The 61,826-nt window shown below is 45.8% G+C and overlaps 1 protein-coding gene across 5 annotated transcripts; it reads right to left on the reverse strand.

Annotated features, from left to right (window-relative positions):
• Positions 1 to 946: 946 nt before the first annotated feature.
• Positions 947 to 35,814, reverse strand: nucb2a (nucleobindin 2a). Of its 5 annotated transcripts, none has more exons than XM_078414952.1 (13): positions 35,626 to 35,814; positions 31,938 to 32,075; positions 23,249 to 23,356; positions 22,089 to 22,221; positions 19,559 to 19,662; positions 17,774 to 17,959; positions 16,877 to 16,967; positions 15,795 to 15,853; positions 14,171 to 14,263; positions 12,166 to 12,255; positions 10,721 to 10,891; positions 8,841 to 8,925; positions 947 to 7,186 (listed from the first exon to the last, which is right to left on the reverse strand). In XM_078414952.1, the coding sequence occupies exons 1-13, from the start codon at positions 35,641 to 35,643 to the stop codon at positions 7,104 to 7,106; spliced, it is 1,359 nt and encodes a 452-aa protein (XP_078271078.1). In that variant the 5' UTR covers positions 35,644 to 35,814; the 3' UTR covers positions 947 to 7,103. The 5 variants fall into 5 exon arrangements, with proteins under 5 accessions (XP_078271078.1, XP_078271077.1, XP_078271076.1 ...); XM_078414951.1 differs by having other exon boundaries at positions 22,083 to 22,221; XM_078414950.1 differs by lacking the exon at positions 35,626 to 35,814 and adding an exon at positions 35,366 to 35,467 and having other exon boundaries at positions 22,095 to 22,221.
• Between the last annotated feature and the right edge of the window lie 26,012 nt (positions 35,815 to 61,826).

Raw genomic sequence — 61,826 nt, forward strand, 5'->3', positions numbered from 1 at the left:
GGAGTAACTCAGCGGGCTAGGTGACATTTTGGGTCATGAGCCTTCTTCAGTCTGAAGGTCCCCAACCCCCGAAACATCACCTATCCTTGTTCTCCAGAGATGCACCCTGACCCAGTTACTCCAGCACTTGGTGGTTTTTTTTGTAAACAAACATCTGTAATTCCTTGCATCTAACTCAAATCATTTTTGGTAAATCTTCAGTCTCACTGCCAGAGCTTGTGTATTGGAGTCTACTGTGGTTGAAAATGGTCTTTAGGAAACAGTTTCCTCCTACAGATTCCCATTTATTCAATGTCAGTTGGATGTGGTTATGCTCTAGCACTTTGATCCATAGCTCCTAGTGTTTGATTGCTCTGCGCCTCTACTCACTGGAGTTTAGGAGGATGAGGGGTGACCTTCTTGAAACTGATCCAATAGTGAAAGGCCTGGATAGAGTGGATGTAGAGGATGTTTCCACTGGTGGGAGAGTGTAGAATCAGAGCATAGCCTCAGAATAAAAGGAAGCAACTTTAGAAAGGAGATGAGGAGGAATTTCTTCAGTCAGAGGGTGGTGAATCTGTGGAATTCATTGCCACAGACAGCTGTGGAGGCCAAGTCGGTGGGTATTTTTAAGGCGGAGACTGACATATTCTTGATTAATACAAGTGTCAGGGGTTATAGGGTGAAGACAGGAGAATGGGGTTAGAGGGAAAGATAGATCAGCCATGATTGAATGGCACAGTGGACTCGATGGGCCAAATGGCCTAATTCTGCTCCTATAATTTATGATCTGCTTTGCCTGATGATTCTAGTTTTTGCACTTCCAAAAGCTTGGCCGATCTAACAGCCAGAAGAAAGTGATGCTGGGATCATACACTGAAGGCATTATCTCATAGGTAGGTTCAGAAACAAAATGGAAGCACAACGATAATTTAAAGATTTTAATTTATGTTGAAACATATCTCTTTTATAAACCGATTTTCAGAAATTCAGAGGACCTAAATCTTTTCATCAAAAAAATACATTGCAAAAAACAGTAGAATAATCAACTAAAAACACAAAACCGTGGCATGTTTTAAGTCCATTCACAGAACTGTTCTCATCAGGGCGAAGGTAATGAAGTTGGTTTGAATTCAGTGGAATACCTGTACCTGTGGCAGTGGTGGAGTTAGTGTTGGGAAAGGCAACACTAACAATTGTACAAACAAAACATTGCACTTGTACAGTCAACAGATACACAGCCCTCCTTGCCAACCTGGGTCACGCAGTTGACCTACATTAAAAGGAAACCATTGATGTATATGAAGGCAAAAGGCATGGATGGCAGGATAGTTAATGCACTTCTAGGTTCAATGTTCTACTTTAAGCTTTCCTGATTTGGTGCGGAGGGCCGCTGAGAACGAGGTGGGGGGAGGGGTCGGTGGGAGGCTGCCTGATGCCAAGTGCGGCCGCAGGCAGAAGATTGGACTGTCGGTAACTTGGTCGGCACCAGAAACATGGCAACACTTGTGTACTGCCGGGGTGAGGTCAGCTGTGTGATTTTACCGGGTTGTTTGCAAAACAAAACATTTCACGTGACGATCGAGTATTATTGAATCATCATTGAATCAGCAATGCAAACCAGAAAAGCCCACCTTAACCCACCCCCTTCCATCCCCTAAACCCAATGTTAGCCAAGACAACTCCTGGATCTAGCCCAACGGCATTTTGTATTTCTCATGGCAATTAGTTTGGCAAGAAATAATGCCAAGCTGCTGGATCAACACGCCTCCACTCCACACACATGCACACACAGGGACATGGATCAACACGTCTCCACTCCACACACGTGCACACGCAGGGACGTGGATCAACACGTCTCCACTCCACACACTTGCACACGCAGGGATGTGGATCAACACGTCTCCACTCCACACACATGCACACGCAGGGACATGGATCAACACGTCTCCACTCCACACACATGCACACGCAGGGACATGGATCAACACGCCTCCACTCCACACACTTGCACACGCAGGGATGTGGATCAACACGCCTCCACTCCACACGTGCACACGCAGGGACATGGATCAACACGCCTCCACTCCACACACTTGCACACGCAGGGATGTGGATCAACACGCCTCCACTCCACACGTGCACACGCAGGGACATGGATCAACACGCCTCCACTCCACACACTTGCACACGCAGGGATGTGGATCAACACGCCTCCACTCCACACGTGCACACGCAGGGACATGGATCAACACGTCTCCACTCCACACACGTGCACACGCAGGGATGTGGATCAACATGTCTCCACTCCACACACGTGCACACGCAGGGATGTGGATCAACACGTCTCCACTCCACACACTTGTACACGCAGGGATGTGGATCAACACGCCTCCACTCCACACACGTGCACACGCAGGGATGTGGATCACGGCCAAGCAGAGATGAGTCCATCTTGACATGGGCTGAAAGGCCTGTTCATGTGCTGTTCTACGTTCTAAGCCAAGGACACTGGGAAGTGGAGCGCTCTGGTACCAGAGACAACACTGACACAAATTACTCAATGGAAGTAAAGATAGACACAAAGTACTAGAGTAACTCAGTGGGTCAGGCAGCATCTACGCAGCAACATAGACAGGTGATGTTTCAGGTCAGGTCCTATAACATAACCTTTCCATCTTACACTAGGGATGCTGCCAGACGCGCAGTTACTCCAGCACTTTGTGACTTTCTTTGATAAATCAGCATCTGCAGTTCCTTGTTATTGCATCCAATTGAAGCAACTCAAGAATTAATTCTTCCTGCAGGTAACATTGACGGATGCCTCTGGTCACAATAAGACGGAGAAATTCCCACCCCACATTGTTCTCAGCACTTTAGGCATTTCACTAATTAGTTCTAACCATGCAAGATGGTTTCATAACAAATAGCATGTAATTTTGAAATATAAAAATAGTTTTCTTGGCTACTGTGTAGTAATGCTGCTGAGGCATTTTGGAGTCCTGGCTTCCACTAATATGTGACCAATTTCATAAGGGAGGATCAGTGGCACAGCAGTAGAGTTGCTGCCTCACAGCGCAAGAGACCAGGGTTTGATCCTGACTGTGTGTGCTGTCTGTGCGGAGTTTGCACATTCTCCCCATGACTTGTGTGTGTTTTCTCCGAGATCTTCGGTTTCCTCCCACTCTCCAAAGACGTACATGCTTGTAGGTTAATTGGATTGATATAAATGTAAAATTGTCCCTAGTGTGTGTGGGTAGTGATGATGTGCGGGGATCGCTGGTCGGTGCAGACTCAGTGGGCCAAAGGGCCAGTTTCCATGCTGCATTTCTAAACTAAACTAATTTGCCCAGTGAAAGATAGTGTCACTATAATTCCTTGTCGTACTTTGACTCCATCTGATATCACCTCAAATTAGCTCAACTAAACCAACATATTGACAAGAGGAATGAAGAGCAAATCCAAATGCAAATGCAATGCAACTCCTCACTGTACAACTAGTGCAGGGCCAACCAGCACCTGACCATGTAAACATCACCTTCTTGGTTTGGAGAAGGCTGCAAATATTTAAATAATTTAAAAAAAGAGAGTTTCTAATGCCTTTGTCATCATCCAGTCAAAGGTAAACAAGCAATAAAAGGCAAGAAACAGTGCTTAATGTTCAGAATGGATGCTTCCACTCGTGGGAGAATTTAGGACCAGAGGGCACAGCCTCAGAATAAAAGGACGCACCTTCGAGGGTGGTGAATCTGTGGAATTTATTGTCATAGTGGAGGCCAAGTCATTGGGTATTTTTAGGGCAGAGATGAACAGATTCTTGATTAGTACAGGTATCAGGAGTTACGGGAAGAAGAAGGCAGAAGAATGAGGTTGGGAGGGAAAGATAGATCAGCCATGATTGAATGGCAGAGTGGCCTTGAGTGGCTGAATGGCCTAATTCTGCTACTAGAACTTATGAACAAGCAACAAAAGATGAGAAACGCGGTGCTTAATATTTGTATACGAGTGCGTTCAGCTGCAGTAAAGTACAGATAACCCTGGTTAATTTGAACCATGGGGGGGGGGGGGGGTGAGAAATGGTGTCTGTTATGGCCGCTATAACTGAGGAAGGAATTCACTCCAACCACCTAGTGGTCATTCAATGCAACAATGGGTCCTCACCAAATACAAAGTTCCTTTTAACTGAAAAATGTACTTTTGATTCTGCGAGCTGAAAATACTAAAGTCTGTTTGTTACATTGTTTAGAGTATCATTGCACAAGTGTAGATCCAAGCAATTGGTCGTCAATGTGAGTGGCTTCCAACAGTAACTAGCAGTCCGTGTTCTTAAAGTCTGATTACTGTGGGCACACTAGACAGGGTAGAACCAAAACCTGCAGAAACAGCTCCATTATAATGTCGTTACACTGTATTTACGAAAACACACTCAAGGGTAAGAATAGTCACCAACTCTGACAAAGAGCACAGGCCTTGCCCAGCTTACAGATAAATCATTAATACAATACATGTCGTGATCATTGAAAGTGCTTTTACATTTCTGAAAAAACAAGCAAAAATTTGTAACCGGGAAAGTGGAATCAGAGAGGAAAAAAACAGATGATAGTTAATTATAATTACCATAACAATTTAGTTCAGATAACAATTTACTCATGTTTCACTTACGAATGTAGCTTTTTTAAAAGAAATATATTTTGAGCTTTGTGAAAGCATTCAAAGCAATTTGAATGTTTTAAATCAGTTTTAAAACATTTAAATCAATTATCGACAAAGATAACTCACAATTGGCAAATAAATATTGGTGTCCTTTGACAGATCTGAAATGCTCAGAATTTAAAATGCTCCAAGTTGATATGTCAAGGCATTCCAACATTAAAACATCTACATTCAGCATTTAGTAGAATTAAATGCTTTGTGACAAAATGATAATCATTACTTTAAAAATTAGTTTGTTAGAAAGTTACATTTCCATGGCGGTCATTGAACTAATCTATTCTCTGCCACTTGGGTACGCTCCCATCTCTCCCCTTCCTCTCACATCCCCTCCAACCACCCTTGTTGCCTTTCACAGATACCCTTTCCTTTGGCTTCACACTTCACGCCTCCTCCATCTTTACCTCTTTACCTCACTGACTTTTCATCTCCGGGCTTTGTTGAACCACCCGACAACCAAACCCACCCTCACCTGTATCCATCCATCACTTGCCAGGCTTTGTCCAGCCTCCCCCCACCTTTCTTCCAGCTTTCCTTCCCCTCCCGCTACAATTAATCTGATGAAAGGTAGTTAATCTGTGCAACTCATTGCCACAGAGGGCTGTGGAGGCCGTCGGTGGATGTTTAAGGCAGAGATAGACAAATTCTTGTTTAGAACAGGTGTCAAGGGTTATGGGGAGAAAGCAGGAAAATGGGATTAGGTGGCAGAGATCAGCCATGATTGAATGGCGGAGTAGACCCGATGGGCCAAATGGCCTCATTCTACTCCTAGAACTTGAGCTTGAAGGGTCCTGACCTGAGACGTCACCGCTCCTGAAACACTGAGTTACTCCAGCACTGTGCCCTTCTTTGGCAAACCAGCATCTGCAGTCCCTGGTGCCTCCAGTCTATTGAAATGGTTGGATTGTTGGTGAATTAAGTGATTCTTGGTGACAATGAACTTTCATCCTATCCAGAAAGCACGTCTCATAGACTGGTAGGGTACTGATGGACTTTAATAATAGCGTGGAGGTTAAGAGCAAATGCTGACATATTCATTTACCGGAACACAATTTTATGCATTATTCCCCAGTAATGAATGTAGCACAGTGGCGCAGTGGGAGAGTTGCTGCCTCACAGTGCTAGAGACCCGGGTTCGATCCTGACTAAGGGTGCTGTCTGTACAGAGTTTGTACGTTCTCCCTCCGAGTTTCCTCCGGGTGCTCTGGTCTCCTCCCACATCCCAAAGACGTGCAGGTTTGTAGATAAATTGACCCTCTGTAAATTGTTCCTAGTGTATAAGAATGTGGGATAACAGAACTAGTGTGAACGGGTACTCGATGGTCAGTGTGACTCGGTGGGCCAAAGGGCCTGTTTCCATGCTGTATCTCTGAACTAAATAAAGACTAAAAAACAATCAACTAATGATAAAGTGGAAAATTTCATGCACTTGCATATGCTTGCTGCTACTTTTGCCAATGTAACCCTTTCATAAAATGTTAATGAACCACGAGCTAGGATTCAACAGTTCTCATTGTTGACCCTTGTAGCAGCAAGTGTGATAACTAATGCACGAGCCTTGGGCTGTACAGGTACAGTATTGGAGGCCCTCAGTTGGACGAATTGCACTGGGGAGAGGCAACTTCAGCAGCACAACACAAAGTAGGAAAGGTTCGGCAAAGTGATTGTTCTCCAAAATTTCCAACCCAATTACTTACATAAAAGGACGTACCTTTAGGAAGGGGATAAGAAGAGATTTCTTTAGCTAGAGGGTGTGGAATCTGAAGAACTCATTGGCACAGACAGTCTTGGAGGACATCATTGAGCATTTTTAAAGTGGAGATTGACAGGTTCTTGATTAGTAAGCATGTCAAAGGTTACGAGAAGAAGGCAGGGGAATGGGGTTGAGAGGGAAAAGTAGATCAGCAATGATCGAATGGCAGAGCACACTCGATAGGAGTAGAATTAGGCCCAGTCAGCCTAAGTATTATGGTCATACAAAAGGCTCAAATACTATCCCACATTTCTCATCTTAAATTCCACAGAGAAATGCCATAAACAAACTTTAATTCTCTTCCACTCCCCCAACAAAAGAAATAAATACATGTTAGCACAATAAAAACACTCTTACAGCTGCTCACAGCTAATGGGAGCTAAATTCTGTTACCGTTTTAATATGCAATTAATTGCCGAATCGCTGGTTAGAGGGGTTTGTCTGAAATTCCATTTTATAATTGCCCAAAAACCTGCAGAAGTAAACCATCTTTCTCCAAAAAACATATCTGCACAAATGTTTTCAACAACCATCTTGAACAAAAGGTTTGCAGAACAGTGGTTTTTAACAGTTAACGTGAGTGGATGGGATTAGTGATGGCTTGGACCCACATTTATATCAAGGTACAGCTGTATGAGCACTCAGACTGGTCGCAAGGAGGTTAATGAGGAGGTTGATGCTGTCCATCTGCAGCTGGCTGCTCTTCAGATTGCTGGTGACCTGGTGAAGCAGCTGGATTCATACCTGTTGGAAAAGGTCGCAAATTCAGTCTAGACAGCAAGCTAACTTTTGTGTAACATGTTTATACTTGGTAGACAACAACAAGCAAACAGGCTAGAAGGGTCGGCACAGTGGCGCAGCTGGTAAAACCACTGCCTCTCAGTGCCAGAGACCTGGGTTCCATCCTGACCGCGGGTGCTGCCCGTGTGGAGTTTCACGTTTAGTTTCGTTCTTTGTCACCTATACCGAGGTAGTGAAAAGCTTTTGTTGTGTGCTAACCAGCTGGCAGAAAAACTATGCATGATTACAATTGAGCCATCCACAGGTGTACAGGGACATGATAAAGGGCAAGATAAAGTCCAGTAAAGTCTGATTAAAGATAGTCCAATGGTCTCAATGAGGTGGATGACACTCTAGTTGTGCTAGATGGTTCAGTTGCCTGTTGACAGCTGGGAAGAAACTATTCCTGAATCTGGAGGTGTGCATTTTCACACTTCTGTACCTCTTGCCTAATGGGAGAGGGGAGAAGAGGGAGAGACTGCGGTGAAACTCAGTGACCGTGTGGGTTTCCTCCGGGTGCACTGGTTTCCTCCCACATCCCAAATAGGTTCATTGGTCCTTTGTAAATTGTCGCTGCTGTGTAGGGAGTGGATGAGAAAGTGGGAGACATGGACCTAATGTGAGAGGGGTGATCAAAACTGACTTTCTAAAGGATATTTGATGACCGTCAGGCCTGGTGGGTGCCTGGAACATGCTGCCAGGGTGGTGAAGGCAGATATCGCAGCAGTGCTTATGAGGCTTTTACACAGGCACATGGATATGCAGGAACAGCCATTTATATTTGATATTAACAAAGAAAATAGAAAAATAGAAGACTGAAAACCATGATCCTTTTGCACATTAAGATAATAGGGAGTGTAATAAAACTTTAGCAACCACTTTCTGCCTCAGAGGGCAGTGGAGGCCAATTCTCTGAATACATTCAAGAGAGAGCTAGATAGAGCTCTTAAGGATAGCGGAGTCAGGGGGTATGGGGAGAAGGCAGGAACGGGGTACTGATTGAGAATGATCAGCCATGATCACATTGAATGGCGGTGCTGGCTCGAAGGGCCGAATGGCCTTCTCCTGCACCTATTTTCTATTGTCTATTTCGCAGTTATTAACGTGATCAATTGTTCTGGCTTATCGATGTACAATGGCGACCCAGCAGTGGAGTTGCTGCCTCACAACGCCAGAGACCAAGGTTTGATCCCGACTACAGAGTTAGCACACTCGTGACCACACAGGATTTCTCCAGGTGTTCCGGTTCCCCCCACAATCCAAAGACTTGCAGGTTAATTAGCTTCTGGACATTTTCCCTTGAGTGTAGGATTGAACTAGTGTATGAGAGATCGCTGGTCTGTGCGGACTCGGTGGGCCGAAGGGCCTGTTTCCTCGCTGCATCTCAAAACAAAACTAAAATAAGAGTTCCTTGTTTCTACAGGCAAGGTTTGGTCTTGGCATCATGTTTGGCACAGTCATTGTTCTTATGCCACACTGTTATGTTCTGAGTAAATGATGAAGGGAAATCATGCATCACTTGACAAGCTGCAGTATCTATGTGAGAATAATTATGAAAATGAATTGAGCAGAGTTATCATGGATGGTATTAGTCAACAATGTTAATCATGTCACCAACCAGGCTGAAACCGGAGTTCTCCATTTGGTCCTTCCGCTGGTGGGGCATGTTGTGCCTGCTTCTTCTGCTCCAGTTGCTGCATTGCCTTGGAATTGGAGATTAAAAAGAGAAGCATGAAAATAGAATTCTGAAAGCTATGATCCTTCCATACATTGAGGAAATGGGGTGTGCAATCAACTCTCAGCTAGCATGCCTCAGCAATCTCAATTGATCTGGCTTATTGAAGAGATGACCGTGGAGGCACAAAGAACTGCAGATGCCAGAGTCTTGGGTAGAAGACAATAGATAATAGGTGCAGGAGGAGGCCATTTGGCCCTTAGCGCCAGCACCGCCATTCACCGTGATCATGGCTGATCATGCACAATCAGTACCCCGTTCCTGCCTTCTCCCCATACCTCCTGACTCTGCCATCATTAAGAGCTCTATCTAACTCTCTCTTAAAAACATCCAGAGAATTGGCCTCCACTGCCGTCTGAGGCAGAGAATTCCATAGCTTCATAACTCTGAAAATGTTCTTCCTCATCTCCGTTCTAAATGGCCTACCACTTATTCTTAAACTGTGCCCCTGGTTCGGGACTCCCCCAACATCGGGAACATGTTTCCTGCCTCTAGCATGTCCAATTCCTTAATGATCTTATATGTTTCAATAAGATTCCCTCTCATCCTTCTAAATTCCAGAGTATACAAGCCCAGTCGCTCCAATCTTTCAACGTACCACAGTCCCGCCATTCCGGGAATTAACCTAGTAAACCTACGCTGCACTCCTTCAATTGCAAGAATGTCCTTCCTCAAGTTTGGAGACCAAAACTGCACACATACTCCAGCTGTGGTCTCACTAGGGCCCTGTACAAATGCAGAAGGACCTCTTTGCTCCTATACTCAACTCCCCTTGTTACAAAAACCAACATTCCATTGGCTTTCTTCACTGTCTGCTGTACCTTTCAGTGACTGATGCACTAGGACACCCAGATCTCGTTACATGTCCCCTTTTCCACAAAGTGCTGGAGTAACTCAACAGGTCAGGCAATGGATCAATGCTTGGTTCATGACAACATTTGATTTGTTGGGACCTTTGTAAACAGTAAAGAGATTACTGATAAATAAGAATATTTTTTAAAAAAGAGAAAAAAGATGTGGAACAGTGTTCGAGTTGCTACCTTACAACACCAGTAACCTTGGCCCATTCTGACCTCGAGTGCCGTTTCTGGTGGAACGTGGGCGTTCTCCTTGTGACTGGGTGGTTTTCTCTGGGTGCTCTGGCTGCCTCCCACACCCCAAAGACGTGCGGATTTATAGGTCAATTGGCCTGTATAAATTGTCCCTAGTCTATAGGACAGAACTAGTGTATGGGAATCAATGGTCAGTGCGGTGCTGGTGGGCCGAGCAGCCTGCTTCCACACTGTACTTCTAAAGTGAAGTGGAAAGTCAGGCTGCAAGTGAAACGCCACCGACCAATGTCCTCTGGGGATGCTGCCTGGTTACTCACACCACTTTATGTTCTACAGAGGAATGTGGACATTTTCTTGGGAAATATTTATCCACTTTTTGTCGTGCAGAATCCAACATTCCCACTCCCAATAAAGCACAGATGGGTGACACAAGGAACTGTAGATGTGGGATTGCTGTTGAAGCTTCCACCATCTGCAATTCCTCATTGCTCAAGGTTCAAGCATCTGCAGTTCCTTGAAGTCTGAGGAAGGGTCCTGACCTGAAGCGTCTGCTGCCCATTCCCTCCACAGATGCTGCCTGACCCACTGAGTTCCCCCTACACTTTGTGCTTGGGTCAAGGCACTGACAGGATTGGTCCTGCTGACTTCACTTTGGGAACGGTCACTAAATGGTACAGTGCGATGGAGAGAGGCTGTGCCAGGCGTTCGTACCTGGTGGAATTCCAACTTCTGAGCGTGGAGCTGATCCTGTTGAAGCTCCAGATCTTCCCGCTGCTTCAGCAGATCATGCGATTTTAACTTCAGTTCATTCTCCTGGTTCGCCAGTTGCTTCTCAAACTGCTGCAGCTCGCCTTCCGAATAAAGGTCCTGTTCATCCAGGGTCTGTGGTGCAAGACGCAATGAAAACCTCCAAGAAGTCCAATAAGCAAACATCCTGAACTTACTAGTAGTTCAGAGTTACAGAGCACCAACCAAACATAATCCCCACAAACTGGGAGAGTTCATTTAACACAAGGAAGAATGGATTAATAATTGGCAGTAAATACAATCAATGGCTGGGTGGCACAGCAGTACAGGTAGAGCCACTTCCTCACACCGCCAGAGACCCAGGTCCAATCCCAATCTCAGCTGCTGTCTCTATAGAGTTTGCAAGTTCTTAGTGTGCCCACGTGGGTTTTCTATGGGCGCTCCGGTTTCTTCCCATATCCTAAAGATGTGCAGGTTTGTAGGTTAATTGCACCTCAGTAAAACTGCCCCTCGTGTGTCAGGAGTGGATGAGAAAGTGGGATAACATGGAACTAGTGTGAATGTGAGATCGATGGTTGGTATAGACTTGGTGGGCTGAAGGGCCTGTTTCCACGCTGTATCACTGAACTAAATCAAAAAAGTCCTAATTCTGACTCACTTCATCTCTAAACTTTTAAAGTCAGAAGATTAAGCTCCAACTTATCCATCTTTAGCAAAAAGCATGGAGAAAATTAAAACCAGACTAAAATGTCAAAGACTAGAGGGCATAGATTTAAAGTGAGGGGCAAAGACTAGAGGGCACGGTTTAAAGTGAGGGGCAAAGACTAAAGGGCATGGTTTAAAGTGCGGGGCAAAGTTAAAAGGAGACGTGCGGGGTTCGTTTTAAAAAGAACATTTATAGATGGTGGCGAGTTCCTGGAGCATGCCGGGGTGGTAATAGAGAAAGGTATGGTAGTGGTGTTGAAGAGGCTTTAGACCTGGGGTGGTAATAAAGACATGGTAGTGGTGTTGAAGAGGCTTTAGGCCAGGGGTAGTAATAGAGAAAGGTATGGTAGTGGTGTTGAAGAGGCTTTAGGCCAGGGGTGGTAATAAAGACATGGTAGTGGTGTTGAAGAGGCTTTAGATAGGCACGTGGATGTGCAGGGAATGGAGGGATACGGAACATGTTCAAGCAGAGATGAGTTTAACTTCGCATCATGTCCAGCACAGACATTGTGGGCCGAAGGGCCTGTTCCTGTGCTGTACTATTTTGTGTTCTACGGTAAAATATATTGTAATGACACCATACGGCAGATGTCACCACAGCTGTGGTGTATTTCATGTTGTTGTCACAGTGACGATGCTCGGGCTACCAAGCTGTACATTTTACAACAGGATATCTTTGGCATTTACCTCACACGGCCACTCACCTCCCAAGGATCTGATTCTCCAAATTCCTTCTTTTCCGAAGCCCTTATAAACTCCTCAGCTGAAATCAACCGGTCCTTGTTTACATCAATCTGAAAAAGAAGATTGTTTGATGAGCATAAAGTGGAGCATAACACGTTTAATCCAACACCTGGGACTAGCAAACCACAATGCGTACAGAGAATGTGTTTATCTATAATGAAACAGATAGAGCCATCTTCTGGCAGCGAGGTGCAGCTGGGAGAGCTGCTTCCTCACAACGTCAGAGATCCGGGTTCCATCCTAACCTAGGGCGCTGTCTGTGTGGAGTTTGCACGTTCTTCCCGTGACTACATGGGTGCTCTGGCTTCCTCCCACATCCCAGAGACATGTGGGTTTGGAAGTTAATCGGCCCGCTGTGAATTACCCCCCGAGTGTAGGGAGGGATGAGAACGTGGACAAACAGAACTGGTGTGAACGGGTGATCAATGGTCTGTGTGGACTTGGTGGGTCAACTCCATGCTGTATCTCTAAACTAAACACTAGAAAAAAGTGACAGTGAGAGCAAGTTGGGTAAAGGTAGATGGTACCCAAAATGGGGTCAAACAAGCATCAATAAATCTGATTATAGAATAATTAAATGTCTATACCAAAGACTTTAAACATTTCCCCTCTGAAGATAGACACAAAAATCTGGAGTAGCTCAACGGGCTAGACAGCATCTCTGGAGAAAAGGAATAGGTGACGTTTTGGGTCAGGACCCTTCATCAGACATGTTCTCTCTTCCTCATATCTATTTGAAGCAATGTTTAACTTCACCTTTAGCACATGTCCAGTCTCAAGATCAAGAGGACTGGCAGAACAGGCAGATTAGATCATTATCATTCTCCATAGAACAGAACTGCCCACGAATAGGCCCTTCGGCCCACAATGTCCGTTCTAAGCATAATGCCGTTAAACTACTCATGATCCATGTCCCTCCATTCCCAGCATATCCATGTACCACTCCAAAAGCCTCAAACGTTACTTTTGTATCTGCCTCCACCTCCACCATGTCCAGCATGTTCCAGGCACCCACCACCCTTTGTGTAAAAAAAAAAACACATCCTGCATTTCTCCTTTAGGCTTGCCCCCTCTCACCTTAAAGCTACACCTGCTAATCGTTGACATTTCCACACTGGCAAAAAGATTTTGGTCGTTTTGTAGTGATTGATTGAAAGATACAGCATGGAGACAGGCCCTTCGGCCCACCCAGTCCACGCTGATCATTCATCACCCATTCACACGTTTTAAGTTATCCCAGTTTCTTATGTACTCCCGACACACGAGGGCCCACAACTGCATGCAATACCACGGTTTAAACCATTATCTGCCATTCCTTCCTGCACACGCAATACCACAAATGCAGCCTAACTAAAGTCTCAGAGCTGCATCATGATTTTCTGACTCTGTCGCCCAATGCCAGACCAATGACAGTGAACATAACACAGACCTTCTTTACGAACTCTATTGACTTGTGTTGCCACTTTCAGGGAGCTGTGGACTTGGACCCAAAATCTGTCTGGACTCACAAATGATCACAGGATCAAGGGAAGTGATAGATAGACAGTTAGAGTATTATTATTCTCCCTGTGGGAAGTCTAAACTTGCATCCCTTATGTAGAAAACAAAGATCCAAACTCACACGAGATAAACCATACACCAATAAAAAGAAACAAAACACTACTCAATTAAAAATCACACAGATCAAGCAGTCTTTTTAAGAATGAAAACAACTTGCCTTGAAATGACATTCATCAATAAATCTCAAGACCATTTGGGCAAAGACAAAGATCAACACAATCAACACAAACAACACAATCAAGACAAACACAACTTACCAATTTCATAATCTTGAAAATAAATCACATTTACATTGAGGAAGTTTCACAATTAGGTATGCTGAACAATAAATCGCTGTTTCTTTATTTCAAGTTGTTAAAGGGACCATGCATCATATTTCCATGCACTGATCATTTGATGCAGTACCTCTTTCATCACGTGTTCCCTCATCCTCAGTCGTTCTTCCTCCATCTCTATCATATCATCTTCTGCATTGTTCGGGTCGTAAATCTTCTCCAGCTTTATTTTTTTTGCGGAAAAAAAAGAACAACAACTTAAAATGGAGATACGTGAAACTGTAAAATAGTTACGTTTAGCTAGTTTAGCTTAGAGATACAGCACGGAAACGGGCCCTTCGGCCCACCAAGTCCACACCGGCCAGCGATCCCCACACATTAACACTACCCTACGGGACAATTTTACATTTATACCAAGCCAATTAACCTACAAACCTGCACATCTTTGGAGTGTGGGAGGAAACCGAAGGTCTCACAGAAAGCCCAGACGGTCATGGGGAGAACGTACATACTCCGTAAAGACAGTGCCCGCAAACACTGGGACATAGAGGAATACCAAGCTCCTGACCCAAAACGCCACCTGTCCATTCCCTCCTCAGACGCTGCCCGACCCACTGAATTCCCTCAGCACCTTGTGCCTGGCAGAAATGGACACTTTCATTCTGCCCCTTATTTCTTAGCAGAACTATCACTCCAGAATCTTTGAGAGAGCCAGTGGAGAAAGTATAACCTTTTGGCTGCAGAATGTTCAGTCATTAAATCCGATCAAAACAAAGAGAATTTCCCCAAATGCCAAATGTTTTAAACTTGACAAACTCAATGGAACTATAGAGAATGGAGATGAGGAGGAATTTCTTTAGTCAGAGGGTGGTGAATCTGTGGAATTCATTGCCACAGACAGCAGTGGAGGCCAAGTCAGTGGGTATTTGTACAGAGGAGATCGTTAGGCTCTTGACAGGAAGAAGGCAGGAGAATGGGGAAAATATATCTGTCATGATTGAATAGCGAGATGTAATGGTGTATAGCTCGTGTATGGGGCGATAACTGGTTGGAGCGGACTCAGTGGGCCAGTTTCCTTGCTGTATCTGTAAACTAAACTTAAATAGGCTCGATGGGCCGAATGGCATAAATCTGCACCCGTGTCTTATGGACTAATCATTGCGATAAATGGGATAACAAGTGGGAAAAGTTCACTACTGACAGCAGGGAGTACATTGCCTCAGATATTTAGACATCAGAACCTTTAGCTCAGGGTGGACCTAGAGCAGACACAAAGTGCTAGAGTAACTCAGCGGGTCAGGCGGCATCTTTAGAGCAGACACAAAATGCTGGAGTAACTCAGCGAGTCAGGCGGCATCTCTAGAGCAGACACAGAGTGCTGGAGTAACTCAGCGGGTCAGGCGGCATCTATAGAGAACATGGATTAGTTTGATTCCAGTTGAGACCCTTCTTCAGACCGATTGTGAGGTGGGGGGGAGAACTAGACAAAGATGAGGACAGATGGCAGATACTTGGTCAACACAGGAGAGCAGAGTTTTGCTAGGCAGATGGTTGGAACAAAGGCCAGAGATACAGAGAAGGTTTAAGCTTTATCACGAGATGGAAAAGTTCAGTACTGACATTGCCACAGATATTTCAACATCAGGATCTTTTGCCCAGGGTGATGCAAGAGAGCATCACTTAAAGGTGATGTTTAACGTTTAAAGTACAAAAGACTAGTAATGTTTTCCAAAAATATATATATTGGCTAATACCTCTTTGGTAAACAATGCTTCCATCTCTTGCTCATCCAAGAACCCATCACCATTGGTATCTGAGAGGGGGAGAAATCTTATCAATTCCTTCACAAGTACATCCTATTAAAACATCTGTATTGCATTGTATCCACTCTTCCCTTAGCGCTAATGGAATGTAGCTGATGAGATCAAACATTAATTACAACATTACAATAACATATTCCTATGTTAAAGTTCAAAGCTTGAGCCCAGTGCAGGTGATATTTTACAATACAAATCCAGTCAATTGGCCCGTCAGTTACAATATCTCTGGTTGTAGCATTATAGTGCGGAATTCTTAAATATCATCTCTACAGTTAAGTGACAACATCCTGGGAGTAAGTTTGCAACTGAAAGGGTGATCGATACAAAATGCTGGAGTAACTCAGCGGGTCAGGCAGCATCTCTGGAGAGAAGGAATAGGTGACTTTTTGGTCGAGACGCTTCTTCAGACTGACCCGAAACATCACCCATTCCTATTTCCAGAGATGCTACCTGTCCCACTGAGTTACTCCAGTTTTTGTGAGTCTATCTTCGGTTTAAACCAGCATCTGCAGTTCCTTCTCACACACTGAAAGGGTGATGATGGGGAATAGCACAATTACTTAGTCATTCAGCAGAGACACAAGGAACTGCAGATGCTACAATCTCGAGCAAAACGCAAAGTGCTGGAGGAACTCAGCGGGTCAGGCAACATCTGTAGAGATAATGGACAGACAACATTTTGGGTCGGGTCCATCCTTCAGACTGATGAGCCGGAGCTATGTGGGGCAAATGAGATGAGTTTATGCAGGCATCATGTTCAGCACAAACATTGTTGTACGTGGGAATAAGGAACTGTAGATGCTGGACACAAAGTTCAGGAGAATCTCAGCGGGTCAGGCAGCATCTCAGGAGAGAAGGAATGGGAGATGTTTCGGGTTAAGGCCCTTCTTCAGACTGATGCCAGGGGAGGGTGTGGGCTGTACTGTTGTACGTGGGAATAAGGAACTGCATATGCTGGACACAAAGTGCAGGAGTACCTCAGCTCCATGTCATTAGCCAGATTACATTGGTCTTACCGTGCAGCTTAAAGAACGTCCTTGGATCAAAGTCCTCAGGATCCAGCCCATCAGTTTCCTCCCAAACTTCTTTTAATTGATCTTTGCTTCCCTGTGAGAAATTAGGAACAAAACGTTTAAAACCGGGTGCTGACATTCGTTTGGTTTAACTTTAGAGATCCAGCATGGAACAGGCCCTGTGGCTCACCGACACTATGCTGACCATCGATCACCCATTCTAGGCACATTAGTTCTATGTTATCCCACTTTCTCACCCACACACTAACACCACCATACACACTAGGGATAATTTACTAATTAACCTACAAACCCACATATCTTTGGAGTGTGGGAGGAAACCGGAGAAAACCCACGCAGATCATGGGGAAAAAGTACAAACTCCGCACAGACAGCACCCGCAGTCAGTATTGGACCCGGGTCTCTGGCGCTGTGAGGCAGCAACTCTACCACTGCGCCACCGTGCCACCCACTGCGTCAAGCCAAATCACGTTCATTGTCTCAAACCACCAGCAAATGCTGTTCAAAGCTACCAATTGTGAAGCTAGAGGAAGGGGAAATAGGTGCCAGTCCAGTTAGGGCCTTGTGGAGAAAGGGGATGAAGTCTGGTTAATAACCTAATGTCAGAGAATTCAATGTTCATACCGTTAGGTTGCGAGCTACCCAAGCAGAATATGGGGTGCTGTTCCTCCGGATTATGTGTGGCTTCGCTCTGCCAATGTAGGAGACCCAGGACAGCAAGGTCGGTGTGGGGAAGGGGAGGGGAGTTAAAATGGTTAATAACCAGGAGATCCAGCAGGCCTTGGCAGACCAAGGGCAAGTGTTCAGTGTAAAGCCCATGGGGTAGGAGCTGGATCTCGCCTGCCTGCCACCAGCACAAATTAATGACGTTGCTTTTACCGGATGATGAATTTTGGGGTGATCTTTGTGTTTCTTTTTCAATTCATCGAATTTGGCCTCCTCTTCCTTCCTCTTTGCTTCATCCAGTGACTTCAAGTACTCCCTCCTCTCATGTTCCTTCAGCATCTCGTATTGTTTAAATTCTTCATGACGTTCCTTGTCGTAGTTCTCCAGGTCGCTGGTGGCCTTGTGGGATGGAAACGCATCACCTCAACTTACTCTGTGTTCAATGCAACAACTCCCAACACACCCACCGGGATTTACAGTGGAAGCAATGTATTCCAAAGCTCAAACACTAAAGTTCACAGATTGGTACAGACACTCCTTGTTGTAACGGACCATGGGAGGAGTGGCGGGAGTAATGGTGTCAGCTTGGGCCTAACATCTGCTATAAACCAGCAAGGGCATATGTCTGACCTGATACGTCATCCATTCCTTCTCTCCAGAGAATCTGCCTGACCCGCTGATTTACTCCAGCATTTTGTATCTATCTCAGGGAATGTTAGGTCATATGTTTTAAATATTATATCTTAAGAATAAAAGGACGTACCTTTAGAAAGGAGACGAGGAGGAATTTCTACAGCCAGAGGCCAGTGAATCTGTGGAATTCATTGGCACAGATGGCAGTGGAAGACAAGTCATTAAGTTTTTTTTAAAGGCGGAGATTGACAGATTCTTGATTAGTACGGGTGTCAGGGGTTGCTAGGAGAAGGCAGGAGAATGGGGTTAGGAGTGAGAGATAGATCAGCCATGATTGAATGGCAGAGTAGACTCGATGGACCAAATGGCCTAATTCTGCTCCGATAACTTATGAAAGATAAAATAGATACTGAAAGCAGGATAATAAGGCCAGCTTCCTGCAGTATTTCACCTGGTCCATCATGGACTGCACTGTATTTGGAAAGAGGATCTCAAACAGTGAAAGCAGTGCATGATTCTTGTGCAGGGAGGAATTGCAGATGCTGTTCTGAAGAAAAGTTCCAACCCAAAATGTCATTGACACCTCTTCTCTAGAGATGCTGAGTGACCCGCTGAGTTACTCCAGCACTCTGTGTCTATCTTCGCACATGATTCTTTCTAAATTAGTGGTGTTGGCCCCACCCATTGCTGCCACCTAGTGGTTGCTCCCTCTACTGTAACCGAACTTCATTGTAAAGTGGTGCTGAATGACGAGGGTCGACTGCCTGTATGGTATATTATTGTCACGTGCACTGAGATACACTGAGCTCAGCTTGCTTGCGATCCAAACAAGACAAACACTCCAGTACAATCAAGCCATAATGCAACAGGTAGTACAAAGAGAAAAAATAGAGTGCAGAACAGTGTTACAGAACTGTAGTGTTACAGTTACACAGAAAGTCATAGAACATAGAACAGTACAAACAGCACAGGAACAGGCACTTGGGCCCCCAATGTCCGTACCAGACATGATGCCAAGTGAAACTAATCTCCCCTGCCTGCACATAATCCATGTCCCTCCATATCCATGTGCCTATCTAAATGCCCTCTCAACACCACTATTGTATCTGCCTCCACCACCACCCCTGGCAGCGTGTTCCAGGCACCCACCACCCTCTGTGTAAAAACCTACCCCACACGTCTCCTTTAAACTTCCCCCTCTCACATTAAAGCTGTGCCCTCTCGTCCCCGAGAACGTCACCCTGGACAAAAGGTTCTGAGTGTCTACACTACCTCGACCTCCATTTTATTTGCCTAACTGTCAATAATAAAAGGTGTCATGAGATTTCCAATTGTTCATTACATTCTTTGCAAAGGGTCACTTACAGTTTTAATCAGTAATTCCAGATCCTCGGGTTCAAAGCTGTGAGGGTTTTGGTGATTGAGATGCTCGAATTGCTTTAACAAAGCGTGGTGGTCTATTCCTGCATCTGAGGGGTTATAAAAAATATTAGATTATTTTATCTGCAAAACATGGCAATTTAAATTAAGTGTTATAATTGATGCTAACATTTTCTCCAAAATGCAAAATAAATTACATTTGAACTATGTTTCCATTACATGAAGCTTGAAAGGTTGAAAGGGTTCAGAAAAGATTTACGAGGATGTTGCCAAGACTAGAGGGTGTGAGCTGTAGGGAGAGGTTGAGTAGACTGGGTCTCTATTCCATGGAGCACAGGAGGATGTAGGGTGATCTTATAAAGGTGTACAAAATCATGAGAGGAATAGATCGGGTAGATGCACAGTCTTTTACCCACAGTAGGGGAATCGAGGACCAGATGCCATAGGTTCAAGGTGAAGGCGAAAAGATTCAATCGGAATCTGAGGGGTAACTTATTCACACAGAGGGTGGTGGGTGAGAGGAGGGTGTTGAGGCTGGGACTATCCCATCGTTTAAAAAACAGTTGGACAGGCACATGGATAGGAAAGTTTTGGAGGGATATGGAACAAGTGCAGGCAAGTGGGACGAGTGTAGCTGGGACATTGTTGGCCGGTCGGTGTGGGCGCGTTGGGCCACACTGTATCACTGTGAGACTCTAAGCTGTGTGCAGCTGAGTCATTCCATGTCTCACAGATAACAGAACAGGAACACCTCCAGAGGGCACCATTGTCTAATAAATACTGCAATGTAATGAGCTTACAAATCCCCCTCACTTGTATCCACCTATCATTTGCCAGACTTCGTGCTGCCCCCACCTCTCCTCCAGTTTTCTACACCCCGCTCTCCATTACAACCAGTCTGAACAAGAGTGCCGACCGGAAACGTCACCCATCCATGTTCTCCAGAGATGCTGCCTGACCTGCTGAATTACTTCAGCACTTTGTGTCTTTTTCTGTAAACCAGCGTCTGCAGCTCATCGTGTCTACATTTTTTCCAAACATTATTGTCTGCTGCACCAATACAGCTCAGGACCCGAGGACAGTTGTCGTTATTAGAAAGCACTCAAGCAATTTTCTTTACTAAACAAGTTTCAATAATAAACGGTAGCATTGTCGATACAGAAAAATGACACAGTGGCATGAAACGAGGCATTGGAACGTCACCTGGAGAAGCCCAATCCCAGTGAGACACATGGACGTTCACAGGGATGGGGAGCGGATTCCTATCAAACACTCCCTCAGCTGCATCCACCTATCACTCGCCAGCCTGTCCTCCCCTCACCTGCATCCACCCATCACTTGCCAGCCTCCCCTCCCCTCACCTGCATCCACCCATCACTCGCCAGCCTGTCCTCCCCCCCTCACCTGCATCCACCCATCACTCGCCAGCCTGTCCTCCCCCACCCCCTCACCTGCATCCACCCATCACTTGCCAGCCTGTCCACCCCTCACCTGCATCCACCCATCACTCGCCAGGCTTCGTCCTCCCCTCACCCCCATCCACCCATCACTTGCCAGCCTGTCCTCCCCCACCCCCTCACCTGCATCCACCCATCATTTGCCAGCCTGTCCTCCTCTCACCCCCTCACCTGCATCCACCCATCACTTGCCAGCCTGTCCTCCTCTCACCTGCATCCACCCATCACTTGCCAGCCTGTCTTCCCCTCACCCCCTCACCTGCATCCACCCATCACTTGCCAGCCTGTCTTCCCCTCACCCCCTCACCTGCATCCACCCATCACTAGCCATGCTTCGTCCTCCCCTCACCTCCTCTTTTCCAGCCTTCTCCCTCTGCTACAATCAGACTGAAGAATGGTCCCGACCCAAAACGCCGTCTGTCTATTCCCTCCACAGATTGCCAGCAATAGATGGATCAATGAGACAATTGGCAAATGGAGACAAATCGAGGAGAGAGGGGTGAGAGGAAGCAAATGATGAGATCTTTATGACCATGAAATAAGTTATTCTCTGGACTAATCTAATTCATAACTGGGTTATAAAGCTTTCTTGCGTTACAGTATTTTGCTAATCGAGCAGCATGCAAACAGGTCCTACAGCCCACCAACTCCACGCCAACCATCGATCACCTGTTCACACTAGTTCCATGCTATCCCACTTTCCCATCCACTCCCTACATACTGGGGGTAACTTACAGAGCACCCGGAGGAAAACCACGCAGGTCACAGGGAGAAGGTAAACTCCACACAGACAGCACCCGAGGTTGGGATTGGACCTGGGTCCCTGGCGCTGTGAGGCAGCAGTTTCCGTTTTTGGATTGCACCACGCTATGTTGAACAGACTTGAGTGATGATATTCAAGGACATGAAATTAATGCAAAACCTGGTCAAAGGAAACACCAGGCACTGTGCTCGGATGCAGAGAGGACAAACATTTAGATTGCATCCCAATGTCCTGTGCTCTACAAGGTTCAACAGTGGAGACAAAGCAGCGACCCTCTGCAGTACAGTACCTTTACCTTTACCTTGCTGGGCATCTATTTTGGCTTTAATCAGCATCCGTAGCCGGGCCACTTCCTGTCTTTTCAGTTCATCCAATTTAGTTCTCACAAGATGGCTAACTAAGTTTAGTTCCTTAGCCATTCTACCGCTCTTCATCAAAGGAGAAAAGAAAATTCATCAAATCGCTCAGTTGGTCAGGCATGAAAGAGATCAGATTTAAAAAATATATCTCTAGTTCTTTCACACAGCAGTCTACAAACACCCACACCCTCTGCCACCTCTCACTACAGAACATTACAAGCTGAATTACTTCAGTGGTGCAACAGGTAGAGCTGCTGCCTCACAGCGCCAGAGACCCAGGTTCGATCCTGACCTCGGGTGCTGTCTGTGTGTGGAGTTTGCATGTTCTCCCCGTGACCGACTGCGTGGGTTTTCTCCGGTTGCTCCGGTTTTCTCCCACATCACAAATCTGTAAATTCTCCGTAGCGTGTAGGATAGAACTAGCGTTTGGGTGATCGCTGGTCGGCACGGACTCAGCGAGTCAAAGGGACGATTTCCACTCTGCATCTCTAAACTAAACCTTAAACTAATCTCCTCTACATGCACCTTATCCACATTCCTTCATTCCCTGGATAGCCATGTGCCTCTCTAAAAGGCCACTATCAGATCAGCCTCCACCACCTCTGGCAGCGCATTCCAGGCACCCACCACCCTCTGTAAAAGAAACCCTGCTCATTCCATCTCCTTTGAACTTTACCCCTCTCACCTGAAAGCTATGCTCTCTGGTCTTTGATATTACCATCCTGGCAGAAAATAGTTATTGGAGAATTGCAAATTGACCAGAAGGTCAAAGGGGCAGTGTGGGGCAACTAGAACACAAGGGCTTGCAGCTCAGTTTCTGCAGTGGGGGGCAGAGATAACAAATTTGGGGGGTTTATTCTCAATATTTAGCTGGGGATGAGCCTTGTGGGCAGTGAAACATGGTTGAGAGCTTGAGACAAAGCAACTGGTGATGTTCAGCAGAAAGTCTCTGGTGAAGGTGTGGGATCTATGTGTTTTCAAGGGAAATAGGAAGAGGCTGAGAAACTACCCAAGGGTGGATCCTGAACCAACAAAGTCGAAGGCGGAATGGATAACAATGGCACAACAGAGTAGAACAATTCTTAAGATAACATACCTTAATTTCTTCTATATCGGCTGTCTGCAGCTTCTCACGGAAGTGTTTGTCAGTTTCTAAAACATCAATGACTTCGCGGAGGTATCGATCATAGTACAGCCCCGTGTCCTGCAAGAAATTAAAATGTGTCACAGAAGAGGAGCCCGGTGGCACAGCGGTCGAGCAGCTGCCTCACCACGCCACACCCCAGTCTGATCCTGACCTGGGGTGCTGTCTGTGTGGAGTTTGCCCTCCCTGTAACTGCATGGTGCTCCGGCTTCCTTCCCCCCCCCCCCACATCCCAAAGACGTGCAGGTATGCAGGTTAATTGGCCTCTAAATGGCCCCCAGCATGTGGGGAGTGGATGAGCAAGTAGGATAACATAGAACTGTTTCAAGTTGGGCAGCAGGGCCTGTTTCCAGGTGGTATGACTCTATAACTAGTGTGAATGGGTGAGCAATGGTCAGAGTGGACTTGGCGGATCGAACAGCCCGATTCCATGCTGTATTTTTCAATTCGACTCCAATTACATAGAAAAATAGGTGCAGGAGGCGGCCATTCGGCCCTACAAGCCAGCACCGTCATTCAATATGATCATCGCTGATCATCTAAAATCAGTACCCCATTCCTGCATTTTCCCCATACCCCTTGATTCCTTTAGCCCGAAGAGCTAAATCTAACTCTCTCTTGAAAACATCCAGTGAATTGGCCTCCACTGCCTTCTGTGGCAGAGAATTCCACAGATTCACAACTCTCTGGATGAATACATTTTTCTTCATCTCAGTCCTAAATGGCCTGTCCCTTATTCTTAAACTGTAACCCCTGGTTCTGGACTCCCCCAACATGGGGAATATTTTTCCTGCATCTAGTCTGTCCAATCCTTTAAGAATTTTATATGTTTCTAGAAGATCCCCTCTCATCCTTCTAAATTCCAGTGAATACAGTGCCCAGTCGACCCATTCTTTCATCATACGTTAGTTCCGTCATCCCGGGAATTAAAGCCTTTCTATGATCCATTCCGTCAAAGATTGAACATGGAGGGTTTCCTTTGAAGCCTGATGTCTCATGATCCTCCAAAATAATGGGAAATAGAACATCAGGTGGGTGTATTGGTGACCCAACATATAAATCAGTTGGAGATCTTTTCACAAAGCCTTCCAAAGTAAAGGTGCAGCAGAATACAATAATGGTGATAAAGATGAAAATGCAATGACATTCCAAATAAGTTCACAGTTTACACACATGGTTAAAAATTGGATGGATCATAACGTTTGTTGTCAATAGGATCGCAGGACAGCAAATTAGATAAATATCAGCATACAGCTTCCTTTGCAAACATGTACTGTGCTAAGGGAAAGCCATTAACGATTGTTATACGTGGCATTGACAGATTTACTGCAGGAGTTTGACCCCTGTTCTGCAGAGTTCAAGAAAATAAATTTAATTCTTAATTGAATAGATATTGAACATAACATTTTTTGCCAAGATACAGAATTATAAATAAACTGAATAAAGTTTCCCAATATAAAAGAAACATAGAAAATAGGTGCAGGAGGAGGTCATTTGGCCCTTTGAGCCATTCATTGTGATCACGGCTGATCATCCACAATCAGTAACCCATGCCTGCCTTCTCCCCATATCCATTGATTCTGCTAGCCCCTAGAGCTCTATCTAACTCTCTTTTAAATTTATCCAGTGAATTGGCCTCCACTGCCTTCACTGGCAGAGAATTCCACAAATTCACAACTCTCTGGATGATTTTTTTTTTTCTCATCTCAGTTTTAAATGGCCTCCCCTTCATTCTTAAGACTGTGGCCCCTGATTCTGAACTCTCCCAACATTGGGAACATTTTTCCTGTATCTAGCTTGTCTAGTCCTTTTATAATTTTACACGTTTCTATAAGAACCTTCTATAAGATTCTATAAGAACTCATCCTTCTAAATTTCTGTGAATACAAGCCCAGTCTTTCCAATCTTTCCTCATATGATATTCCCACCATCCCAGGGATTAACCTCATGAACCTACGCTGCACTGCCTCAATAGCAAGGATGTCCTTCCTCATAATCACACATTTACACAATCTGTCCAATGTAAAACTGATACATAGTTCATAGCTTGACTTTACATTACAGTCTAAAAGAGCCAGATTCTTGCAGTGATACCAGAGATGGCAACAACCCATGGAAACAGTTTTAATGTCAGCATTTAAAATGGATCTGCAGGGAATGGAGCAAAAAGGATCATGTGCAGTCAGAGATTAATTTAACTTGGCATCAGGTTTAGCACAGACATTGTGGGCTGAAGGGCCTGTCCTGTGCTGCACTGTTCTATGTAAAATACACCCAAGGCAAACGTGCAAACTCCAGGGAGACAGCACCCATAGTCAGAATCAAACCTGGGTGCCTGGTGCGGGAGGCAGCAGCAGCAGCAGCTTTCACCAGCTGCCCCCATGTGAGCAGTGATGCCCATTCCTGGTGTTTCCATGACTCTCTGGAGATTTGCACTGCACTTACAGATACGTGTCCTGCTGTGATTGTCACACAGAAATGGGGATGATGCCTTTTGATAAATTTTGCATTAAATTATTTTGGGAGCAGGTTGTTCAGCAGTCCCATGTCAACCTGGCACCCAAAACACTGGAGTGGAATCTCACATCAGGAAATCAATCAAGGGCTAAACATCCAAGGACGGACACGCCACTGGAGATAAATGGGTCTATTGTGGATAGGGTGAGCAGTTTCAAATACTTGGGAGTCCGCATCGCAGAGGATCTGACATGGGCAACGCACATTGCCGCACTGGTGGGTAAGGCTAAGCAGCGCCTTTACCACCTTAGACAACTGAGGAAATTCAGAGTGTCGCTGAGGATCCTTCATTGCTTCTACTCTGGGGCTGTAGAGAGCATCCTGTCCGGCAACATTACAGTCTGGTTTGGGAACAGCTCTGCCCAGGACAGGATGGCCCTGCAGAGAGTAGTGCGTTCGGCAGAACGCACCATGGGAACTACACTCGTCCCCCTGCAGGACCTATACATCAGGAGGTGCAGATCCAGAGCAAGCAAGATCATGAGGGACCCCTGCCACCCCAGTAACGGACTGTTCCAGATGCTACGGTCAGGCAAACGCCTCCGCTGTCACGCTGTGAAAACGGAGAGGATGAGACGGAGCTTCTTCCCACAGGCCATCAGGACTGTCAACTTTGATAACCCCAGAGACTAAATTTTTGTCGACACTTTTTGTGCTATGTTTAGTAACTTATTAACTTTATTTATATGCTGTAACTGTAATTATTTTTGTGCACAACCCGCAGGCATTGCCACTTTCATTTCACTGCACATCGAGTATGTGTATGTGACAAATAAATTTGACTTGACTTGACTTGACTTGTCTATCTCTCACTCTTGTTGGTATCCTATTTATTTCCTTCCCACCCACCCTGACAATAGAAGATAGTTTGAAAATGTCCATGCGGTATCTCTAACCCAAACCAAACTGCGTTTAGCTCCAGGGAATAAAACAATTATTATCTAATGTGTAGAAAAGAACTGCAGATGCTGCTTTACATAGAAGAGAGATAAATAATGCTGGAGTAACTCAACAGGTTAGGCAGCATATCTAGACAAAAGGAATAGGTAACGTTTCGGGTCGAGACCCTTCTTCACACAGAGTCAGGGGAGAGGAAAACTAGAGATATGAAAAGGGACAGAACAAATCAGAGCCGGCACTCAGTGGCCAAAATGCCCACAATGGTCCATTGTGGGCTGTGGAGGAGGTAATAGCGAAGGGATACGAACAGTGAAACTAGCAGGATGAGTAGGGTGGGGAGGGATGGAGAGAGGGAGAATGCAAGGGTCACTTGAAATTCGAGAAATCAATATTCAAACTGTTGGGTTGTAAGCTGCCCAAGTTTATCTAACATCAGAACAAAATTACATGATTGTAATTCAAGATGAAGGTTGTTCGATACATCACAACCACAGAGAATCCGTTGGTCTTGCGTAAATGGAAATACCAGTTGCTTCTTATCTCAAACCCTATCATTCTACTTCAACACTTCCTCATTACAACACTGGCACCAATGTGAAACGTCTACTTCCTCAAAAGGTGGGGTCATTAGCCACGTCCTCAATATCTCCAGCTAACTCTGACGAATGCACCCCATGAGAGAAAGCATCCTATGGGGATTCATCACAGCTTGGTATGGCAACAGCTCTGCCCAAGGCCACAGAAAATTGCACAGTTGTGGATGGAGCCCAGTCGTGGATGGAGCCCAGTCCATCACACAGATCTCACTCCCCACCAATCCCATCTACTATTCCCACATCCTCAGGAAGGCCACTACATGTGGTGCGTGCTCTGGCAGGACGTGTCCCTCTGTCCACTGCATGTGGTGCGTGCTCTGGCAGGATGTGTCCCTCTGTCCACTGCATGTGGTGCGTGCTCTGGCAGGATGTGTCCTTCTGTCCCAAGAGGGTTATTTGTTACTGCACGGTGGTGGTACAGCGGTAGAGTTGCTGCCTCAAGGCACCAGAGGCCCGGGTTCCATCCTCACTACGGGTGCTGGCTGCACGGAGTTTCTACGTTCTCCCCGTGGGTTTTCTGTGGGAGCTTAGTTTTCCTCCCAAACTCCAAAGATGTACAGGTTTGTAGGTTAAGCGGCCGGTAAAATAGTAAACTGTCCCCAGTGTGTGTTGGAGAGCGTTAATGTTCGGTGCAGACTCGGTGGGCCGAAGGGCCAGTTTCCACACTGTATCTCTCATCTAAAATAGCTGCAGTTATTGGTTGAGCTCCCTGGTTTTGTCGCCATTTAACCCCAGCTACGGCGACTAAGCAAAGTCCAAGTGGCAGTGGTGGTGTCACTTTGGTTTACTTTTAATATTTGTTTTTATCTGTTTCTCGTAGCCCATAACGTGGATGTAGCGGGGATGCTTCCACTTATGGGAGAGACTAGGACCAGAGGGCACAGCCTCAGAATTTAAAAAAAGGAGATGAGGAGTTTCTTTAGTCAGAAGGAGGCTCATCTGTGGAATTCATTGTCACAGAGGGCTGTGGAGGACAGGTCATTGAAGGCAGAAATTGACAGATTCTTGATTAGTACAAGTGCCAAGGGTTATGGGGAGAAGGCAGGAGAATGGGCAATGGGCAGGAGAGATAGATCAGCCATGATTGAATGGTGGAGTAGACTTCATAAGCCAAAAGGCTTAATTATGCTCCAAGAACTTATGAGTCCATGGTGCTTTAGAGACAGCGGAGGGGTAAAATGAGTGGGTCAGAGGAGCATCGTATCATTGTTTTGGGACCGCTGTTAGTCTGACACAATGGGTCTGGAACCAAGGGTGCAGGAAAATCAGTGGTGGACCTGCACTAAATTGTGTTCTCTCTCTTTTGTACAACCTTGATGTATGAACGCGTTCATGTATGGTATGATTTGCCTGGATGGACACCAAAACAAAGATTTTCACTGAATGCAAACACACCTGTCAATAATAATAAACATAAATCACCTAGATAAGTAACTGGCTGCAAAATTAGCCCCTTCCAGAAACACTTGATCTGATTTAAGACCATTTTTAATTGAAACAAATGTTTTATTGTGGAAAATTCTCAATGCACCCACCGTTAGTGTTCTTGTTAATCATCACACTTACTGCAACAGGGACAGCATTCTGGCAGGCTGGCAAACGTAGAGGGAATTCACAGTCAAACTCCAGTCAGGTCAGGCAGCATCTCCACAGAAAAGGAATAGGTGACATTTCGGTTCAAGAACCTTCTTCAGACTGAAGTCTGAAGGTCAGTCTGAAGAAGGGTCTCGACCCAAAACCTTCTCCCCCAGAGTTGCTGCCTGACCCGCTGAGTTACTCCAGCTTTTTGTGTCTATCTTCACTTTAAACCAGCATCTGCCATTCTTCCCCACACATACAGTCAGGTTAGTTCAGATGAAATCAACTAACGCAGTGGACGTACACACATCACAGCAGAGGTCAGGAAATGTATAGAAGTGTCGCAAGGAACTGCAGATGTTGGTTTACACCACACATCTCTGCAGATGCTGTCTGACCTGCTGAGTTATTCTAGCATTTTGTGTCTACCTTAGGAAATTTAAAGATTCAGTGCAGGTTTAATTTTGTTTCATTTAGAGATACAGCACAGAAACAGGCACTTCAGCCAACGTGTCCATGACAACCAGTGATCCCTACACACTAACACTATCCGACATACACTCGGGACAAATTACAATTTTACAAAGCCAATTAGCCTACAAACCTGCACGTTTTTGGAGCATGGCAGCAACTTGACTACTGAGCCACCCCTCCAGGTCTCCATGAAGTATCAGCAACAACAACAGCAGCAGCAAACGCACAGTTAACTTAAGAAATCCAACAGTGGTCTCCAAACTGATCACAGCTGGTAGGCATGTGAGCGGAAACTGGAGCACCCAGAGTAAAACTTGATGAAACAGGGAGAGAATGTGTAAACTCCACACAGACAGCACCAGAGGTCAGGATCAAACCTGGTTCTCTAGTGTTGTGAGGCAGCGGCTCTACCCGCTGCACCAATGTGCCGCCCAAACCTAGTACCTCTAGACACAACTGACGTCTTTCAAAGGACAATGAAATTAGAAAAAACAATGCCAGTGAAGGCCTTTGCAATTGTTCCATTACTCATACTATTCACACTGCCAAACAAGGAAATGTATTACTTTTTTTGGTTATTTAATAAACTTATTCACTGGCAGTTCAATGACTTCCAGTATTCACTTGTCATGCCAGTTTCTCTGGTGCAGAAACACACATTTTTATCCTGACTTTGGCAACATTCCCTGGCAGAAGTTGGTTCTCACCTTAGCAAGCTCACGGCCTAGAGAATAGACACAAAAAGCTGGAGTAACTCAGCAGGACAGGCAGCATCTCTGGAGAGAAGGAATGGGTGATGTTTCGGGTCAAGACCCTTCTTCAGACTTGGAGAATGCCCCACAAAAGAGTGGGATTGGGGAGAAGGGGAATATTTACAAACAGGATACATAGAAACATACAAAATAGGTGCAGGAGTAGGAGTCTGCCCTTCGAGCCAGCACCACCACATTCCTGCTTTCCCCCCCATATCCCTTGATTCCATTTGCCCTAAGAGCTATATGTAACTCTCTCTTGAAAGTTAGCAAGCAGGTACAATAGGCAGTGAAGAAAGCTAATGGCATGTTGGCCTTCATAACAAGAGTTGAGTAGAGGAGCAAAGAGGTCCTTCTGCAGTTGTACAGGGCCCTATGAGACCACACCTAGAGTATTGTGTGCAGTTTTGTTCTCCTAATTTGAAGGAGGACATCCTTGCTATTGAGGGAGTGCAGTATAGGTTCACGAGGTTAATCCCCAGGATGGCGGGACTGTCATATGATGAAAGAATGGAGCAACTGGGCTTGTATTCACAGGAATTTAGGGTGAGAGGGGATCTTATAGAAATATATAAAATAATTAAGGGTTTGGACACGCTAGATGCAGGAAACATGTTCGCCAGAACGAACCCGGATCTCTGGCGCTGTGAAGTAGCAACTCTACCGCTGCGCCACCATGCCACCCTTTTGTGGTAGACATCCAATCCTGATATCTCAGACAGCACCTGTAGTCAGGATTGAACCCAGATCTCTGGTGCTGTAAGGCAGCAACTCGACCACTGTGCTGCCCTCAATTTGGAACATTTGCATTATGCCTTTTGGAATGGCATAAAAGCATGCAATAAATGTGAGCTAATCTCTCATAGGCCAAGGCCCTATACTTCACAACTCAGTGTTAAGATAGTGGTGTTTAATATCACAGATCATTCCCAAAATCATCATCCCAAATGGTGTGGAGTCATAGACTCAGACAACATGGAAGCAGGTCCATTGGACCATTGGCCACGCTTATCATGATGCCCCATTTAAGCTAGTCCCACCTGCCTGCGTTGGGCCCATAACTCTCTAAACCTTTCCTATCCATGTGCCAGACTGAATGTCTTTGAAATATTGAGCAAGGAACTGCAAATGCTGGTTTACAAAACAAAAAACAAAGCGCTAGAGTAACTCAGTGGGCCAGGCAGCATCCCTATAGAACATGGCTAGGTGATGTTTCACAGAGTTCTGGAGTAACTCAGTGGGCCAGGCAGCATCTCTATAGAACATGGCTAGGTGACGTTTCACAGAGTGCTGGAGTAACTCAGTGGGCCAGGCAGCATCTCTATAGAACATGGCTAGGTGACGTTTCACAGAGTGCTGGAGTAACTCAGTGGGCCAGGCAGCATCTCTATAGAACATGGCTAGGTGACGTTTCAGGTCGGGACCCTTCTTCAGACTCATCAGTGGGAATCAAAAGGGGTGACTCAACCAGAAATGTCCGAACCCTATCCACCTTCTCCAGAGATGCTGCCACTGAGTTACTCTAGCAAGTCCTTTAAATGTTGTTATAGCACTTGCATCAACAACCTCCTCCGGTCATTTTTAAATGTGATATTTGCCTACCATCACAGATGCCCGGCTGAAATGAAAACTTTAAATGACGAGCAATCCTTTGACAATATAAATCATGATGGCTGTTGCTTGATTTGAAAGAGAATCACATAGAATCAATGAAACAGGCCCTTTGGCCCAACTCATCCATGCTGATCAAGATGCCCCATCTGCACACATCCCACCTGCCCGTGTTTGGCCCACATCCCTCTGCAGGATACATCAAATGCTTACCGGAGTTTCAGGTGATGCCGCAACTTCTGGCTCCACAACTTTGTTCACTTTGATTTTATCAATCGGTACACTTTCAGCAACAACAATGAAGCAGAGTAGTAGAAAACAGTCAGGCACAGACAACCACTTCCAACACATCTACGCCGTAGAAAGGAATATATAAAAAAGAATACTGATAAGCAAGTGCTTGCATATTATATTAATACAATATACATAATGTAATTATGTATTAATGTAATGTATTAATTACTAATATAATGGCAATATTATCTTATATTGATATAATTACAATATTAATCATAAATCATCAGGCTCTCTACAACAGTGCTTATGTTTGTGTAAAAAAGCAAGCATTGTACAGTTCTAATACAGAGATACAACAATGATAATTAACAGGTAATAGCCAAACCACTCATGATCTCACAGTACATTAGTTTGCATCAGATTTAGTGATGAGCTACAAATTAGCCACAGCCATTCAGCAATAGTATTGAGCAGATGACAAACTCCAGGATGATGTGTTGTAGTTGACCGCCAGTAGTAAAATGCCACATCATCTTCCCCAGTGGAGCCTAGAAGGCAGACACACCCAGGCAGAGCAGAGATACAAGGAACAGCAGATGCCAGAAGCTTGAACAGAAGCACACAGGTGCTACAGGACCCCAGCAGGTCAGGCAGCATCTCCGGAGAAAAAGGATGGGTGACATTTCGGGTCAGGTACCTTCTTCAGACTCACTGCAATTCAAGTTCCAACCTGAAACATCACCCATCCTTTTTCTCCAGAGATGGTGCCTGACCTGCCGAGTTACTCGGGCACTTTGTGTTTATCCTCAGTATAAACCAGCATCTCCAGTTCCTTGTTTCTACAAGTGTCTAGAACATACTGTTAAGCATAAAATGACTCCAGCACCTGGTGTGATGCCAGGGCAAAAACTGACAAACATATCCACTCTTCTTTATCCATTTTCCATAGAATAAACAAGTCGATGTATTCATTTTTTTACTTCACAAACGAGCTGAATCAAACCTCGTAACGCAACAAAACCCAGAGTGAAAGAAAATACCGCCTGTCGGTTTATAAAATGTGCTACCAATCCACCACTGATCCATTATTTAACAGCATCATTGATTAAATATTGCTGGCAAACTAATGGCAATTTTGTGCCATCCAACATCTCCAAGACCCTCCGTTGCATCCCAGAATTTACCAATGATGTCTATGAATTCGCATTTCCCAATAACATGCTGCATCATGTAATACTATCTGAACAAAATCAAATTTAAAATTATCCATTTGAAGTGAGCCATTCCGACAAATCTTCAACATGCATTTGCTTGCAATGTGTGTGTATTAAAGAACTCTCTTTTGATTTAACATTGCTTCCATCTACATTGTTACCAGCTTTATGATGAGGAAAATATTTTTAACGCAGAGAGTTGTGAACCTGTGAAATTCTCTGCCACAGAAGGTAGTGGAGGCCAATTCACTGGATGTATTCAAGAGAGAGTTAGATTTCACTCTTCGGGCTAACGGAATCAAGGGATGTGGGGAGAAAGCAGGAATGAGGTGCTAATTTTGGACGATCAGCCATGATCATATTGAAGGCAGTGCAAGCTCTACGGGTCGAATGGCCTACTCCAGTACCTAGTTTCTATGTTTCAGGCAAGGGAACATGTAATGACAAACCATCATTTCGTCTACTTTAATGTGAGCTTTCCTCAGTAGAGACAAGGAACCACAGATGCTGGTTAATACACAAAAGGACAAAGTGCTGGAATAACTCAGCAGACTAGGCAGCATTTCTGGAGAACATGGATAGGTGACATTTCCAGCCAGGACCCTTCTTCAGAAAAGAAGGTTTCCTATGTTTTTACGGTTGCAGCACCTAGACTGTGGAACAGCATCCCTCTCCCCATCAGAACTGCCTCCTCCATTGACTCCTTTAAGTCCGGGCTCAAAGCCTATTTCTACTCCCTAGCGTTTGAGGCTCTCTGAGGGGGCGCTGTATGTGCTGTTAGGTTTGTGTGCCATTGTATGTTCTTTTTTAGTACCTGCACTGATGTACAGCACTTTGGTCAATGTGGGTTGTTTTTAAATGTGCTATACAAATAAAATTGACTTGACTTGTTGTTCTGAACACCACTCCGGGAACACAAACTTTGCTTTTTAGTTGTTCCATCGCTGGCAGGCAGCATCAAAACCAAGTTACTGATATTCTTGTTCAGCAACAACTCTTCCTCTCTGTAATCATACCATCTCGATATTATCTGAACATTAAGACCAGGTTTCTTTAAAATTTGCAAATTCTAAATCTTTGTGGAGCTTTCTGCAGAGTATACAAGTGTTCTACAAAATGAATTAAATGCTTCACGTCAAAAAGGTAAACTGTGAATCACAGGACAACAAGATGTACTAACTCATGATAATTGTATTACAGAATAGATAACAATAAAACTTATCTATTCTGTAGACACAAAATGCTGGAGTAACTCAATGGGTCAGGCAGCATCTCAGGAGAGAAGGAATGGGTGACGTTTCAGACTGTTCAGTCTGAAGAAGGGTCTCAACCCAAAACATCACCCATTCCTTCTCTCCTGAGATGCTGCCTGTCCCGCTGAGTTACACCAGCATTTTGTGTCTACCTTCGATTTAAACCACCATCTGCAGTTCTTTCCTACACTTATCTATTCTGTATATATTTTTCTGTTGCCATTATTGTTACTATATTATAGCATTACAAAACGTGCAAACCAACAATAATATTATTAGAGAATAATTAACAGCTATTTTGAGTGCAACTTTATTTGATTTAGATATACAATATGGAAACAGGCCCTTCTGCCCACAGAATCCATGCTGACCCCCTCATTAGGGTCACCTCTTCATACTAGTTTTATGTTATCCCACTGTCTCATCCACTCCCTACACACTGAGGGAACTACATAGTGCCTTTTTAGAGCTACAAACTAATAATATTAAAATAACGTTAAAGAATAATTAATAACTGTTTTCTATTTTGTACAACTTTATTATTGCCTTTATTGGCACTACAAAATGTACTAACTCACAATAATAGTGTTACAGACTAACAACAAAAAAATCTGTTTTCTATCCTGTACAAGTTCAATGCCTTTATTGCCACTGTATTAAAACACGACAAAATGTACTAACTCACAATAATAGCGTTACAGATTAACAACAAAACTGTTTTCTATTCTGAACGACTTTATTGTTGCCTTTATTGTCACCGCAAAATGTACTGACTCACAACTCAGTACATTACAGACATCATTCTGCTCAACCTCTTCTAGTACATTACAGAATAATTAACAACAGAGTTGTGATTTATTCTGTCTGTGCAATTTTATAGTTACCATTATTAATCAGCTTTTAATACGGTTACATATGTGCAAATCAGCTAACCGACCTTTAGAAAGGAGCTGGGAAACATCATTGTATAAGTATTTTGCAACATCGCCTGAGTGAAACAAACAGAGCTATTGACATGCTTGTATGTTCCAGGATCTGATCAAAAGACTTGGCAGCAGAATGCAACGACAGAGTGTGTCTCCTGATACCTGCAGCAGGTTTCATGGCCAAGTTTAAAACATGGCAGCTAATCCAAAGAATGTTTGCAGCATAAACAAATGTCATACAATGAGTAATGGTGCAAGCTTCACTTCTTACCCTGGTGTCTGGGTGCATTTTGCTTGCAGACGGGGCTTCGGGTTGCAAAGTCGCTGTGGGGAGTGTTGGAGTTAGATCACCCGAGTGTGGACACACACACAGTCAGTCAGTCAGACACAGTGTTTGCACACAGACCCTACACACAGGCACCAAGTCCCAGCACATCCATAAAGCCAGTGCTGCCTGTCGCACCGCGCAACCTAACCCTGCCGCCTCCCCCGCCATTGGCCGGCCGCTGCCCCATGTCCCGCCCCCTGCCCCGGCTCCGAATCCCCATAGGTCCCCCCGCCTGTCGGTCAGAGGACCGGCAGCAGGGTTGGTTGAGCGGACACAGGTACGTGGCGCTCTGAGCAACAAGGGGATGTGACGTCCACTGGCTCAGGGTCTCAGCTGCTGGAGAGCAATGAAGGACCCAGCCAACAATGTCAACAAACCACCAGGGCCATGCACAACATGCACAGCAACATACACAGCAACATACACAGCAACATACACAGCAACATGCACAGCAACAGGCCCTTCGGCCCACAATGCACAACATGCACAGCAACAGGCCCTTCGGCCCACAATGTCTGTGCTGTACATCATGTCAAGTGTGTTTTATGTATGTCCCAAAACGGAGCAATGAAATTCTCACTTGCAGCAGCACAATATATGTAAACTTAGTAGACTGTAGACATCATAGTGCACAACTAAAGGAAGTTAAATATATAAAACAAACTGTCTCAGTGCACTATTGCTATACACTTGTACTGTACCTGAGAGCTTAGATTTCAAGATCAGTTTTTTGTCCCATGTACCAATTAAGGTACAGTGAAATTTGAGTTACCATAGAGCCATACCAAGTAAAAAGCAACAAGACACACAGCCACATAAAGTAAAATTTAACATAAACATCCACCACAGCGGATTCCACATTCCTCACTGTGATGGAAGGTAATAAAGTTCAATCGTCTTCCTCTTTGTTCACCCGCGGTCGGGGCTGTTGAACCGTCCACAGTCACCGCTGCCAACTGTCCTCGCGTCGGGATGATCGAAACTCCCCGCGTCGGGACTGTTGAAACACTCCACGGCATGGAGCTCCCGATACGGCCTCTTCTTACTAGAGACCACGGGCTTCACGATGTTAAAGTCCACAGGCCCCGCGGTTGGAGCTCTCCACAGTCGATCCCCAACAAAGGATCACAAGCTCCACAGTGTTAAAGTCCACGCCGTGCCAGTGGCAAGAAGCGCCGGGCTGGTCTCCAGGAAAGGCCGCACCACTCCACGATGTTAGGCCGCAGTGGGGATGGAGATATGATACAGAGAAAAGTCGCATCTCTGTCGAGGTAGGAGATTGAAAAAACTTTCCCCAAACTCCCTCCCCACCCCTCGCGCCCCACATAAAACAAACCAAGGAACACTAAAACATACTTTTAACACATACTTTAAAAAATTTTAAACGGAAGAAAGGACAGACAGACCGAGGCACCCAGTGCTGGTTGTCCTGAACTGTATACAAAATGAATTTCACTGTACCTCGGTACATGTGATAATAAAGTACCATTGAAACAAACAAAATCGTGCAAAAACAATGCCCCCCCCCCCAAGTCCAGAGTCCAATCAAGGTAATTTGGAGTATATTCAGAGTTCATAGTGTCAATAACTTGAAGATTGTTGGGAAGAAGCTGCTCCTGAATTTGAAGGTCACAGTTTTCAGCGTGACCAACTCTTAGCTGCCTATACATAATCCATATCCTTCCATTCCCTGTGTATCCATGTAACTATTCACTATACTCTTTAGTATCTGCCTTCATCATCAACCTTGGCAGTGCGTTCCAGGCATCACCACCCTTAGGTTTAGGTTTATTATTGTCACGTGTATGGAGGTACAGTGAGAACCTTTGTTTTGCATGTTTTCTAAACAGGTCAAATATACTGTACATAAATAAAATCAAGTCAAACTCAAGTACAATAGGTGGAGCAAAGGTGAAGATACAGAGTGTGGAATATAGTTCTCAGCATTGTAGTACATCAGTTCCAGAGACAAAGTCCAATGTCCGCAATGGGGTAGAGGTGAATCAGACTGTACTCCAGCTTATGGAAGGGCTGTTCAGAAGCCTGATAACAGAGGGGAGGAAGCTGTTCCTGAGTCTGGTGGTGTGTGCTTTCAAGCTTCTGAACCTTCTGCCAGATGGAAGCAGGGTGTAAAAGGAATGACCAGGGTGGGGCATGGCTTTGATTATATTGGTCTCTGTGTGAAAAGTTTACCCAGCACAGATCCTTTAAACGTTGCCCATCTCACCTTATAGCAATGCCTAGTATTTGATATTTCCACGTTGGGGAAAAATGCTCTGATTGTGTACCTTATCGATGCCTCTCATAATTTTATATACATCGATCAGGACCCCTCAACCTCCGATGTTCCAGAGAAAACAATCCAAGTCTGCCAGGCCTCTAACACCACCTAATCCAGGCACAATTCTGGTAAACCCCTTCTAGTTGCAAACAAACGAGAATGCTACTGTACAAGAAAGGTAGGCATTGGAAGGATTCTGCATTAGGAATTGTAACACCAATATTGATTGGCAAACTTAACAACAGAAGGTTTGAAATTAACAAGGAACTGCAGATGCCTGTTTACAAAAATAGACACAAAGTACTGTTGTAACTCAGTAGATCAGGCAGCATCTCTGGATAGCTGACGTTTCAGTGGCGCAGCGGTAGAGTTGCTGCCTTTCAGTGAATACAGCGCCAGAGACCTGGGTTCGATCCCGACTATGGGTGCTGTCTGTACGGAGTTTGTATGTTCTCCCCGTGACCTGCGTGGGTTTTCTCCGAGATCTTCGGTTTCCTCCCACACTCCAAAGACGTACATGTTTGTAGGTTAATTTTCTTGGTAAATGTAAAAATTGTCCCGAGTGGGTGTAGGATAGTGTTAATGTATGGGGATCGCTGGTCGGCGCGGACCCGGTGGGCCGATAGGGCCTGTGTCTGCGCTGTATCTCTAAACTAAACTAAACTAAAGACCTTTCTTCAGACTGATAGTAAAGGTTTAAAATTAATTAATTGAGAAATGAGAGCAAAAAGCAGTTAGCACACTTGGTTTAACCAGTTTAATACTCATTAGAGCAGAACAAGCCTTGCTACACATTTCATCTGCTCCACCATCTCCTCAAGGTATGTCTACTTTGAAGAAGTTCTCCTCCTCTCACTGACGAGAGTTCTGCAGCAACCTCTTTCACTGCTCCCCCTCTGTGATTCCTCCTGCTCCACCACTCTACGACCACGTTTTAATCCAGTCTCACTCATTCATTTGTTCTATGTGTCTCCACATCACTATCTATATCTCTCGTTTCCATCACCCCTGACTAGTCTGAACAAGGGTCTCGGCGAGAAACGTCACCCATTCCTTCTCTCCAGAGATGTTGCCTGACCCGCTAAATTACTCCAGCATTTTGTGCCTATCTTCAAACTAAGATGATGTCTGATGTGGTGGAAAACACAAAGGGTTAAGACAGAGTAAGAGCAAAAAGTTGTTTTCATACCTTGAGGACATGGATTTCAGGTGATTGGTGCAAGAACGTGACACAACATGAGAAGATGCTGTTGATTAAATTGAGGGATTAGCATTTGGAATGTACCGCCTTAACAACAGTGAAGGCAGACTTAGTAGGACGCAGAGTGCTGGAGTAACTCAGCAGGTCAGGCAACAGCACTGGAGAACATGGTGATGCTAGCTGCTCCACTGAGGTCCTCCAGTACCTCATGTCCTTTTGGAGTCTGCAGTTGCAGTTCTCTATTAATTCTAGGCTTAATAGCTTGTTGGATTAAGACGTTGGAAGAAGTATTGCAGGATTGTGGGGAAAGGGCAGGTGGAAAGTACGATCTGCTTTGTTCTTATTAAACATAGGAACATAAAAAATAGGTGCAGGAGGAGGCTGTTCGGCCCTTCAAGCCAGCACCGCCATTCATTGTGATCATGGCTGAGGTGATCATTAAGAGGTGATGGCGACTCAATGCACTCGATGCCACCCCGTGGTGTACTAATGAATGTTCCAATGATCAGCAGGAGTGATCATCATCAAACCAAATCATACAGCTCCCGCTGTGGTACACATACATCCCTCAAAGTTCAACCTTAGCTGAATCAGGATTAACATATTCATCAGGAAGGCTGGCTCCATCTTAAGGGCGGAATTGGATTCATGGGAGGTGGTCTTAGAGGGGAGGATGCTCCTCAAACTGCAGAGCATCCTGGACGATACACCTCACCCCCTCCATGACACGCTGGTCAACCTGAGGAGCACCTTCAACAACAGACTGGTTCCACCAAGATGCAGCACAGAACGCCACAGGAGAACCTTTTTCACTGTCGTGGGGTAGACTGGCTCCCCTCTCCCCAATCTTTGCACATCCCTAACCCTTTCCACTTATCACTTTAATTTCATGGTTCAACTATCTTGTTGTGTTTTTATGATTGTTGGCAGACCAATTTCCTTCCTGGGATAAATAAAGTTCTATCGTATCATATCGTATCAAGATGAGCCATAATCAAGGATGTCTCACTCCCTCTTCTCCCCTCTCCCATCAGGTAAAAGGTACAGAAGTGTGTAAATGCACACCTCCAGATTCAGGGACAGTTTCTGTCCCAGCTGTTATCAGGCAACTGAACCATCCTATCACCAACTGGAGAACAGTCCTGACTTATCATCCACCTCAATGGAGGCCCTCAAACTATCTTTTAATGGACTTTAGTGGACTTTATCTTGCACTAAACATTATTCACTTTATTCCCTTTATCATGTGTTGTACACTGTGGATTGCTCGATTGTAATCATGTTTTGTCTTTCTGCTGACTGGTTAGCACGAAACAAAAGCTTTTCACTGTATCTCGGTACACTTGACAATAAACTATACTCAAACTCAAACTCAAGTGCATTTTGATCTGTGTATCCTGCTGGACCTCACGTGAACTCTCCCAAATCATTTTATGAAAGTAATTTGATTGAAGAATATGGGCAACGCCAACCAGGTCAGATTGATGTAATGTCTGTACGGAGTTTGTCCATTCTCCCTATGTCCACCTGGGATTTCTCGGGGTGTTCTGGTTTACTTCCACAAAACAAGGACGTGCATTTGCAGGTTAATTGGCTTCTGTAAGTTGCAAATTGTCCGTGATGTGTGGAATAAATAGTACTGGTGTACAGGGTGATCGCTGGTCAGTGCAGACTCGATGGTCTGAAGGGCCTGTTTCCACACTGTATCTCTCTAAAGTCCCTGAACAAAGTCTGTAAAGCTGGAGGCATTGGTGAGCTTTGTTTTGTAATGACTGGGCCCAAGACCAATAATCAAAGGCATGTATGCACAGGGACTTGAAGCTGCAGACTCTCCACTGTCGGCTCGCTGACGAAGACAGGTGCATGGAATGAATCCAAGATCCCAAGAAATTGAAGACAGTTGTGGAAGCAGCCCAGGCAAATCAGGCAAACCAACCTTCCATCCTTCGACTCCATTTACATGTCACGCTGCTTCAACAAGGCCAGCAGCATAATCAAGGGCAAGCCCCCCCCCCCCCGAGTCACTCCATATCCTCCCCTCTCCCATTAGGCAAGAGGTACAGTGTGTAAACGCACATCTCCAGATTCAGGGACAGTTTCTTCCCAGCTGTTATCAAGCAATTGAACCATCCAATCATCAACGAGAGTGCGGTCCTGAGCAAATATCCATCTCATTGGAGACCCTCCAACTATCTATAATCGGACTTTATCTAGTACTAAATGTTATTCCCTTGTCATGTATCTATACACTGTGGACAGATTGATTGTAATCATGAAGAGTCTTTCCACTGACTGGTTAGCATGCAACAAAAAGCTTTTCACTGTACCTCAGCGCATGTGACAATAAACTTAACCAAAACTATAATGCAATGATTGAAAGTTATTCATGCAGAAAAGTAGGCATTTTTAGGAAACATTTCTGACCACAGAGAGTTGTCCATACTGTTAATTGTCAACCTTTACAGTGACTATTTTCACTGCAAACATTTAAAAGGGAAATCACTTAATGCATCAGTTTTGGCTCATTCACCTCTGGATCACAAATATAAGTTTGGTCTGAGAACTCGAATGTGCAGGAATGAAGGAGATGACAAAAAATGGCGGACACTGCCCGGTCCATCACTTGTACTGACCCCTCTCCCCACCACACACTGCCCACTCCATCACTTGTACTGACCCCTCTCCCCACCACACACTGCCCACTCCATCACGGGTACTGACCCCTCTCCCCACCACACACTGCCCACTCCATCACGGGTACTGCCCTCCCCACCACACACTGCCCGCTCCATCACTTGTACTGACCCCTCTCCCCACCACACACTGCCCACTCCATCACGGGTACTGCCCTCCCCACCACACACTGCCCGCTCCATCACGGGCACTGACCCCTCTCCCCACCACACACTGCCCGCTCCATCATGGGTACTGACCTCCCCACCATCGAAGGGATCTACAGGAGGCATTGCCTCAAAAAGGCAGCCAACATCATCAGAGACCCTCACCACCCACACTCTCATTTCACTCCTGCCACCGGGAAGAAGGTACAGGAGCCTGAAAACTGTAATGTCCAGGTTCAGGAACAGCTTCTTCCCAACAATCATCAGTCTCTTGAACACTACAAACGCCAACTAAACTATGAACGATGAACTGTCTTGGTTGCACGGGCTTTTTTTGCATATATATTGGGTTTTTTAAAGTTATTGAACTTTTCTTTGGTTTCCTGTGTTATCAATGGGTGCTGTGTCTATCGACCTGTTATCAATGATACCTTATTGTATCGTTCCTCTGTCCAGTGAAATTCTTTGTTATGCTTCTGCATAAGAAGAATTTCATTGTTCTGTTTTTGCTGCATTTGACAATGAAACAGTCTTGCCTTTTGACTCTGAAGATATCATCATTAGAATGAGACCTCAAGCTGAAGAAGGACAAGGAGCCATGGCCAATGCTTCTTGCTCAGTCGGTACCTCTTCAACTGATTATCTGTTCGTCAGCACATTGCTGCTTTTAGGGATCCACTGCATGCAATTTGATTGCCACACTTTTCAAAATGACATACATTAGCTTTGCTTCTAATGTCTTCTGGTTATCTAGAGTAGATGAAAGAGCTATCTATTTATGTTACAGTCTTCAGTCATGGTGCTGCCTTTTATCAGCTTCAGGGATTTGACTGCAAGAGACTATGAGCCAACTTCAAACACCGCACGACTTGCTGGATCTCCCAAAATCACACGAAGTGCTGGATTAACTCAACTCTGGAGAGCATGGATAGGTGATGTTTCCCAGAGTACTGGAGAAACTCAGCGGGTCAGGCAGCATCTCTGGAGAACATGGAAAGGTGACAAACCGAAGAAGGGACTCAACCCCAAATGTTACCTATCCATGTTCTCTAGAGATGCTGCCTGACCCGTTGAGTTACTCCAGTACTGTGTGTCATTTTGCATCTGCTGTTCTGTGTTTCAACTACTGGCGCAGACTTTAAGATAGAAACAAAATGCTAGAGTAACTCTGGAGAGAAGGAATGGGTGATGTTTCGGGTCGAGACCCTTCTTCAGATTGAATCATTCAACTGAATAATTTTCCCGTAACACTCCCAGCATTGAAATTCAAATCACTGAAACATGGAACTTTAACATTTTGTACAGGATTCATGATAGTTCAGAAAGTTAGATTGATGGTTCATCTTCCAATTTAATCCGAGAATTAAATTAATTTCCAGAATGCTGACATGTGCACCAGATTTGTTGAGGCCTTCTCTTGAGGCCAGAATTGAGCAGAGTCTGAAGAAGGTCCTAACCTAAAACGTCACCTATCCATGTTCGCCAGGGATGCTGCCTAACCCGCTGAGTTACTCCAGCACTTTTGTGTCTTTCTTTGGGAAACGAGCATCTGCAGTTCGTAGGTGTTACATTTTGACTGCTCCACTACAATATCTCCTCAAGGTACACCTATGTTGAATAAGTTCTCCTCCTCTCTCTGATATCAGTGTGAAGAAGAGCCCCGACCCGAAAGGTCACCTATCCATGTTCTCCACAGATGCTGCCTGACCCGCTGAGTTACTCCAGCACTCTGTGAAACGTCGCCTATCCATGTTCTCCAGAGATAATAGACAATTGACAATAGACAATAGGTACAGGAGTAGGCCATTCGGCCCTTCGAGCCTGCACCGCCATTCAATGTGATCATGGCTGATCATTCACAATCAGTACCCCGTTCCTGCCTTCTCCCCATACCCCCTGACTCCTCTATCTTTAAGAGCTCTATCTAGGTCTCTCTTGAAAGCATCCAGAGAATTGGCCTCCACTGCCTTCTGAGGCAGAGAATTACACAGATTTACAACTCTCTGACTGAAAAAGTTCTTCCTCATCTCTATTCTAAATGGCCTACCCCTTATTCTTAAACTGTGGCCCCTGGTTCTGGACTCCACCAACATTCGGAACATGTTTCCTGCCTCTAACATGTCCAACCCCTAAATAATCTTATATGTTTCAATAAAATCCCCTCTCATCCTTCTAAATTCCAGCGTATACAAGTTTAGTCGCTCCAGTCTTTCAACATATGATAGTCCCGCCATTCCGGGAATTAACCTAGTGAATCTAGGCTGCACGCCCTCAATAGCAAGAATATCCTTCCACAAATTTGGAGACCAAAACTGCACACAGTACTCCAGGTGCGGACTCACTAGGGCCCTGTACAACTGCAGAAGGACCTTTACTCAAGCTCCTATACTCAACTCCTCTTGTCATTAAGGCCAACATTCCATTAGCTTTCTTCACTGCCTGCTATACCTGGATGCTAACTTTAAGTGACTGATGAACAAGGACCCAAATCTCTTTGTACTTCCCCATTTCCTAACTTGACACCATTCAGATAATAATCTGCCTTCCTGTTCTTTCCACCAAAGTGGATAACCTCACACTTATCCACATTAAACTGCATCAGCCATGTATCCGCCCACTCACACAACCTGTCCAAATCACCCTGCAACCTCATAGCATCTTCCTCACAGTTCACACTGCCACCCAGCTTTGTGTCATCCGCAAATTTGCTAGTGTTACTTTTAATCCCTTCATCCAAGTCATTGATCTATATTGTAAATAGCTGTGGTCCCAGCACCGGGCCTTGCGGTACCCCACTAGTCACTGCCTCCCATTCTAAAAGGGACCCATTTATCCCTTCTCTTTGTTTCCTGTCTGCCAACCAATTTTCTATCCATGTCCGTACCCTACCCACAATACCATGTGCTCTAATCTTGCCCATTAATCTCCTATGTGGGACCTTATCAAAGGCTTTCTGAAAGTCCAGGTACACGACATCCACTTGCTCTTCCTTGTCCATTTTCCTAGTTACATCCTCAAAAAATTCCAGAGGATTAGTCAAGCGTGATTTCCCCATCGTAAATCCATGCTGACTCGGAACGATCCTGTTACCGCAATCTAAATATTCCGCAATTTCGTCTTTTATAGTTGACTCCAGCATCTTCCACACCACTGATGTCAGGCTAACTGGTCTATAATTTCCCGTTTTCTCTCTCCCTCCTTTCTTAAAAAGTGGGATAACATTAGCTACCCTCCAATCCACAGGATCTGATCCTGAATCTATAGAACATTGGAAAATGATCACCAATGGATCCACGATTTCTAGAGCCACCTCTTTAAGTACCCTGGGATGCAGACCATCAGGCCCTGGGGATTTATCAGCCTTCAGTCCCATTTCCTGCATAATGTGAATTCCCTTCAGTTCCTCCGTCACCCTAAGACCTCTGTCCTCTAGTACATCTAGGAGATTGTTGGTGTCTTCCTTAGTGAAGACAGATCCAAAGTACCTGTTCAACTCGTCTGCCATTTCCTTGTTCCCCATAATAAATTCACCTGCTTCTGTCTTCAAGAGACCCACATTTGTCTTAACTATTTTTTTTCTCTTCATGTACCTAAAGAAGCTTTTACTATCCTCCTTTATATTCTTGGCTAGCTTACCTCATCTTTTATCCCCATATTGCCTTTGTAGTGGCAATATGGCGCAGCGGTAGAGTTGCTGCCTTACAGCGAATGCAGAGCCGTCGACTCAGGTTCGATCCTGACTATGGGTGCTGTCTGTACGGAGTTTGTATGTTCTCCCCGTGACCTGCGTGGGTTTTCTCCGAGATCTTCGGTTTCGTCCCACATTCCAAAGACGTACAAGTTTGTAGGTTAAATGGCTGGGCAAATGTAAAAATTGTCCCTAGTGGGTGTAGGATAGTGTTAGTTTGCGGGGATCGCTGGGTGGCGCGGACCCGGTGGGCCGAAGGGCCTGTTTCTGTGCTGTATCTCTAAATCTAGTTATCTTCTGTTGCTCTTTAAAAGAGTCCCAATCCTCTGGCTTCCCGCTCTTCTTTGCTATGTTATACTTCTCCTTTATTTTTATACTGTCCTTGACTTCCCTTGTCAGCCACAGCTGCCTCTTACTCCCCTTAGAATCTTTCCTCCTCTTTGGAATGAACTGATCCTGCACCTTCTGTATTATTCTCAGAAATAACATATATAACATATAACATATAACAACTACAGCATGGAAACAGGCCTGTCCGGCCCTACCAGTCCACGCCGACCACTCTCCCTGACCTAGTCTCATCTACCTGCACTCAGACCATAACCCTCCAATCCCCTCCTATCCATATACCTATCCAATTTACTCTTAAATAATAAAATCGAGCCAGCCTCCACCACTTCCACCGGAAGCCCATTCCATACAGCCACAACCCTCTGAGTAAAGAAGTTCCCCCTCATGTTACCCCTAAACCTTTGTCCCTCAATTCTGAAGCTATGTCCCCTTGTTGGAATCTTCCCCACTCTCAAAGGGAAAAGCCTACCCACGTCAACTCTGTCCGTCCCTCTCAAAATTTTAAAAACCTCTATCAAGTCCCCCCTCAACCTTCTACGCTCCAAAGAATAAAGACCCAACCTGTTCAACCTCTCTCTGTAGCCTAAGTGCTGAAACCCAGGCAACATTCTAGTAAATCTCCTCTGTACCCTCTCCATTTTGTCGACATCCTTCCTATAATTTGGCGACCAGAACTGCACACCATACTCCAGATTCGGCCTCACCAATGCCCTGTACAATTTCAACATTACATCCCAACTTCTATACTCGATGCTCTGATTTATAAAGGCAAGCATACCAAACGCCTTCTTCACCACCCTATCCACATGAGATTCCACCTTCAGGGAACAATGCACAGTTATTCCCAGATCCCTCTGTTCCACTGCTTTCCTCAATTCCCTACCATTTACCCTGTACGTCCTATTTTGATTTGTCCTACCAAAATGCAGCACCTCACACTTATCAGCATTAAACTCCACCTGCCATCTTTCAGCCCACCCTTCCAAAAGGCCCAAGTCTCTCTGTAGACTTTGAAAATCTACCTCACTATCAACTACTCCACCTATCTTAGTATCATCTGCATATTTACTAATCCAATTTGCCACACCATCATCCAGATCATTAATGTAAATGACAAACAACAGTGGACCCAACACAGATCCTTGGGGCACTCCACTAGACACTGGCCTCCAACCTGACATACAATTGTCAACCGTTACCCTCTGGTATCTCCCATTCAGCCATTGATGAATCCATCTTGCAACCTCACTATTAATACCCAACGATTTAACCTTCTTAATCAACCTTCCATGTGGAACCTTGTCAAATGCCTTACTGAAGTCCATATAGACAACATCCACAGCCTTGCCCTTATCAATTTCCCTGGTAACCTCTTCAAAAAATTCAAGAAGATTAGTCAAACATGACCTTCCAGGCACAAATCCATGTTGACTGTTTCTAATCAGGCCTTGATTATCCAAATAATTATATATATTGTCCCTAAGTATCTTTTCCATTAATTTTCCCACCACAGACGTCAAACTAATAGGTCTATAATTGCTAGGTTTACTTTTAGAACCTTTTTTAAACAAAGGCACAACATGCGCAATGCGCCAATCTTCCGGCACCATCCCTGTTTCTAATGACGTTTGAAATATTTCCGTCATAGCCATTGTTGTTCCACCGTCTTCCCTGCTAGGGTCTCTTTCCAGTCAACTCTGGCCAGCTCCTCTCTCATGCCTCTGTATTCCCCTTTGCTCAACTGCAATACTGACACTTCCCTATTTTCCCTTCTCCCTCTCAAATTGTAGATTAAAACTGATCACTACTTCCTAATGGCTCTTTTACCTTGAGTTCCCTTATCAAATCTGGTTCATTACACAACACTAAATCCAGAATTGCCTTCTCCCTTATATGCTCCAGTACAAGCTGCTCTAAGAATCTATCTCGGAGGCACTTCACAAACTCTCTTTCTTGGGGACCATTACTAAGCTGATTTTCCCAGACTACCTGCATGTTGAAATCTCCTATAACCACCGTAACATTACCTTTGCGACATGCCAATTTTAACTTGATTCAACTTGTACCCTATATCCAGGTTACTGTTTGGGGGCCTGTAGATAACTCCCATTAGGGTCTTTTTACCCTTACAATTCTTCATTTCTATCCATACTGATTCTACATCTCCTGATTCTATGTCACCCCTTGCAAGGGAGTGAATATCATTCCTCACCAACAGAGCGACCCCACCCCCTCTGCCCACCTGTCTGTCTTTTCGATAGGTTGTATACTCCTGAATATTCAGTTCCCAGCCCTGGTCCTCTTGTAGCCATGTCTCTGTAAGTCCCACAACATCATACTTGCCAATATCTAACTGAGCCTCAAGCTCATCTACTTTATTTTTTATACTTCGCACATTCAAATACAACACTTTAACTTCGGTATTCACCTCCCGGTAAGAGGGTAAGAGGGTAAGAGGGTAAGAGAGTAAGGTCAGGGCCAATTCGTCGTTCGTGCCCACGTGCACAACTACTTCTGGCTGCTCACCTTCCCTCTCGAGGATGTTCTGAAGCCGGTCCGTGGCATCTTTAACCCTGACACCAGGGAGTCAACAGACCATCCTCAAGTTTCACCTGCCACCACAGAATCTCCTGTCCGCACTTCGGACAACGGAGTCACCCACTACTATGGCTCTGCCCAACGTCGGCCTCACCGGTCGAGTCTCATCGTTGGTATTGGAGCCACCGACTTGTCCGCCATTTGGACTGGAAGCATCTTCTGCCCCGACAGCTCCCAAGAGGGTGTACCTGTTTGCATCCGGCACAGCCACCGGGGTCTCCTGTACTCCACTTGTACTGCAGCAGCACAAGATGCTGCCTGACCCGCTGAGTTACTCCAGCACTCTGTGAAACGTCACCTATCCATGTTCTCCACAGATGCTGCCTGACCCGCTGAGTTACTCCAGCACTCTGTGAAACGTCACCTATCCATGTTCTCCACAGATGCTGCCTGACCCGCTGAGTTACTCCAGCATTTTCTATCATTTTGGTAAACCAGCATCTGCAAGCCTTATTTCTTCATTGAGCATACTCACTTTGCCTTTAACCTCAAATTCTAGGTCATATCATGACAACTTTTTTTTAACACGACAATATTTTTACTATTTAATAATAAACTCTTACAATGGATTTTGCAGCTTTGTGCTAACTCACTCAGTTATCATTAATTCTCTAATGATGGGATGTCTTAGTAGGGATGTAATGCTGAGGCTCTATAAGGCGCTGGTCAGACCACATTTGGAGCACTGTGAGCAATTTTGGGCACCGTATCTGAGGAAGGATGTGCTGGTTCTGGAGAGGGTCCAGAGGAGGTTTACAAGAATGATCCCAGGAATGAGTGGGTTAACCTATGATGAGCGTTTGTCGGCACTGGGCCTGTGCTCACTGGAGTTTAGAAGAATGAGGCGGGACCTCATTGAAATGTGAAAGGCTTGGATAGAGTGGATGTGCAGAGGATGTTTCCACTAGTGTGAGAGTCTAGGACTAGAGGTCATTGCCTCAGAATTAAAGGACGTTCCTTTAAAAAGGGTGGTGGGTGTATGGAACAAGCTGCCAGAGGAGGTAGTTGAGGCTGGGACAATCCATTGTTTAAGAAACAATTAGACAGGCACATGGATAGGATAGGTTTGGAGGGATATGGACCAAGCGCAGGCAAGTGGGACTAGTGTAGCCAGGACATTGTTGGCGAGTTGTGTGGGCAGGTTGGGCCGAGGGGCCTGTTTCTACACTGTATCACTCTCTGACTATCTATGACTAAAGGAGATGAGGAGGAATTTCTTTTGTCAGAGGGTGGTGAATCTGTGGAATTCTTTGCCGCAAAAGGCTGTGGAGGCCAAGTCAACGAATATTTTTAAAGCCGAGATGGATAGATTCTTGATTAGTGCGGGTGTCAGGGGTTATGGGGAGAAGGCAGGTGAATGGGGTTAGGAGAGAGAGATAGATCAGCCATGATTGAGTGGCAGAATGGACCTGATGGGCCGAATTCTGCTCCTATTATTTATGACCTATGTTATTGATGACTATATTATAGACAATAGACAATAGGTGCAGGAGGAAGCCATTCGGCTCTTCGAGCCAGCACCGCCATTCAATGTGATCATGGCTGATACATATTCTCTACACCAAAAAAATCCTAACATAATAAGATTAATTTATCATAAATAGAGTCATTTATACTTCTCAAGAAGGGTTTAAGGTTCAAAGTTCAAGGTTTGTTTATTGTCACATGTACCAATTCAGATTGCCAAACAGTCATACCAATAAAGAGCAACAAGACACCCAAATAGATTTTTATCACGAACATCCACCACAGTGACTTGCCCACATTCCTAACTGTGATGGAAGGCAAAAAACGTTCAATCTTCCTCCCTTCTTTGTTCTCCTGCGGTCAGGGCACTCGAACCTTCTGTTGTTGGGGCGATCTTGGCTTCCGTAGCCGGTGGTTGGCCCCTCCACGTCGGGGCGATCAAGCTCCTGCATCAGGGAGATCTCAGCTCCCCGCGTGGGCGATCAAGCCCCAGGTCGGGGCTGGTCGAACTTCCTGCGGCTTGGAGCTTCCCGACATCAGTCTCTACCCGAGACTGCGAGCTCCTCGATGTTGAAATTCGCAGGCCGCGTTTGGAGCGTCGATCCCAGGCAATGGTAAGTCCACGGCCCTGCGGTGGGTCTCAAAGTCAGTCTTGGGCAAGGCCGCCAGCTCCATGATGTTAGGCCACAGAGCGACCGGAGATACGATCTGGAAAACAATCACATCTCCGGCAAGGTAAGAGATTGAAAAAAGCTTCCCCCGACCCTCTCCCCCACTCCCCACCCCCACATAAAACAAACCAGAGAACATTAAAAAATACTCTTTAACAGGTACTTAAAATAACAAAACAGAAGAAAGGACAGACAGACTGTTGGCGAGGCAGTCATTGCTGATAAAGGTTATCCATCCATTCCCTCCACAGATGCCGCGTAACCTACTGAGTTACTCCAGCACTTTGAGTTTTCCTTAGAAAAATACTTCGTTTAGTTTTCGTTTAGTCCATTGTCATGTGTACCGAGGTACATTGAAAAACTTTTTGGTTGCATGCTAACCAGTTACAGAAAGACTATAAATGATTACAATCAAGCAGTCCACAGTGCACAGATACAGGAAGACACTGTCCCTGAATCTGGAGGTGTGCGTTGTCACACTTCTGTACCTCTTACCTGATGGGAGAGAGGAGAAGAGGGAGTGGCCAGGCTGAGACTGGTCCTTGATTATGCTGCTGGCCTTGCCGAGGCAGCGTGAAGTGTAGATGGAGTCAATGGAAGAGAGGTTGGTTTGTGTGATGGTCTGGGCTGCGTCCACAATTCTTTGCGATCTCTTGTGGTCGTGGATGTAGCTGCTCACAAACCTGTTCATTTATTTGAAATCTTTTGGCGCATTGTAATGAGAAACATGCATCATTTCATGTGCTCCACATACTACAGGGAGCTTTTACAGTATTGCCCCTTGAACTTGTGAACGGTTTGATGTTCTCATCTAACAGTGCTCTGCAAGTGCTGCTCAATTAATGAAGGTGCCATATTAGTTTGTTTTTTATTAATCAAAAATATTTATTCAAATATTAAAATGACATATACATTACAATAAAACCAAAACAGAACCCACCAGCACAATACAAGAAAAACAATAACCTATTATACAACTATCGTACACACCTTGTCAAGGATGCGTTCAACCCCCCGCGGTGCCCAGCAGTACCGGAGATCCCCCAGGGTGCCTGTGTACAGCGCGTAGTCCCTCTCTAACACCACCCGGGCGCGGACGTAACCCTGGAAAAGGGGCAGGCAGCTGGCTCGGGCAGAGCCCTCTTCCGCCTGGCGCCGTGACTCGTGGATGGCCAGCTTGGCCAGGCCTGGGGGAATGAGTTCCTGGAGTGGTGGACACTGCCCAGTCCATCACAGACACTGATCTCCCCACCATAAAAGTGATCTATTGTAGACGCTGCCTCAAACGGTCAGCCAGTATCAGAGACCCACTATGGGTTATCATATGATGAGCGTTTGACAGCACTGGGCCTGTACTCGCTGGAGTTTAGAAGGATGAGGGGGGGGACCTCATTGAAACTTACCGAACAGTGAAAGACTTGGATAGGGTGGATGTGGAGAGGATGTTTCCACTAGTGGGAGAGTCTAGGACTAGAGGTCATAGCCTCAGAATTAAGGATGTTTGTTTAGGAAGGAGATAAGGAGGAATTTCTTTAGTCAGGGGGTGGTGAATCTGTGGAATTCTTTGCCACAGATGGCTGTGGAGGCCAAGTTAGTGGATATTTTTAAGGCAGAGATAGATAGATTCTTGATTAGTACAGGAGTCAGAGGTTATGGGGAGAAGGCAGGAGAATGGGGTTAGGAGGGAGAGATAGATCAGCCATGATTGAATGGCGGAATAGACTTGATGGGCCGAATGGTCTTATTCTGCTCCTATCACCTACGACCTTATGATCCACACCATCCTGGCCACACTCCTATTTCACTCCTGTTATTGAGAAGAAGATGCTGGAGTCTGTAAACTGACCTCCTTGCTCAGAAACAGCCACTTTCCAACAACCTGATGGCTCTTGAACACCACACAACACCAACCCCAACTATGAGCTATGGTCTGTCTTTGGTTTCACTGACAACTTTGAGATTGTTTATCACTGCTATTGTGGTTATAAATGTATTGGATTTGTGTATTGTGTTTGCAGGCCTATAGTTCTGCAGCAAGTTACAGTTTCATCGTCCCATTGTAGTACATATGACAATTAAACTCTTGACTTGATTTATAGGGCTAAATTTATGATAACAAACTAAATTTAATGTTAGGAAAACTGTAAGTGGCAATTGCAATCACAATCACTTGGAGTGTGATCTTTGTAGCCTCAGCCGCTTGCCTGCATCAATGCATATCTCAAACCATCAGATGCACAGTAACTGCCTGAGAGTGTGGCACAGAGTGCTGGGTGAAAAGAGGATGAGAACAAGAAAGGGTTGGAGAGTCAGGGAAGGGTTGTGGGGGAGAGAGACAATAGACAATAGGTGCAGGAGGAGGCCATTCAGCCTTTCGAGGCAGCACCGCAGGGAGAATGGGGATAGCATATGGCAGACGGTGGTTAGGGGAGACATGGGGAGCCATGGGAGAGAGAGATGGCAAGATTCGGGGGGCAGGGAGAGGAGGGCAGAGAGATAGCTGACAAGATTCAGGCTAAAGGCAGAATCATTTGTATGTTGCATTTGACGAGCCTGAATGTCAAAGATAGACACAAAGTGCTGCAGTAACTCAGCCAGTCAGGCAGCATCTGGATGGGTGATGTCTTGGGTCGAAGCTCTTTCTCAGATGTCCACCTGTCACCTATTCCTTTACTCCAGGGATGGTGCCTGACCCTCAGAGTTACACTAGCTTTTTGTGTCTATCTTTGGTGGAAACCTGCATTTGCAGTTCCTTCCTACACAATGGAATAGTACTGTTCCATGAAGAAGAGTTCTGACCCAAAACATCCCCTATTCCTTTTCGCCAGAGATGCTGCCTGACTCTGTTATAGTATGACACAAAAAGCTGGAGCCACTCAGCGGCACAGGCAGCATCTCTGGAGAAAAGGAATAGGTGACATTTCAGGTCAAGACCCTTCTTCAGACTGAGTCAGAGAAAAGGGAAACGAGAGATATAGACGGTGATGTAGAGATATAGAACAAATGAGTGAAAGATATGCAAAAAAGTAACAATGATAAAGGAAACAGGCCATTGTTAGCTGTGGCCTAGGTTAAAGAACTAAAGACAATGAGGCTCAACAAGATGACTTCGAAGCTGGTACGACTTGGGTGGGGGAGGGATGGAGAGGGGGGATGCAAGGAGGATTACTTGAAGTTGGAGAAAGCAATATTCATAACACTGGGTTAGAAGCTGCCCAAGCAAAATATGAGGTGCTGTTCCTCCAATTTGCGTTTGGCTTCACTCTGACAATGGAGGAGGCCGAGGACAGAAAGGTAAGTGACAGAGCCAGCAACATTATGGGGGACTCCTACCACCCCAGCAACGGACTGTTCCAGCTGCTACGGTCAGGCAAACGCCTCCGCTGTCACGCTGTGAAAACAGAGAGGATGAGACGGAGTTTCTTCCCACAGGCCATCAGGACTGTTAAGTCTCATATCACCAGGGACTAATTTAATTCACTGTATTAATTTATTTTTTGTGTTAACATTTTTTTTTTCGATTCTATTTTGTAGTTTAGCACAATCCGCAGGCGTTGCCACTTTCATTTCACTGCACATCTTGTATGTGTATGTGATAAATTTGACTTGACTTGACTTGAATGGAAATGATTGGCAACCGGGAGATAGGGTAAGTCCAGGTGGACTGAGCGAAGGTGTTCAGCGAAATGGATTGCTCAGTCTACGTTTGGTCTCGCCGATGTATAAGAGTCCACATCTTGAACAATGGATACAGTAGATGAGGTTGGATGAGGTGCAAGTGAACCTAACCTGAAAGGACTGCCGAGGGCCCTGGACAGAGTCGAGGGAGGAGGTATAGGGACCGGTGTTGCATCTCCTGCGGTTGCAGGGGAAGGTACCTGGGGAGGGGGTGGTTTGGGTGGGAAGGGATGAGTTAACCAGGGAGTTGCGGAGGGAACGGTCTCTGCGGAATGTGGAAAGGGGTGGAGATGGGAAGATGTGGTTTGTGGTGGGATCCCGTTGGAGGTGGCGGAAATGTCTGAGGATTATGCGTTGTATGCGACGGCTGATGGGGTGGAAGGTGAGGACTAGGAGGACTCTGTCTCTGTTGTGACAGGGGAGGGGGAGCAAGGGTGGAGCTGCGGGGTACCGAGGAGACAGGTAGGAGGGCCTCATCTATGATGGGAGAGGGGAACCTCGTTTGTCTGTTATCATTGTATTATTTGAAGATTTAATTGTTACTTTAAATAAATATTATTTCAGTAGTCAATAGACAATAGGTGCAGGAGTAGGCCATTCGGCCCTTCGAGCCAGCACCACCATTCATCGTGATCATGGCTGATCATGCACAATCTGTACCCCGTTCCTGCCTTCTCCCCATACCCCCTGACTCCGCTATCCAGAGAATCGGCCTCCACTGCCTTCTGAGGCAGAGAATTCCATAGCTTCACAACTCTCTCAGTGAAAAAGTTCTTCCTCATCTCCGTTCTAAATTGGCTACCCCTTATTCTTACACTGTTGCCCCTGCACTCAATGTTATTTCCTTTATCCTGTATCTGTACACAGTGGATGGCTCGATGGTAATCATGTATCGTCTTTCCGCTGACTGGGTAGCATGCAACAAAAGCTTTTCACTGTACCTCAGTACTTGTGCAAATAACTAATCTCATTGTTCCAGTTCTTTTTCTTTGTGATCCTTTATTTGTGCTGCATAGTTATTTTGGGAGACATTAGCTGTCATTTGTACTTTCACTGTTTTGCTCCTGAAAGCACGGCTAATTTATGCGGAATGTTCACTGATACCCAACTATGTTCTGAACTATTGGGGGTTTTTTGTTGAATGTAGATACAGTGAAATTCTTTGTTTTGCCTGCCATCCATGACCAAAATTAAAGCATGTTCTACTGATTGTGCTCTCAGAAGAACCTGAATGTTACAGTTTTGCAAATTCCTGTAATTTTTACCCAATGGCAGGAATAAAATAGGTGTATGGCCAGGGTGGTGTGGGTCTCTGATGATGCTGGCTGTCTTTTTGAGGCAGCAACTCCTGAAGATCCCTCTGATGGTGGGGAGGTCAGTACCCGTGATGGAGCGGGCAGTGTGTGGTGGGGAGAGGGGGCAGTACCCATTATGGAGTGGGCAGTGTGTGGTGGGGAGAGGGGGCAGTACCCGTGATGGAATGGGCAGTGTGTGGTGGGGAGGTCAGTGCCCATGATGGAGCGGGCAGTGTGTGGTGGGGAGGTCAGTGCCCGTGATGGAGCGGGCAGTGTGTGATGGGGAGGTCAGTACCCGTGATGCACTGGGCAGTGTGTGGTGGGGAGAGGGGGCAGTACCCGTGATGGAGTGGGCAGTGTGTGGTGGGGAGGGCAGTGCCCGTGATGGAGCGGGCAGTGTGTGGTGGGGAGGTCAGTACCCGTGATGGAGCGGGCAGTGTGTGGTGGGGAGAGGGGGCAGTACCCGTGATGGAGCGGGCAGTGTGTGATGGGGAGGTCAGTACCCGTGATGCACTGGGCAGTGTTCACCACTTTTTGCAATCTCCTTAGTTCCTGGACATTTGAGTTCCCCAGCCAACAATGGGCCATGATGGCCTCCACCCTTCCTGACTTCATCTGTTGTTGGCCCTTATTTGTTCTGGCCTTTTCCCACCTCCAGCCCCCTCCTCCCACAGTACGTTCAGGCTGAGGAAGGTCTTGCCTATGTATGTTCTCCAGAGATGCTGCCTGACCTGAGTAACTGCAGCACTTTGTGTCTCAGGCAGATGCACTGTTGGACGCTGGTGTGAATGACGCCCTGACGGTAGAGGGCGCTGTACTACAGATGAAGCAGGAACCTATTGCCAGATCTGCATTGTTGGTCAATACAGGGAGAGTTACTGCCTGGTGAAGACAGGGAACTTCATCGCCATGACCCACAGACTCATTAAAATAAGGACAAAGAAAATTAGTAAAAGAGCCCCTGTCCACGGGTCAAAATAAGTCAAAGCCTTAACATAGAACAGTACAGCACACAATGAATGAATGAATGAATGAATAAATGACTTTATTATCACATGTCACGGTGAGATTCTTTGTTTGGCACACACAAGTATGCAAAGAGTCGCTACACACAGGGTGCCGACCAAGTTACAAAGTGTTCCATTTTGTCCCCAGTGGTGCCTCTCTGTTCTCTCGGTGCCCCCACGCTTGGCCCCCCCTTTGTTCCCAGCAGTGTGGCCTCGGCCGATCTCCGACACCCACCGCGGGCCCATACGAACTCCAGCCCATCTGCAACCGCCACTGCCACTGTGTCGAACATGATGCGAAGTTAGACTGATCTCATTTGCCTGTACATGATCCATCCTTTAAGGGATTGGACAGGCTAAATGCAGGAACCTTTTCCCCGTGTTGGGGGAGTCTAGAACCAGGGGTCACAGTTTAAGAATAAGGGGTAGGCCATTTAGGACTGAGATAGGAAAAACATTTTCACCCAGAGAATTGTGAATCTGTGGAATTCTCTGCCACAGAGGGCAGTGGAGGTCAATTCACTGGATGTTTTCAAGAGAGAGTTAGATATAGGTTGTAGGAGCCATTTGTATTTGTGTTAGCTGTTTTAGCATATCATTTTATTTTGTATATTGCTGTTTATTATTGGACACTTGGGGGTTGTTGTGAAATGAATACATATATGGGCATAACGGACTGGGAGGAGCCAGAACTTGGGACTATATCTAGAGATGCAGAGACAGGAGGGGTCAGACACAGAGGAGCTTGGTGACATATAGTTCTTACCAGACCTGAGAAGAGGGAAAAGTTTGGATAGATACAGGTCTGTTTCCTCAAATAAGGAGACCAAATCTGCACACAATACTCCAGATATGGTCTCACCAAGGCCCTATACAACTGCAGAAGGACCTCCTTGCTCCTGTACTCAAATCCTCTCATGAAGGCCAATATGCCGTTAGCTTTCTTCACTGCCTGCTATACCTGAATGCTTACTTTCAGTAACTGGTGTACAAGGACACCAAGGTCTCGTTGCACTTCCCCTATACCTAATCTGACACCATTGAGATAATAATCTGCCTCCTTGTTTTTGCCGCCAAAGTGGATAACCTCACATTTATCTACATTCTACTGCATCTGCCACGCATCTGCCCACTCACTCAACCTGTCCAGGTCACCCTGCAACCTCCTAAGATCCTCTTCGCAGTGCACACTGCCACCCAGCTTTGTGTCATCTGCAAACTTGCTAGTGTTACTTCTCTAATTCCATCATTCAAATCATTAAGTTGTGTACAGTCTGAAGAAGGGTCTCGACCCAAAACATCACCCATTCCTTCTCTCCAGAGATGCTGCCTGACCTGCTCAGTTACTCCATCATTTTGTGTGATACATCCAAATCATTAATATCTATTGTAATTAGTTGTGGCCCCAGCACTGAGCCTTGCGGCACTCCACTCGCCACTGCCTGTCAGTCTAAAAAGGACCCGTTTATTCCTACTCTTTGCTTCCTGTCTGCCAACCAATTCTCTATCCATGTCAGCACCCTACCCCCAATACCATGTGCTCTAATTTTGTTCACCAACCTCCTGTGTGAGACCTTATCAAAGGCTTTCTGAAAGTCTAGATACACTACATCCACTGGCTCCCCTTCATCCATTTTACTTGTCACATCCTCAAAAAATTCCAGAAGATTAGTCAAGCAGGATTTCCCTTTCATAAATCCATGCTGACTTGGACTTATCCTTTTACTGCTATCCAAATGCACCGTTATTACCTCTTTAATAATTGACTCCAGCATCTTCCCCACCACCGATGTCAGGCTAAGGGCCTGTCCGAGTTTGGCGATTTTTAAGGCGACTGCCGGCAACTAGGCTGTCGCCACACGTTCGCCTGTGTGTCGCGGGGTGTCGCGGGGTGTCGCGGGCATGGTCGTGAGTCATCTCCAGTGTCGCGGGGTGTCACGGGCACGGTCGTGAGTCGCGGGGTGTCTCGGGGTGTCGTGGGCACGGTCGTGAGTCGTCTCCACTGTCGCGGGGTGTCGCAGGATGTTGCAGGCACGGTCATGAGTCGTCTCCAGTGTCGCGGGGTGTCGCGGGCACGGTCGTGAGTAGGCTGTTGCCGCACATTTGCCGGTGTGTTGCGGGCACGGTCGTGAGTCGTCTCCAGTGTCGCAGGGTGTCGCGGAGTGTCGCGGGGTGTCGCGGGGTGTCGCGGGGAGTCGTCTCCAATGAGTCGTATCAGTTCTCGGGTCGGCGCGGAAATTTTGGCTTGACGCCAACGATAGTAGCTTGCCGTGGGGCGCTGTCACATGTTGTCGCTGGTACTGATGACGGATGAATTCCATTGATGACTACCTATGTCAACCAGGGACAGGTACCGGGATCAGAAGAAGAAAAGTTGCGACAGGCACAGTCAAAACCTGTCCACAGAAGTCCAGCTGCAACAGCCAGCCGCGATGCTGTTGAATGGGGGCGGAATCTTGACCATACCGACAGCAAGGTCTGGCCAGACCACTACCACGTCACTGGCACCTCCGTGATCATCTGTGGTCACGGGACTTTGGGCGTTTCCTTGAGGACTGGTCATTCTTTGTTTGGCGACTGACCTGATCAGATCTTCTTTTTCACCTCAACTATAAAAACTTCTACTTCATCTTTAAAAAATGGCACCCAGGAGAAGGAAGGGTCAGACCAAGGGCACAGTCCAACCCCCACACTCACCCACCAGGCAGCTGGAGACTGAGGTGACCCAGGAGGAGGAGGTCCTGGTGGAGGAGACCCAGGTGGAGAAGCCCCTGCAGGAGGAGGTCCTGGTGGAGTACTGGAAGGCTGCCATTGTCCCCACCACCACCACCCCAGCCCAGATGAGCACTGGTGAAGACTCCAAGAGACTTTATATATTCAGTGACCAACAGGAGAGTGACCCGGTTGAGTGGTATCAATCGCACCCTCAACTGTATGATGACAACCACCGGCAGTACCGCAACAAGGCCGGGAAGACTGCTCTCCTTGAAGCAAGGCCAAGGACTTCCCTGATTGCACCTGTAAGTACAAACCTCCTGTTGTGTGCTAGCTGTGGTCTGCATTCTTTTGCAAGCAGGCAATCCGCACTGAAATTTATCTTTTTATTTATACAGATTAACAACTAGGTGTTTTTTCAAAAGTCAGAGGACAAGATATGGAAAGCTGTCCCAGAGTGCGAATGTCTGGGTCTGGTGCCAAGAGCCTGACGCTGAGGCAGGAGTGGATCTCACAGACGTGGTCCTTTCTGAGGTCACACATTGTGCGAGTGGATGCCAGACATAACCCGAATTCAGTGGGTATCATAACACAGTCATTGTGAGAGTGTTTATTTGATTGTCATCTTGCTTGTCATGTCTTGATGGTCTGTAACTTCACATTTATCTCCTTCCAGTTTGCCAGGGGTGTACCACATTCCAGGACCTCGAGTGAGGAGAAGGTGATCCTATGGAGGGAACCTCTGGATCCGCCATTCAGCCGCATAGCAAACGGAGCAAGATCACTGGCATCTCCAGTGCATGCACCACAACAGCGGAGGAAGGAGAGGCAGGTGTGTGGGAGCAGATCAACGATGTAAGCACGGACGATGAGTTCTCTTCTCATCCATCCATCCATCTTTATTTGGGGAAAAAAATTAATTGCCTCTATCTTACTCATTTATGTTTCAGCTGATGCCACAGGTGGAAGATTCCCGTAATGTGGTGCACACCATATCAAAGCCGCAGCCATCACATGAGCAGTTGTGGACAGCTTTCTGGGAACCCAGATAATCAAAATCCCAGCCGAGGCGTGGTATGAATACAGCATGGCTGCATTGAGGATGGCCCATGACTTCTCCCACCAGGTTAATATCTTCAGTGAATCTTGTGTGGTGTTGTGGAAAATTGTCCTCAAAATTAGCCATTCAGTATCATGGCTCTGCGCCAATCTCTTCCACTCATCTGGTGTAGAAGGACAACGCATGACTTCTTCTTCATAAACATTGATGATAGTCTCACAGGTCTCTCGGACAACCTGGCTGATGGTGTTGTGGGTCACAAGAAAGCTGAAGGAGAGGCTCTTGTAGGAATCTCCTGATGCAAGGTAGCGGTGGGTGATGGCTAGGCACAGACCTGGTTCCAGTGGTTTCCTCAGGAAGGTCTCCCTTTTCTCCAGGAGAGGACACACCCATGACTTCAGTTCGTGAAACACCTCAGGAGATAGCCTAGTGAAGTTTCTGAAGGCAGCCTCATCTTCTTGCTGGAGCTCAGTCATCAGGTTGTCACACTGGCCCAACCTGGGTCTCTTCACGGACAAGGGCTTCAACCACACAGACCTCTTCTTGGGATTCTTCTTTTTCTTCTGTCTATCAGAATTTGATGCATGAGGGCCGCTGCAAGCAGCAGGGCTTATATTTGATGTCAGAGCAATGCCAGCATTTTTTGCTTCCTGGTAAACATGATGCAGAATGATCGGTGACTCTACCCACACCCCTTTGGCGCCAAAATTACTTGAAATGGCTACCCAGGTTGTCATCAGTTGTGACCTGACAGGGTCGTAGCTTGTCGAGGACGGAGGTCAGGTTGACGTTGGTTGTTGTAGCTTGTCGTAGTCGTTGTCGTAGGTGGACAAACTAGGTCGCGATGACTGGGTTGTCGGCAGTTTGCCATCACCTAGGTGGTAGGTTGTTGTAGCTTGTCGTGGGCATTGTCGTAGGGGGAGTCGTAGACATTGTCGTAGGGGGAGTCGTGGGCATTGTCGTAGGGGGAGTCGTGGGCATTGTCGTAGGGGGAGTCGTAGACATTGTCGTAGGGTGAGTCGTAGACATTGTCGTAGGTGGAGTCGTGGGCATTGTCGTAGGGGGAGTCGTGGGCATTGTCGTAGGGGGAGTCGTAGACATTGTCGTAGGGGGAGTCGTGGGCATTGTCGTAGGGGGAGTCGTAGACATTGTCGTAGGGGGAGTCGTGGGCATTGTCGTAGGGGGAGTCGTAGACATTGTCGTAGGGGGAGTCGTGGGCATTGTCGTAGGGGGAGTCGTGGGCATTGTCGTAGGGGGAGTCGTAGACATTGTCGTAGAGTTAAAAATTTCTA

The sequence above is a fragment of the Rhinoraja longicauda genome, chromosome 18 (genome assembly GCF_053455715.1).
Source record: "Rhinoraja longicauda isolate Sanriku21f chromosome 18, sRhiLon1.1, whole genome shotgun sequence".
Classification (NCBI taxonomy): domain Eukaryota; kingdom Metazoa; phylum Chordata; class Chondrichthyes; order Rajiformes; family Arhynchobatidae; genus Rhinoraja; species Rhinoraja longicauda.

Bases quoted from the DNA above. Each gene is read 5' to 3' on its own strand.
- nucb2a (XM_078414948.1), bottom strand. From the start codon at position 35,413: ATGTTGCAAAATACTTATACAATGATGTTTCCCAGCTCCTTTCTAAAG. The intron at 22,222-23,248 runs GTATGTTATCTT...CCTTTGATGAAG, and splicing joins CCGATATAGAAGAAATTAAG to AGCGGTAGAATGGCTAAGGA. The intron at 14,264-15,794 runs GTATTAGCCAAT...AAAAAAATAAAG, and splicing joins AAGCATTGTTTACCAAAGAG to CTGGAGAAGATTTACGACCC.